Here is a 72,089-nt window from a genome sequence, read left to right on the forward strand (position 1 = left end):
AACATTTAAAGTTTGTTATCATCAAAATTAATATAATGAACATCTACATGTTAACATATTTCTTCATATTGTCATATATATATATTTTTTATTTTTTTTCCAAAGACATAGGGCATAAAACTTTTCCTGGCCTGAATTGACCCTATTGACCCAAACCTAATTCGAACCATATCTAATCTGAACCCTATGGACTCACCCTGATCAGATTAGATTAGGTTATAGGTTCAGATTAAATTCGGATGAACTTTTCTCAACTCAATCAACCTAAAACCCAATCAAGCTTATCTAAACTCTATTTTGCCCAATCTTACTACGGTCACATCATAAAACAACAATTGTCAATGCTTAAAATTACAAAATCTGGCACCCTTGCTAACAAGTGTGAGTTCTAAAGGTTTGTCATAAGTTTCCCACAACTTAGAAATGGTTTTAAGAAGGATTGTAGATAATCTATTGGTCTTAATGGATGTCATTTGAAAGGACTACTTGCGGGTATACTCTTATCATCAATTACACTTGATACACTAAGGGATCTTTCTATCAGTAGTGTGTATATGTGAATCTAAGAACACTGAGAGCTAGACATGGTTATTGGGGCATTTGAAGGAGCATTTGGTTGATTGAAAGCATTTAACCTTTATGATGGATAGACTGAAGGGTATTTTTGAATGCCTCGAACTTGGAGTTTTACGAATCATAAAATAGGTGTGTAAAAACTAATAACGTTTATTGATTTAAAGTATTTTAGAGAAGAATATATTAATTATTTTTTAATATTCAACTTTATATGATCTAATTAAGTATTTAAAGTATTTTATATAATCTAATTAAGGCTTTCAAGGGTAACTTGATGTTTCCAAAAGTAAAAGGGTAATTAAAAGATTTATCTTTCACCTAGGGGTAGGTCAAGATTAACCCTTTTATATGTACTATCGCAATAAAATAAAATCAATTCTTTCCCTTAACAAGTATTATGCAAGGCAATTATTTTCCAACTTAACATAAATATTTCCTAATGTTCAACTGAGATGTGAGTACTAGAAGGTTGTCAAGGCTGTAAATAAGGATTATTTTGTAAAAGCAATGAATAATATAATGAAAGTTGATGTACACTCAATTAGTTGAGGAAAATCGATCTAAAATAGTGGTCAGTTCATGCTTTTGTTAAATTGGTAAAATGTGATTATATAACAAACAACATAACTGAGAGTTGAAATGCATGTCCCGGAGATATGAGTAAGACACCAATAATCACCTTGGAGAAGTATATAAAAAAGAGAATGATGCAAGCAATCATCGAAAAATAGAATGTCTAAGATGGAGAACTAAAGTTCCTTCTTTTATTAATAAAATGATGAGCAAATTACTTAAGGCTGGTAGGTTATTTCATGTTATACCAATAAGTGAAGTGCTGTTTAAAGTTAAGGATAACAAAAAGCCTTATATAGTTAATAATAAGAAGTCTTATGTGGTTAATTTGAAGGATATACATATGACTGTGGGTTGTGGCAGATTAATAATCTACCATGCAGTTATGCAATGCCTTGATTGCTAATTTAAGGACTAATTATAAACCATATATTGATCTTTACTTCACAAAAGAGGCTTTCTTAAAATGTTATTCAGACATCATTTATCTTTTGCTTGACAAGTCTTTAATTACCACACACATAGGCCAATGAAATCTTGCCCTTAAATGTTTATAGACAACCTGATAGGCCCAAGACTTGTAGATGAAGGGAACCTGGTGAATAACCATCCCATAAGAGAAAATTCACAGTTTCATATGAATACTATAGAGGCGTTAAGCCTAATACAATAAGTTGTCATCATAATCTAGCTAGTAGAAGCAAGAACGCTATAACAATGATGGTAAAGCTTATTCTCTTGTATGTCCATCAATTTATGTCTTTTTTTCCATTTACCAACATCTGCTTCAATACCATCTGACGAACGTTAATGTTATTCATAATCTTTAGACGCATTGAAAGAATTTGGTAGTAGCTTAAAGCTTAGGTGCATCATTTCCAAGAATGAATGATGCTTCTACCTCAATGATTAGAACAAACACACCTACAAGCATAGAGTTTTGATGCCTAAACAACTATAGCACCAACACCAGCACCAACACGACCATCTGGTGCTACAGAGAGTGTTAAAACTACATCAGGTTTGTTTAAATTTTATCTTCAAATGGTATTGAATGTTGTTTAATATTTAGAAGATGATGTTAATGATTGTGTTTGATTATTAATATAAGTTTGTTTTAAATATTAACATAGATAAAATATTAATGTGATATAAGTAACGTGATATAAGTTTGTTCGAGACATGTTTATAATTGTATTTCATTTGTTGCTCAATATATAAGTACCAGCAAAGGTTTAACAAATAGATAAGCTAGACAAGTATTAGAAGTTGCATTGCCATATGCAATAGGAATTGAGATTATAGAACAAACAACTACTTCATGAATCACTTCACAATCTGCCCCTCGTGTAAGAAAGACAAAAAGAGATTTAAAGGGCAAATCAGTCCTTCATATTTGCAATAAGTTGTTTAATATGTTGTTTGGTTCAAATGCACATTCAATAATGTTGTTAAATTTCCTATGTTTCGTTAAAATTTAGTAATATTGTCAGTTTTTATTGCAGAGTATGTTTGAAGTGAAGGCGTAGGGCAGCATCATTCATTTTATGCAACATATTCACCAAGAAATGATGCTGGTCATTTGGTGTAACTTTTGTAGTTAATATAATGTTAGGGCAATAAATATGATAGTTGGAAAACAACAAAGTTAGTATATTTTTTGGGCATGTAGCACTTTATTTTTTGGAGAAAGATAAGAGTAGCAGCAGAAGGGTGAAAACAATGAACTAGAATTCTATGAGATATTCATTGCAAAATACACATATACAAGAAGAATAGCTCTTGCGCTAATGATTTACTCTAGAAAGTGCACATTTAATAAAGGTTAAAATTATCATTTTTCACTTACAGTGTTGATAACATTAACAATTTCACTACATTAATAAATCCCTAACCTATTTTATGAATTATTAATTTTTACATCTTTTTAATTATGATTTTTTTTGTGTTTGCAAGTAATTCCTTGAAATCATGATGCTTGGATCGGAAAAATGGACGTGAAATTTGGATTCCAAAAACTCAGAAGCCATAAGAGATTTTCTAGCCCTTTAATTTGGAATTATTGCTAAACATATGAGATTGTGCCATGTGTTTGAGCTCTTGTTATCACATTGAATTTGGGCAGGTAAACTATCTTGACAAATGAGATCAACAACCTTGACAAATGGGCAAAAGAAGGTCGCCACTTTGACTTGAAAATAGTAGTCAATCATGTTGAATCCAACGATCCATAATGGGTGTAAATTTTAGACCCTTGGATTGTACTACTAAATTTCATCTAAATGTTGTGATTATAAGCTCACTAAAATATCATGTAAATACCCACACTTGATCATTCAAAACTTTGCCTATAGAATGGAAAGAGCTCTCATAATTGAGGTGTGTTGGATTTTAGGAGAAAGAAGAAAAAAAAAAGAGAATTTATGGTGGATTTTAGTGGTGAGTATTTTGGGTGTAAATCTAGAGTGAAGTTTACAAAAAAAAAAAATCTCTTTTCTTTCCCCTTGTTTTTAATTTTCTTGTATTGTACTTCACAAAGTTTATTAAATAAAATGAGTGTTTTTCTTTTAAACATGAGCAACTAAATTTTCTAGGCAGAAGTGAAAGGTGAAGCTGAAGGATTTAAATCATAGAATTAATTACTCTCTCAAAATGAGTTTTAAGTTTATTTTATTTGTTATATGTTTATAATTTATATTTTTTTATTGGCTACTTTTATGTCATATTAGTTTGTAAATCTAGATCTCATTTGGATCTATATGGAATTCTAACATAATATCGACACTCCAATATAACTATAGTACATTGAGTACTTGATTCCATATTTATCTATACATATAGTCAATTAAGAATTAAATGACATAATAATTAACTGACTAAAGAAATGCAAATTATAAGAATGAGAGTGTATTATGACTATATTTAAAAACCAGTAGCTGATCTCATAACCTCAGTATTTTTCTAACATTTGCCCATACCATGGGTTTGAAATATGGAGGTTAGTGTCATATTTGTACAAGGGACTAACATCCCAAAGTAGGCAGGTTATTGAAATGATGCGTAATAGAGAATTTAGAGACAAAAATCCTGAAGTTGCATTAGATTATCTTGTCTATATAGCAGAGAATGCACAACATTATGACATAGTGTATTGGTTCTTATAAGTCATTAAGTAAACCCCAATCATCTCCATTTGATGAAGGCATGTACAACATTGGAGAAGACTATGACTTTCAAGCCAAATTTGCATCTTTAGCTAAAAAAGTAGAAGCATTTGAGTCAAAAAAGATGATGATGTAAAATTTATTCAATATATTTCATGTTATGTTTGTAATTCTATTGACCATTCTACGTAGGATTGTCCGAGATTGCTAGCTCTAAAAGAGTGTTTGCACAAATAAGTGAATGTTATAGACAATTTCAAAAGACATAATCTTAATCTATACTCACAACCCTACAACTCTGGTTGGAGAAACTATCCAAATTTTATTTAGAAGAATGACAGTCATGCACAACCGTTATAACAACCTCCTCTATGTCAGAACTTCTAAAACTCCCAAAGTTACCCATCTTATGTCCCACCACCAAAAAAAGCTCTTCAAGATACATTGCAATCATTCATAGAAAAACAAGAGTCCATTAATAATCAAACCATGCAAATCCTTACCAACCAATTTGATAGATAGTATGTCCAAACTGATATCAGCCTTCATTATTTAAGAAAAAGTAAGTTTCCTTCCCAATTAGAATCAAATCCCAAGAGTCAACAAAATCCTCAAATGAGTAGCATAGGAAACCAAAACATAAGCCAAGTCAAACTGATTATGACCATTCGTGATAGTAAAGTTGTTGAAAAACACATTCTTAATACTCATGAAATTAATAAGGAATCAATTTCAGAGAGTAATGAATAGTTTGACGAGCCTTTAGCCCATCAAGAGATAACAACTCTCCTCTATTAACCCCATTTCCTCAAGTACTAATCAAGCCAAAGAAATCAAACCATAGTCTAGAGACTTATAAAGTTTTCAAACAAGTGAAGGTCAACTTTCCTTTGCTAGATACTGTTAAATAGGTACCATCTTATGCTAAATTTCTTAGAGATATGTGCATTGTAAAAAGGAAGCATAAGGTGCAATAGAAATCTTTTCTAGCAAAACAAGTTCCATTCTTTCAACTAATTGCTCTAAAATATAAAGATCTTAGTTTCCCAAATATTTTACCCATTATTAGAGAGCATAAATTTGAACATGATTTGCTTAGTCTAGATGCTAATGTCAATTTACTTCCTTATTATGTATACTAGCAACTTAATCTTGGTGAATTAAAACTAACCTCCAATAATCTTTTGCTTATAGATAGGTCGATTAAGGTACCAAAAGAAACAATTGAAGATGTGTTGATTCGAGTTAATAAATTTATATGTCTTGTGGATTTCGTTGTTTTGAAAACTAAACCAATTATTAATGAATGCAAACAAATTCGCATCATATTAAGTTGACCATTTTTAGCCACTGCTAATGCTTTGATTAATTGCTGGAATTGAGTGATGAAATTATCTTTCTAAAACATGACATTGGAACTCAATGTATTTAATGTGTAAACAACCTCATGACGTAAAAGATGAAGATAATGAGAGTGAGGAAATTAAACTCATTGAGGAACACATTCAGGATGAGATTTTTACAAATTCTGTTTTTCTAGTTCATTTGAAACGAGTAAGAAATCGAAATATAATGCCGGTAGCATAGCTCTATACTTGATTCTACATAGGTTTCTAAAGATAACAGTAGCCAATTAAACCATGAACAAATGAGACAACTTGAAGAGACAAAGGAAGAGGAGGTACCCAAGCTTGAATTAAAGCCCTTACCAAAAGGATTAAAATATGTGTACTTAGGAGATTAATAAATCTATCTAGAGGTAATTTCTTCTCAACTCACAAGCAATCAAGAAGGTATGCTATTGATTGTTCTAAAAAAACACAAAGCTGTATTTGGTTGGACCTTTAAGGTCATAAAGTGCGTTAATCCTTTAATTTACACACACAAAATACACTTACCAAAAATGCCAAAACAACCTGTCAACTATAAAGAAGACTAAACACTGATATGCAAGAAGTGGTAAAGAACGAGATCTAGATGTAGAATTTATCCATTCTATCTTTAATAGTAAATAGATAAGTCTAATATAAGTAGTACCAAAGAAATCTAGAATAACTATTGTAAAAAACAACAAAGATGAGCTAATATCAACATGAGTCCCATTTAGTTGGAGTATGTGCATTGATTATAGAAAATTGAATGATGTCTGATACGACTTAAAAGTGTTTAATTTACTCCCAAATATAAGAGTGCCTAGTTATACTATAGCTTTGTGAGTCCGAGGTCGATTCACAGAGAAAATATTTAATTTATTTATTTTAATTTATCTAAAAAATGAAAATAAAATTTGAATATATGCAATTTAATTTGAGCAAAACTATAAAATTAAATTAATTAGGGTTATGGATCCACTCTCAGTAATAAATACAATTTAATAAATTCTTTTTATTTTTAGTTTATTGCCCAAATGATTAATTGTATAAATTAGAATTATTTTCCCCATAATTTTATTATGGATTAAGTACTTAGTGTACCAAAATTTAACTTGTTTATAATAAGTCAAAATACTATTTTACCATAATTTATACTAAGATATTAAGAATTCATTGTGCCAAAACCCATGTTTGTCTACAACAAATCAAATTTTCAAAATATAAAATATGGATAAAATTAGATGGAAAATAATTTAATTCATATAATTAAAAATAAAATTAGATTAAATCATATTTTCTTACTAAGAATCTCACATTTCCCTAACTATTAGTATTTAGCTAAAAATATTTGAAATAAAGCTAGTTATTAAAATAATAAAAAAAATATAATTAAAAAATAGTATTTGAAAATTAAAAATAAAACTAATTTTATTTATTGAAAATATATTACAAATAGCGATGAGAAGAAGAATTTGAGGGGAAAGAAGAGAAGAAAATGTGTAGAGAGATGTCCCCCCCTCTATTTATACTAATACATGATTAATCCACACCACAAAAATAAATAAAACTAATTACATCTTAACCACACAAATAAATAAAACTAATTACATTTGTCCCACTAACAAAATATAAATCTAACTTAATCCACTCAAGCACACCCAACACATTCCACTAATAATTACCACATCTAACATGGCAAAAACTTATAATTTCACAATTACCAAATTTACCATTGTAAAAACTTATAATTTTACAACAAAAGTCGTGGATACTCGTCAACAATGATCTAACTTTCCAGACCTCTAGAATCTAAATTTGACATCCGTACATTTGTTTGGAGTCTCAAATTGCGTGAAATTATTATTTTTACCTAATAAATACATAAAAATACAAAAAATCAAATATTTAGAAAAATATTTAGAAATTCACAATATGCTACATAATTACAAATGTAAATTATAATATAAGCACAAAGTAATATTTTTACCCCTTAATAAACATGGAATTTTTAATATTAATCAATGCCACTAAAAAAGACTATTTTTCTCTTTTATTTTTAGACCAAATGCTTGAGAGAGTAACAAGACATCCTTATTACTATTTTCTTGATGGATACTCAGGCTATTATTAAATTCCTATAGCCTTAGAGGATTAGGTTAAGGCTACATTCAAACGCCCATATGGAATATTTCATTTAAGAGAATGTCTTTTAAACTCTGTAATGCTCTTGTAACATTTTAGAGATGTATGCTAAGCATTTGGAGTGACATGATTGAAAATTATTTGGAAGCTTTTATGGATGATTTAACTATATTTGAAAATTCTTTTGACACTACAAGTCTACAAAAAAACTGTTAATAGATGACAGACAACTTATGACAGATTCTAGGTATATCATAAAATTATCATAGACTTGTGATATAATTTTCAATCTATCATAAATTAATAATAGTCTTGTGATAGAAATATTTTCTATCATAAATTTATGATGGCTTTATGATAGGATTATCATTTATCACGAACTTATGATAGAATCGTGATAGAAATTAATCTATCAAGAAATTATGATAGAAAAATTACTTTAACCATATTTGACCCAAATTTTATATATTATTTTATTTAAAAAAAATAAAAGGTTCGTTTTAATAATTAAAAAAAAAAGAAATGCTAGCAAAACTGTATTGTTTTGGGTACTTTAAACTTTCTTTCTTCCTTTTTTTCTCCGTAATTTTTAAACGAATACAAACTTAGAAAATAAAACGCTGCTTCTCTCGTCTCTCTCGTTTTCTTTGTTTTTTTCTCTTCTTTCATTTTCTCGAGAAATCATAACGAAATTTTCTCGGGAACCAAACAGTTTACAAATCCTTTGATTCTAAAGGAAAATGCAGTACCAGAGGTTGAAGCAGCATCAACAGTAGCAAAAAGCACTGGTGCAAGAAGCACTTCTTCAACAGCGGCCTCTTAGCCACTCCTCATGTCCAATTTCTCATTTGCATGTTGTTTCTCGTCGCTTATGTGAATCCATTATGCCGTGATTTTGATTGTGTTTTCATAATTTCAAGCTTTTGATTTGTTCGCACTATTTAGGGTTAGCTTGTGTGATTTCAATGTTCTTATTTGTTTTGGTTTTTAATTTTCAAGTTTTGCTAGAGTTAGGTTTTGATGATTCTTGTTTTGTAAAAATTGTTCAAATTTCTGGGTGTTTGTTCAAATTTTCAAGATTTGTTCAATTTATTTTACTTTCCAGATGCGTATTTTCGATCTCCTCAGTCAGCTCGCTGCCGTTTCTTAATTTCGTTTCAGGTTGGCGGCGACCAGGGTTGATTTGGAGGGAAGCGTTTCGTCCGTCTCAGTATCATCTGAGACTTCGTCTAAAGAGGAAGCTTTACGGCATTCAGAAGCCATAAAAGATTTCAGTTTGGGGTTTGCAGAAAGGGCTTTCTCTACTGCCGGCACTACTATCGTTTCTGCCGTTATTGTTAATCCTCTCGATGTCGCTAAGGTTTTATAATGACTCTACTCCACCTAAATTTTCATTTCATTTTTTCTTTATTTAACTTATTCATTGCTAATTTTGCTCTGTTATATCGAAATTTTTCTTCCCTTCAATTGTCATTTTCTTATTTTTTATTATTGTTAGTATTATTATTATTTTTTCTACTTGTGAGAATCGTATTGTGGATAGATGTTAATTATTGTTTCTCTTTATCTCAAGAATAGAATCCAAATGTTGTGTCATTATTCTCAATCCTTGAGAAGCTATGATTTTTTTAGAGAATGAAAGAAAAGGACGCAAAAAGATTGAAAAATTAAATTTTCTTTATTTACTTTTCATGATTCTTTTACTAATTATTATAAATATTTTAAACGTGGGCTAAAGTCGCCCAACTATTTTCTAAATTTGAGTGATGCTTGTTGCATGGATCCTCTATCTCTTCTCCAGTTTTTTTCAGAAATCTTGGTCTTCACATTGCTTCATCTTTTGAGATTTCATGATGAAGCTACAAACTACAAAGCTAATAGATTTCCTGCCTTCATCTTCAGACAAGGTTGCAAGCCCAGGCTACTGGCGTCCCTTATGAGGGTCTATGTCATACAGCATCTTTTGAAAGTAACATGGCATGTGAACTGCCCTTTTTGGGATTCTTTACTTTGCATTGTACACTATCCGAAATGGTATCTTATGAGGAAAGAAAATGCTTGAAACGTTGATATTAGAGAAAGTGGGGTATCTTCTCTGTACATGAACAGCCATATCAAGAAAAAAATCTTTGTGTACTGATATCAAAATGACTTATATTGAGCACACATAATAGTCTTACCAAAACTAAGTGATATTTTACGTAATGAAATTTCATCAATTGCTATTGTGGTCTAAGCTCTTGCCATCGTCTAACTTCTGTAGGTACTAAATGTATTAAGTGTTAGATAACTTGTTAAGAGAATGAACCCAAATGTTTTAAAAATGCATGTCATATGTTTTGCTTTCCTCTGGTTTTCCCCCTTGGTTTGCTTTTGTTAAATTTGTCTCCTCCTTTCCTTCAGTTAGTATTTTGAGAGGGTTGGAATGATAAATGTGATAGATGAATTCTCTTTTATGTTATGATCATTATGCATATGCATTACTATTCTTACTGCCCTATGTTATATGATCTTGTGACGAGTGCTGTATTTCAAATTGTTTCTGTAGATGCTTCCAGATATGAGAAATTCTCTGATCATGCACGTGTGCAGTTCCAGGCTCTGAACCAGCTCCAGAATGTAATAGATATAAAGGAACACTGGATGTTTTCTACAAAGTCGTACGCCAGGTTGGTGGATACAAGGACTTTATGAATAAATTACACATATATCTGATAAAAAGAATTGAAGTTTTCCAAAAGTGCATAGTTTATGCTGTGGAGAAAAGCTTTCCTTGGACTATTTTTATCCTAAAGAGTTTTATATTGGATCTTTGTAAAGCTATTGTATCTCCAAAGAAGAAAGAGATCCTAGAAAGCAGTTGTTATAGTTCACAGGAAAATTATGAAGAAGAAAAACTAAATTCAATCGGAATTACATGTTAATACTCCTGATTTCCTATTTAGATGACGTCATTTTTCTAGTCCTAAAGTGCTTTGATCCATGAGCAAAATAACTCCGTAAGAACTGGGATTTGTAAAGAATGTCTTATAGACATTTTTTAGAACAAGTCAACTGATGGCATTTTAGTGTACTGCATTATACTTGCAGTGTGATTACATATATTATGGAAAGAGATTTTGTATTGTGTAGTTAATGTGCCTTCAATAAATAGATTGCTTGGTGCTACTGTTGGTGAATCTTAAATTTTGATCTTTAATATCAAAGCTTTCATAAGAGCTAAACATGCGCAGGAGGGATTTACCCGACTATGGAGAGGCACTTATGCAAGTTTAGCATTGTCTGTGCCAACAGTAAGTCTCTCCTGTACATAAATTGCTTGTGTTTCTTCAAATATTTCATCCCATACATTAGTGTGGCATTGAAATTGTTTTGCATTCTGATGATTATCTTTTTTTTCTGTTAATTACTCGTTTCAGGTGGGAATTTACCTTTCTTGTTATGACAGTTTTCGCAATTTGATGGAAAATTTCACTACTGGCAATGCTCCACTGTTGACACCATATGTCCCCTTAGTTGCTGGGTCTGTTGCACGTTCATTAGCATGTATTAGTTGCTACCCCATCAAATTGGCAAGGACACAGATGCAGGTATATTTAAACTCACTATTGGCAATGCTTTTAATGAGTTTAATATTAAATTGTCAAATTGGTTGCCTCAAAATTGATTGATACTTTCAGTTTCTCCTATAAATTATAAGCTTTTTATGAGTTTAATATAGTTATTTGGCTTTTATGTTTTAGTGTTGTAGTTCTAAACAATGTAATAAATTTTTAGATTATTCAATGTATTGCCGCTAGAAGCGGGTATTGCTTCTAGAAGTCTTGCTGTTGGAATATTTCCATTAATCTTTGGAAGTTTTGTTGGGGAACTCGGCTCGGTGGCCGGAATTTGAATTACTTTTCTTGGGGTTTAATTGGAATTTAACTATTGTTTTATATTTTGGCATTCTTTTTTTTTTAATTTGGGATGTTTATTATGTATTGGTGGTAATGACATTGAATACTAGATATATTTATTTTGAAATTAATTTGTTGGATTGAATGGATGTTAATTAGTATTATTTTTTTATTTTTTTGACAATAATTAATTAATTAAATTTGTAAACAGGAATTCACAAAATAAATTATAATCACAATATAATTTTTTTAAAAAATTAAATTTATGATAGGAAATACACTTCATAAAGTCTGTCATAAAATATTTTCCACCAAAATTGAATAATAAATTTACAAATGACAATTTAATTTTCCACTAAATTTTTAAAAAATAGTGAAAATTTAAATAAATTCAAATTTAATTTTATTATTTTTTCTCATTAAAATATTGTGACGGATATATGACTATAAACTACCATTAAGAATTCATGACGGAAAATATTCTGTCATAAATTAATGACAATGACATAGATGACGGATGAACTGTCTGTCATGCACCACCTTCTATGACGATTATTTTTCCTCATCTATTGTCTATTTTCTTGTAGTGTGATAAATATCTTGATAATTTAGAAAGAGTCTTCGAAAGGTGTAAAGAAAAAAGGTCTTGTTTTAAATTTGAAAAAATGTCATTTCATGACTATTTCTAGAATTGTCTTAGGTTATGTCGTGTCTACAAATGGAATTGAAGTTGATAAGATCAAAGTTGAAATCATCTCAAAATTACCTTCACTAAAGACAGTTAAAGAAGTTTGTTCTTTTTTATAACACGCAGAGTTCTATAGGAGGTTTATAAAAGACTTTAGTGGTATATCTAGGCTACTTTGTAACTTTTTGATAAAAGATACACCATTTGAGTAGATTGAAAAATGTCATAAAGCCTTTGAAAAGACAATTAGTCTTCTAACTTCAGCCCCTACAATGCAATCTACATATTGGTATTTACTATTTAAATTAATGTGTGATGCTAGCTTATGTTGTTGGAGCTGTTTTAGGACAAAGAAAATAAGGTAAGCCCTTTGTTATCTATTATGCATGTAGAACATTGAATAATGCCAAAATAAATTACATCACTAATTAAAAAGAATTACTTACGACAATATTTGCATTAGATAAATTTTGATCATACTTGATTAATTAATCTATTATTATTTATTCTAGCCATGCTACTTTTAGATATTTAATATCTAAACAGGATACCAAGCCAGATTAATACAATGGATTTTGCTACTCCAAGAATTTAATCTCAAAATCAAGAACAAAAAGAGGGCAAAAAATGTAGTTGCAAATCACTTATCAAGAGTTACAAATGAGTTTTTAATTGATACAATACCCAACAATAATTTTTGTCCCTGATGAGTTTTTATTTTCCATACACAATATGCCTTAATACACCAACATTGTTAATTTTCTTGCAAAATGTGAAAATGCCATATGATTAGAACTCTCGGGATGGGAAGAAATTCTTAACAGAGGTAAAAAGTTGGGATGACCATACATATTCAAGTATTGTTCTGATCAAATTTTTTAAAGATGCATACCAGACGACGAGATAAGTAATATCATTCAATTTTGCCATTCTAAAGCATTTGGTGGCCGCTTTTCTTCAAAGAAGACAACTGCAAGAATATTTCAATGTAGATTTTGTTGGCCTACATTATTTAAAGATTTGCATGCATTTTGTAAAATGTGTAAGAATTATTAAAAGTTAGGGTCCATCTCCAAATAAAATATGATGCCTTTAAACCTCATCTTTGTCATTGAAATATTTGATTATTGGAGATTAGATTTTATAGGTCTTTTCCCATCATCATTTAGATTTGTATATATATTGGTTACTGTTGACTATGTTTCGAGATGGATTGAAGCGATCCCTTCTCGGTACAATGATCACAAAACTATGATTCACTTTTTCAAAAAGAAAATATTTTTAAATAGATTTGGAATCCCTTGAGCCATTATCAATAATGGAGGTGAGCATTTTTGTAACAAGTTATTTGAATCTTTAATAAAGAAACATGAAATTACATAAAAAATTACCACTACTTATCACCCTCAAATAAGTGGTCAAATTAAATTAGCAAACAAGGAGATTAAACAAATTTTAGAAAATCCGGTTAACCCAAATCGAAAGGATTAGTCTCTTTGACTTACTGATGGACTTTGAGCTTACCGCCCTACATTTAGGACATGTTTAGGAATGTAACCATATTAACTAATTCATAGTAAACCTTGTCACTTACTGGTTGAACTTGAGTATAAGTCAATTTGGGCTATTAAAGCTTTCAATTTAAATCTCAATGATGCTGGCAATGTGTGAAAATTATAATTGAATGAACTTGAGGAATTAAGAAATAATGCTTATGAGAATTCTAGAATTATTAAGGTAAGAACTAAAGCTTTTCATGATAAAAGAATTTTTCAAAAAACATTTGGGATTGATCAAAAAGTGATGCTTTACAATTTTCATCTTCATTTGTTTCTAGGGAAGTTAAAGTCATAGTAGAGTGGTCCATTTATTGTGAAAAATGCATATCGACATAAGGCCGTAGAAATTGAAAATTCAAATAATAGTAATAAATTCAAAGTAAATGGACAAAGATTGAAACCATTCTTGGAAAACTCAATGTCTCAAGAAACCTTTCTTCTCTTTGATCTTGATTACTGTGGAAATTAAATTTCATCTTGTTACATGTTTTTGTTTTTGCTTCCGTTTTGTGTTTTTGTGTTTTTCAAGTTAATTCTTCCACCCGGTTAAATGGCGGATAATGGTACTTTGTGACTCTACAGTGGGTTCATTTACTTCTCCCATAATAACTAAAATCCTAAAAATAAGCATGAAAGAAATACAATATAACTTGCATAACCGTTTTCCTTCTCTCCCTCAAAATGCTCTCAAAAATATTTACAAAGCTCGTGTTGAACGATTGTGTCTGTTAATGATCCATAGGATTCCAGCTGATATTCATTCGTTAATTGAAGCATAGGTTCAATTAGCTAGTGAATTTTCTAATTCATTTATTTCTTATATGCCTAGTTTTGGAAAGAAAAAAAACACATTTGCTAGAAAAAGAAAAGTTAAACAACTTGGCTCTAATTGTCATAAATGTGCAAGACTTTCTTGTGAAGCATATTGCAAAACTTTAAAAATAGTTTGATAGTCGTGAAGATAAAATTAAATTCATTAAGGATTACCTAAATAAAAAATCGTTAGATGATATCTTACAATCTCTTGAGATGCATCTAAGTGGATATGTGCAACGCGAGATACACAATTTATGGACACATTTCTTAAAAGAAACTGCAAAATTTGGTCTTGGGAATTTGACTTTAAAAAACCAAGTTTGCCAATTTATAAGAAAATTGGATGGAAAGTCATCCCCATCCCATAAAGGCCATTCAAGCAGTTATTGGACGTAAAACTAAAGGAAGACGTGAGCTACAATCACAATTACCAGTATATATCATTTTTTATTATTATTTTGTTGTAACTTTTTTAACTTCTTGATCTGAATTTTCCTATAGCATTTGACTAATTATCTTTCCTAATTTTCCTGACACTCTGTTTGACAAATTGCCAACCTCCGCATTTATTATCTTTGACGCATTGCCTTTCTAGGATTTATAAATAATTTGTTATATATATCTCTTTCTTGTGTGGTCCAAATCCTTAAAGAAAGAGAATCATAATAGTAGTAGAACTAGTTCGAAAGTTTAAAAATATTTGTGTATTTTGTGGATCAAGTTATGGATATACTCCAAACTTTATTAATGCTACCAAAGACCTTGGGAGGGCGTGAACGAAAAATACAGTCGATATACGAAGGTAGTGATCTTGGACTTATAGGGATTATCTCATAAACTGCAAATACTAGAGGGAGTTAAGTTTTGGGTATAATCCAAAATCTTTGGCTAAAGCGAACATCATTAAAAAAAAAAACAGAAAAGAGTTCATTGTCACATGTATCCATGAACATCTCATTGCAATGATTGAGCATGCTGATGCTTTTATTGCTCTTCTAGGTAGACTTGGCGCTTTAGAATAAATCTTTACCGTTGTATCTTGGGCACAATTGACAATCCACAAAAAACGCATCAGGCTGTTAGATGTAAATCATTACTATAGTCTCTTGATGATATTTCTTGATGATACTATAAGGCATGATTTCCTTCCCCATTTATCATAAGAATCCTTGTCCATGCCAAAGCCGCTATTGAATTAATTGATCGACTACAAAAATTTCAGCCTACAACCAACCTCTTCTCTTATAAATTAGATTGGTCAAATACTGATAATGGCAAGAAGAAAAAAATGGTGGACTTGAATCATCATTTATAACTTTTTCCCCTTTTCTTATATACTAGTTGATGAGCATATAATATATGCATATTTTACCCTTAATTAAATAATTACTAGTTATATTTATTTGTTATTTTTAATTAATTAACTTATTTTATTGAATAGGGAATTAATTAGAGATTATGGATAAAAAGAGCATAAAGGAGTTCAATTTGTGAGCATTAAAGATTAATTAACTTGGAAGCAATTTATGCAATTTTTTATCACTACCTTCGTATAATTTATGCAATTTTTAAGCATTAAAGATTAATTTTCTTTGAGCTATTTAATTTATGCAATTTTTGAGGCTATCTTCATGTTTTGTTTAAAGCTTGTTGTTCTTTTCATTTTATTTTTATTTTAATTCTTTAAAAAATGATGTTTGTAGGTATCATCACTGAAGCCCTCACGAGACTACAACTCGTCCACTAGGGCCGCCTAGGGATTTAAAGGCTTGTTGCATACGCTAAATGCAATCGTGATTACCTACGAAAGTGGTTTAGTTAGGATTTATTTTTTGTTTTGTTATTTTTATTTTTGTTTTAAGTTTTAGTTTTGCTCGAGGACTAGCAAAATCCAAGTTTGGGGGTATTTGATGAGCATATAACATATGCATATTTTACCCTTAATTAAATAATTGCTAGTTATATTTATTTGTTATTTTTAATTAATTAAATTATTTTATTGAATATGGAAGTAATTAGAGATTATGAATAAAAAGAGCATAAAGGAGTTCAATTTGTGAGTATTAAAGATTAATTAACTTGGAAGCAATTATGCTTATATGCATGTTCATTTAAGATAAGGAAACCGAACTCAACAAATGCATTCACCATCCACATGCGGACAAAGAGGAGAAAGTGATATTAGCTTTAAAAGTGGCCAGCACATGAGGATTAAATGAAGCTTGATTAGGCTTTGCATAAGTGGGCCCGTGTTGAGCAATTAAAAGAGGAAACAATTTATGGCTTATGGCGGGCACGTGTGAGAGTTAAAGCAAATAAAAAGGCAAGCCTTTCGGCTTTAGCCTTTAGGATTTAAGAGGTGGAGCCCATTTTAAAGATTATAAAAGGGAGTTTTGGCTTTTGGAGAGGGAGTAGCCGCCAGAGGAGAGCAGATGCGAGACATAGAGAATAGAGGGTAGCGGCAACAGCACTTTGGCTTCCCATGGATGATTTTATTTTTATTTTTTTGCTCTCAATTCAAGTATGTATAGCTAATTTTCTTATACTGAGGTTAAGGATGAAACTTTATTTAATAAAATAATTATCTTTTTATTTATTTAATTTCCTATATATATTCTTTAATGATTATAGTTTTTATTTCACATCATTAATTGGATGTTATTAAAATCTTTTCATCAATTCTGTCATGCATTATTGATTGTTAGAATTAATATTCAATTAAATCTATGCTTGGATTTATAAAGTTTATACATGATTATCTTTGATTCTATGTCTTGCATTAAATTGTTTACATAGAGTGCTTAGGAAAACTTTGACTCTTTGTTATTCAATATGTTTACATGGGATGCTTAGATGTCATATTATTAAGCAGAAAAAAAAAACCTACATTAGATTTAATTACTTGGGCTTAATTGTTATATCCATGAGATGACATAGATTGATTTCGAGTTGTCACTCTAAAATTAGGGATTAATTAATAATTAGATAATCACTAGTTGAATAGTGGTGGATTTTGAAACCTTAGTAATTCTTATCTTATTGAATTCTTCTTTATTTTAATTGCTTCCTTAGTTTAATTGGTTTAATTTTCTTAGAAACTTAATTTGGTCAACTAGGTTAGAATTAATATTAATTTTAGATTTAAATTAGACTTTTCAATTTATAACAATCCATGTGGGATCGACCTCGTTAGCACTATTCTATTTCTAGATTCGTGCACTTGCGAGTATATTAAAATTTTCACAACAAGTTTTTGGCACCGTTCCCGGGGATTGTGCTAGAAAGTCAGTTTAATCTAGGTTAATTTGATTCTTCAACTAGTTATAATTTAGGTTGTCTTTTATTTTATTTATTCAATTTTTATTTTTAAAAAAACACAAATTTTTTTTAATTTTATTTTGAATTTATTGTTTAGTTGTTTGATTTCTTTTATTTAATTTTGTTTATTTTTATTATTGTTGTTTTATTTTTCTTCTTTGTCTAGGTAGTTTATGAGTGTTTGGGAACGCGATTCAACAAATCGTTTGGTAAAATAAAGAGTCGAAAATTGATAGTAGTCGAGATAGTTCTTCAGAAGTGATGGATGACCCCAATAGATTATTGTTAATACTTCCACCAGTGCAAGCAGAGAAAACCCTAAGAGAATATTTTTCACCACTTGCAGCCAACCAACCATCTTGTATTGTGTTGCCACAAACTACAGCAACACACTTTGAACTTAAGCTCTCTGTCATTCAACTTTTACCATCTTTCCATGGGTTAGAGAAAAAGGATCCATATTTGCATATTACGGAATTTCTTGACATATGCTCTACATTTAGCTTTCAAAATTTTAATGATGAGTCAATTAGGTTTCGTATGTTCCCTTTCTCATTAAAAGACAAAGCGAAAGCTTGGTTGAATTCACTTCTTGCTGGGTCTATTACTACGTGGGATGAATTCAATAATAAGTTCCTCACCAAGTTTTTTCCTATGTCTAAAACAAATGCCCTTAGGAGAGAGATAAGTGATTTTTATCAAAGAGAGGGTGAGCAATTTTATGAGTGTTGGGAAAGATTTAATGATTTACTCCTCAAGTGCCCCCACCATGGTTTTGAGAAATGGAGACTTACACAATGCTTTTATAACAGTTTAACCATGTCGAATCGTCATATGGTAGAGTATATGAATGGTGAGAGATTTTTGAACCTACATGAAGGGGCTGCATGGGATTTCTTTAATTCACTTTCTGAAAATTCTCAACAGTGGGATTTTTCAAATCAAAGGGAAAAATCATCTCAAGTTTCTAGAAAGGGGTTATATGAAGTTAAAGATGATTTTGATGTGAAATCCACTCTAGCTACACTTTCGAGGAAAGTATATACCTTAGCTCTGAACCAATCAATGAATCATCATCCTAGTGTAGCTAATGAGGTTTGTGCTCTTTGTTCTAACTTGTCTCATGCAGTACAGAATTGTCCATCATTACAAGCATATCAAGAGGCTTATTCTGAGCAGGTACATGCCTTGCAATCATATGAGAAAACCCCCAATAATCCATATTCACCCACATATAATCCTAATTGGAGGAATCACCCTAATTTTTCTTGGAAATAAAATCAACCTTTGTCAAACCAAGGAGGGCAACAATTTAACATGTCCAATCAACAATTTGTCCCTCCTAACCAAGTATATCCTCCTGCCCAACAACCTATTTCTCAATTTATTGCATCCCAACAAAGAAAACCTTCTTTAAAGGATACACTTCAAAGTTTCATTCAGTCAACCCAACAAGCTTTTCAGTCAAACAGTCAAGCTATTCTAAAGCTTGAACATCAATTGGGTCAATTAGCAACTACTGTAGCTGAGAGAGAAAAAAGAAAGTTTTCAAGTCAACCAATTCCCAATCCTAAAGGAGTGCATGAAGTTGGATCGAGTTCAAGCCATCAGCATGAAGAAGTAAAGTCTATTATGACCTTGAGAAGAGGAAAATTGTTTGACAACAAAGTGGAGGTTCAAACAAGAAAGACATCTGAGCCTATTTCTTCAGATCCAATTCCATCACAAGACTCATCACCAAATGATCCAGAAGAGAGTGACCCACCAGCTTACATTCCTAAGGCTCCTTTTCCTCAAAGGTTAACAAAGGTAAAGAAAGAGACTTCAACAGGTGAGATTATGGAAATCTTCAAGCAAGTAAGTATAAACATTTCTTTACTCGATGCTATTAAGCAAGTTCCTTCCTATGCCAAGTTTTTGAAAGATTTATGCACTAAAAAGAGAAATTTGCATGTCACCAAAAAGGTATTTTTAACTAAACAAACTAGCAATTTACTTCAATGTAAAATGCCTCCAAAATTTAAGGATTCTGGTTCTCCTACTATCTCATATGTTATAGGGAACCAATTGTTTGATAAAGCATTATTGGATTTAGGCGCTAGTGGTAATCTCTTGCCTTATTCTGTTTACATGCAGCTTGGACTAGGTGAGTTAAAATTAACTTCCATTATTTTATAACTTGCTGAAATGTCAATGAAAATACCTCGTGGTATTATAGAGGATGTGTTGATACAGATTGACAAATTTTATTATCTTGTTGATTTTATTGTTATTGATACTCAACATGTACAGGATCCTAAGAAACACACCCCAGTTATTCTTGGTCGTCATTTCTTAGCTACAGTTGATGCTCATATTAGTTGCAGGACTGGAAACATGCAATTGTCTTTTGGTAACATGACCATGGAATTAAACATTTTTAATGTTCCCAAGCAGGCACAAGAAGATGATGAAGTTGTTGAAGTAGATATGATAGAAGCATCAATGGATGATTCACTTATTTCTAACCACTGTGACAATCCATTAACACCATGCACAACTAACTCTGATTTCTCTGTTGATGTTGACAGTGGTATTGGAGAAGTTAATGCTTTACTGGATTTGACTCTTATCATAGATCTAATTAAGTGGAAAGAAAAGATTAAGCCACTTCCTCCTGAAGAGAAAATTGAATCATTCAAGTTGGAGTTACTTCCTAAAAAAATGCAACATAGGTCACATTCTGACATGAAAAAGGTGGTAAGATCTAAAGTGCTGAAATTATTAGATTTTTATACTACTTCAGATAATTCTCCGGAAAGCATGGAACAGAAGAGATCAAGGCAGTGCGATATTGAGGAGTTTTATTACCATCATCCTTTTATAGATAAAATGCTCCAGTGCTTAGTCAATTATGTTTTCTGGCATTTTCTATATAATTGCTTTGGTTTTCACCAAATTCTTATTGGTCCTGGTTGATTTGTTGTTTACATTAATTAGTTAGTTAGTAGGATTTTTTTTATTATTTTGTTTTTTATTTTATTACTTATATTTCTTCTAACGTTTTCTTTAGTTGTCATTTTGTTTTAAGCTTTCCCAGCCCGTCCAGGTGTGTTCTCTCCAACTTTCTTTTTACTATTTATGTTTTGTTATTATTTTTTCTTCTCTCATTTGCATATCTTTTGTTTGTGAAACATTGAGAACAATGTTCCAAATAAGTTTGGGGGTGGGAATAGTGTGTGCTTTGTTTGTTAAAAAAAATTGTTTGTTAAAAAAAAAATTTGTTGATTTTTTTGTTTTTATGTGAAACGCCAATGATAAGAACTTAATTGACAATGAATATGGTTTTTAGAAAGGGTTGAATATTGTCTTAGTTTATACTTGATTGTTGTGTTAGTTCCTCTTGATTGAGATTCTTTAAAATATGAGCACTAATATCAATTCTTTCATAATTTTGACTTGAAATTTGAGATTGACGCAGCCTAAGTTGACAATTTTAGATAGAGTAAATGATTGTTTTTCTTGATTCTTATCTCCACAATACAAACTAGTATACACGGGCGCCAAAGTAAAAAATAGCTACCTATAACCCTTAAGAATGAAGCTATCCTTGAGTAATTTGGGCCTATGTACCACCAGTATGTAGAAGATAATCTATTTTGAGAAGATGGCTACCTTAAGGGGTAGAGTGAAAGCTCTTGACTATAGTTAAAAAAAAAAGAAGAAAAAAAAGAGAAAAAGAAAAATCAAATCAAGTGCATGTGCTGAAAAAAAATCAAAAGAAAATGCACATAAAAGCCTGTGAGAGGAAAAAATTAGAGATCAAGATGATAAGATTAGTTTGACCTACTCTTTTCTTTGTTTGAGGCGAAGGCTGTTGATGTTGAAGATTTTGGGAATGGATTTGATTGAATTGATTTCAGACACACACTACAAGAATCAAAAGAGAGATGTGATTGACTATTGAATTAAAGTTAGAACTTTGCCAATATTTGAAATTTTCTTTGAGCTATATAATTTATGCAATTTTTGAGGCTATCTTCATGTTTTGTTTAAAGCTTGTTGTTCTTTTCATTTTATTTTTATTTTAATTCTTTGAAAAATGATGTTTGTGGGTATCATCACTGAAGCCCTCACGAGACTACAACTCGTCCACTAGGGCCGCCTAGGGATTTAAAGGCTTGTTGTATACGCTAAATGCAATCGCGATTACCTACGAAAGTGGTTTAGTTAGGATTTACTTTTTGTTTTGTTATTTTTATTTTTGTTTTAAGTTTTAGTTTTGCTCGAGGACTAGCAAAATCCAAGTTTGGGGGTATTTGATGAGCATATAATATATGCATATTTTACCCTTAATTAAATAATTACTAGTTATATTTATTTGTTATTTTTAATTAATTAAATTATTTTATTGAATATGAAATTAATTAGAGATTATGGATAAAAAGAGCATAAAGGAGTTCAATTTGTGAGCATTAAAGATTAATGAACTTGGAAGCAGTTATGCTTATATGCATGTTCATTCAAGATAAGGAAACCGAACTCAACAAATGCATTCACCATCCACATGCGGACAAAGAGGAGAAAGTGATATTAGCTTTAAAAGTGGCCAGCACATGAGGATTAAATGAAGCTTGATTAGGCTTTGCATAAGTGGGCTCGTGTTGAGCAATTAAAAGAGGAAACAATTTATGGCTTATGGTGGGCACGTGTGAGAGCTAAAGCAAATAAAAAGGCAAGTCTTTTGGCTTTAGCCTTTAGGATTTAAGAGGTGGGGCCCATTTTAAAGATTATAAAAGGGAGTTTTGGCTTTTGGAGAGGGAGTAGCCGCCAGAGGAGAGCAGACGCGAGACATAGAGAATAGAGGGTAGCGGCAGCAGCACTTCGGCTTCCCATGGCTGATTTTATTTCTTTTGTTGCTCTCAATTCAAGTATGTATAGCTAATTTTTTGATACTGAGGTTAAGGATGAAACCCTATTTAATGAAATAATTATCTTTTTATTTATTTAATTCCCTATATATATTCTTTAATGATTATGGTTTTTATTTCACATGATTAATTGGATGTTATTAAAATATTTTCATCAATTTTGTCATGCATTATTGATTGTTATGATTAATATTCAATTAAATCTATGCTTGAATTTATAAAGTTTATACATGATTATCTTTGATTCTATGTCTTGCATTAAATTGTTTACATAGAGTGCTTAGGAAAACTTTGACTCTTTGTTATTCAATATGTTTACATGGGATGCTTAGATGTCATATTATTAGGCAGAAAAAAAAACCTACATTAGATTTAATTACTTGGGCTTAATTGTTATATCCATGAGATGACATAGATTGATTTCGAGTTGTCACTCTAAAATTAGGGATTAATTAATAATTAGATAATCACTAGTTGAATAGTGGTGGATTTTGAAACCTTAGTAATTCTTATCTTATTGAATTCTTCTTTATTTTAATTGCTTCCTTAGTTTAATTGGTTTAATTTTCTTAGAAACTTAATTTGGTCAACTAGGTTAGAATTAATATTAATTTTAGATTTAAATTAGACTTTTCAATTTATAACAATTCATGTGGGATCGACCTCGTTACCACTATTCTATTTCTAGATTCGTGCGCTTGCGAGTATATTAAAATTTTCACAACACTAGTCGTATTTGTTTGTAGGTGTTCATTTTCCTTTCACGTTTATCAGGTGCCATATTCTAAACTTTATCTCTTTTTCTTTGGACATTAAAGATAATTTCTCAATCTAGTTAAGGGGAGGGATGGTTGATCTGACATGCTTTTGAGTTTTTTTTTTTAAAAAAATTGTGTTTGTTTCACTTTTCAAAAAAAAAAATCTAACTATTTTTTGTTTAAATATAGTAGATAAGGAGTTCTTGTATTTTGCCGTTGAGATTTATCATTTTATATTTTAATAAAAGTTATTTTTGTTCTTTTCTCTTTAAAGTAATTTAATTTGTAAGCTATTTTTTTCTAATAGTTTTTACTTATCCATATTGTTTCATTTGATTATCTAGCAAATGTTAATAAACCATTCTAGCATACACACACCATGACACATGCTTGTGAGTTCTAAGTTGAAATAACTAATATTTAGTTCTCTTATTTTGTTGGAGGCGACATCTAAGATAGTGGAAAGTGTGTTTTTTATCCTTAAAAAAAGAAAAAAAAAATCAATGTGTTCAATTTTGCTAAATCTAAAAACCTATTAAATAAGCCCGTAGGGGTGTTCTAAAACCTAATGCCCTAAGACCAACTGCTCTGAGAGTCATAGGCCCAAAGCCTACTACATGAGTTAAAGATTTATTACTTGTAATGTCTCAACGTCAATAAATCTAAAATCCGAGTAAATAAACCCATAGGGGTGCTTCGACACCTACTGGCCTAAAGCTAATTGGTTTTGGAGTCATTGCCTAAAGCTTGTTATACGGGTTGAAGATATTTTGCTTGTTTTTCTGTAAATTAATTAGACGCCCAAGTAGCTAAGTCTGTAGGGTTGTTTCAACGCCTAGTGCCTTAAGGCTTGCTACATGAGTTGATGATATATTATTTGATTATTTGTAAATAATATGCTAGTTAATGATTGAACCTTAATAAACTTTTAGAACAAAAATATTATACTTTTTCAATGAAAACCCATATGTTTTGCATTTATTTACAATTAAGCATAAAGGAAGGTTTATTGATATCAAGTCAAGAAGTTATTTCTTTATTTCATCTCTCAACAAAAACAAGGAGCTCACTTATTTAATTGTTTGAAGAGTAGAAGAACTAGCTTGCACATTAATTTTAATTATTATAGATAGTACTTTAATTACTAAGGACTAATAATAAGCTAGTTGAGGAGCGTGATTAACACTAGAAGTGTACATTTAATAAAGATTAAAATTATTATTTTTCACTTACAATTAATGTTGATAACACTACTAATTTCATTACATTAATAAATCTCAAACCTATTTTACGAATTAGTAATTTTTATTTGTTTTTAATTATGATTGCTTTTGTGTTTTGTAGGTAATTCCCTAAAATCATGATGCTTGGATCAGAAAAATAGAAGAGAAATTTGGATTCTAGAAACTCAGAAGCGGTTGAAGATTTTCTAGCCCTTTTATCTGGCATTATTACTGAATGGTTGAGATCGTGCCTCGTGTCCAAGCTCGTATTAGCACACCAAATTGCATAGGTAAACTATCTTGACAAATGAGCTCAATCACCTTGACAAGTAAGTGAAAAAAAGGTCCCTCTTTGATTTCAATCATAGCTGTTGATTGTGTTGAATCTAACAATCCATAATGGTTGCAAATTTTAGACACTAGGATTGTACTATTAAATCTCATCTAAAGGTTGTGATTGTAAGCTCACAATACTAGATTTTGGGAGAAAGAATAAAAGAAGAGAGAATTTGTGGCGGATTTTAGGGGTGAGTATTTTGGGTGTAAATCTAGAGTGAATTTTAGGGAAAAATCTATTTTCTTTCCCTTTGTTTTCGATTTCGTTTTATTGTACTTCACAAAGTTTATTAAATAAAAAGAGTGTTTTCCTTTTAAACATGAGTGGCTAAAGTTTCTAAGTTGAGGTGAAATGTGAAGCTCAAGAATTGAAATCATTGAATAAATTAATCTCTCAAGTGAGTTCTAGGTTTATTTTATTTGTTATATATTTATAATTTGTATTTTTTTCTTTATTGGTTAATTTTATGTCATGTTAATTTTTAGATCTATATCTTCTTAGATCTATAGAGGATTCTGACATAATGTCAATACTCTAATATAGCTTTGGCAAATTAGGTATTTGATCTCATATTTATCTAGACAAATGATCAATTGAGAATTAAATGGCATAATATTAACTGGCTAAAGAAATACAAATAATAAGTATGAGAGTATTATAACTATACTGCTCCTACTGCATAATCAGATGCATCACACATGAGCTCAAATGGTAATTTCCAGTTCGGGGGCTGAATGATGGGTGATGATGTCAACAAATGCTTTAATTTTTCAAACGCCACAAGACATGAATCATTAAAGACAAAAGGTACATCCTTAGCAAGTAAATTGCATAAGGGTCTAGAAGCTTTGCTAAAATCTTTAATGAAACGTCTATAGAACCCAGCATGCCCAAGGAAAGATCTTACTTCTCTGACTGTTTTGGGTGGAGGAAGATTAGAAATGAGATCCACCTTGGCTTTGTCAACCTCAATACCTTTGCTCGAAATGATGTGACCGAGAACAATACCTTGTTTTACCATAAAATGGCATTTCTCCCAATTTAAGATCAAGTTCTTCTCGATACATCTCTGCAAAACTAGTGTTAGATGATGTAAACATTGATCAAACGAGTCACCAAAGACAGAAAAATCATCCATAAAGACTTCAAGAAATCGTTCAACCATATCAGAAAAAATGCTTAGCATGCATCGTTGAAATGTAGCAGGTGCATTACATAATCCAAATGGCATTCTTCTATATGCAAATGTGCCAAAAGGGCAAGTGAAAGTAGTTTTCTCTTGATCTTTTGGTGCTATGGGAATCTGATTATATCCTGAGTAGCCATCTAGAAAGCAATAAAATTCATGTCCTGCTAATCTATCAAGCATTTGATCAATAAATGGTAAAGGAAAATGGTCTTTACGTGTGACAGAATTCAACTTTCTATAATCAATGCATACACGCCATCCTGTAGTCACTCTAGTGGGTATCAATTCATTATCAGCATTGGTAACTACTGTGACTCCTGACTTTTTAGGGACAACTTGTACAGGACTGACCCATGAACTATCAGAAATTGGATAAATGATACATGCATCTAATAGCTTAAGGACTTCAGTTCTAACAACTTCTTTCATGTTAGGATTTAACCGACGTTGCATCTCCCTAGTAGTTTTAGCATTTTCATCAAGGTGAATGTAATGCATGTAGTCTACTGGGTTTATACCTTTAATGTCTGCTATGGTCCATCCTAATGCCCCTTTGTGCTCTTTCAAAACATCCAACAACTTACCTTTTTGTTCGTCATTTAGGGATGATGAGATGATTACCGGCAGAGTACTTTCTTCTCCCAAAAATGCATATTCCAATGTGTTGGGCAATGGTTTGAGCTCGAGTTTCGGTGGTGATTCTGATGATGGGATGAGTTTCTTCTCTGATGGTGCTAGTTGTTCAACTCTTGACTTCCATTTATTAGTGTCCATGGATGGTGCTGAGTCAAGCAGGGCGTTGACCTCATTGACCGATCTGTCAATATCAAAATCCAAACCAAAGTGAGTTAAACATGTTTGTAAAGGATCATCACTAAGGTTTGAAACAAAAGTATCATCAACTAATGCTTCAATTAAATCCACATCAACAATTCCATCATCTGCACTGTGAGGTTGTTTGGCAATGTTGAAGATGTTCAGCCCCATAGTCATGTTGCCGAAAGACAACTGCATATTTCCAGTCCTGCATTGAATGTGAGCATCCGCAGTTGCCAAGAAAGGTCGGCCTAGAATAATGGGGATGTGCTTCCTTGAATCCTGTATTGGTTGAGTGTCAATTACAATGAAATCAACAGGAAAATAAAACTTGTCTACCTGGATAAGCACGTCCTCCACAATACCACGAGGTATTTTTGTGGACCGATCTGCAAGTTGTAACACCACTGGAGTTGGGTGTAATTCTCCCAGTCCAAGTTTCACAAATACTGAATAAGGCAACAAATTTACACTAGCTCCTAAATCCAACAAAGCATTCTCAATTGTGTGGTTCCCTATACTACATGAGATAGTGGGGGAGCCTGGGTCTTTGCATTTTAAAGGAATTTTATGTTGGAGTATAGAACTAACGTTTTCTGTTAAAAATGCCTTCTTTTGAACATGCATATTTCTCTTTTTAGTACAAAGGTCTTTAAGAAACTTGGCATAAGATGGAACTTGTTTAATAGCATCAAGTAAAGGGATGTTAACACTTACCTGTTTGAAGATTTCAAGAATCTCACCTGTGGATTTTCCCTTCTTTCCTTTAGCTAACCTTTGAGGAAATGGAGCTTTGGGAACGTATTCTCGTGGGTTAGTTTCTTCTTTCTCCTCCGGTGATGATTCCTCAACATTCACAGGTACAATTTGATTTTCTTTTGTCACCGGCATCTCCACTTTGTTGTCGACTTCCTTTCCTTTTCGCAAGGTCATTACTGCTTTGATCTCTCCATGCTGCTGTGGTGAACTGGTACTTGCTTCATGTACTCCTTTAGGATTAGGCACTGGTTGACTTGGAAATTTGCCTTTCTCAACAGTCATTGCCAATGTCTGAACTGAAGAAGCAAGTTGTCCCACCATCTTTTCGAGGCTTGAAACAGATTGAGCTTGTGAGTTGAAGCCTGCTCTCAACTCATTTCGTAGTCCATCAATGGTGCGGTTCTGTTGCTCAATCGTGGAGTGAGTAACATTCCTGAAATTCTGGAATGCATCCTCCCATGGTCTGGGTTGAGAATAATTCTGGTTTTGATTGAATGGTCTAAATGGGGGCTGAGAGGCTTGAGGATTTTGAGGAATTTGTTGCATTGGTGGAGCTGGAGCTGCTGATCCATTCTGTTGGAATCCTTGAGACCATGAAAAATTGGGGTGGTCTCTCCATCCAGAGTTATATGTGTTGGAGTATGGGTTGTAATTAGATGGCTTTCTCATTACACCTATGGCATTGGCTTGATCTGGATATGAGTCAGGGTCATGTGATTCTGTTGATTTAGCAGTCGATAATGATGCTATTTGTCGAGCAAGACCTTCAACCATCTCCTTGACTTCTTTGATTCCCGAAGTTGACTCGCCAATGTGAACCTCATTCACTCCTTTAATCCTTCTAGTATTCCTGAGTGATCGACTCCGTTGTTGGGAATTGTCCGCTTGTCGCTGGAAAAACTCCCAAATTTCTGATGCACTTTTTGACATTAGCTCTCCTCCACTTGTTGCCATTAGCCATTCTTGCACATTCGGCAATAATCCCTCCAAAAAGTATTGACATTGGTGCCATTTTTCGTACCCATGATGTGGACACTTCAAGAGTAGCCCATTGAATCGCTCCCAAGTTTCGAAAAACTGCTCGTCCTCTCTTTGTGTGAACTCTGAAATTTCCCTGCGAATAGCATTGGTTTTATGCACTGGGAAATATTTATTCAAAAATTTAGTTACCATTTGTTCCCATGATGAAATGCTATTAGCAGGTAAAGTATTTAACCATGAACGAGCTCTATCTTTTAAAGAAAATGGGAATAATCTGAGTTTAACATCATCGTCTGAAAAATTCTCATATTTAAATGTTTGACAAATGGCATGAAAATCATTCAGATGATTATATGGGTCCTCATTTTCTAAGCCATAGAATGTGGGGAGACAATTTAGCACACTAGGTTTTAGTTCAAAGCTCCTAGCAGCTACATTTGGGTATCTTATGCATGACGTGCTCAAATTAGCTAAGGGACTAAAATAGTCCTTAAATGGCCTCTCCTGTGGTGCTTGTAAATCCATTTTATTTTTAACGTGTTTGTGTGTGCGAAGTGTTTTTTCTAATTCAAGGTCTATAGGTTCAAGATTAGGTAATAATGACCTACGACCATGCATACAAAACAAATAAAATAAAAATAAAGATGCAAACAAAACAAAAAATAAAGATGGGAACAAAACAAATAAAAAATAAAGATAAGGGAGAAATTATGATACTAACCTTATTGCGCTATTACAACCTTACTATAAAAATACACAAAAACAAATACGTGAAATTAACTAAAAATTAAATTAATAAAATAAACAAAAATTACAAAGAAAAAATAAATTGAAAATTAAATTACAGAATTTTAAAGAAGAGAAAAAGAAAAGAAATACTAACCTTTAAATGTAGATTTACTCTCTTTTTTTTTTTATAAGAAAAAAAAATACAAGAAAACAAATAAAAGAAGTTATTCACAAAAATTAATTCTATGAATTAAAATTACTTACCTCCCCGGCAACGGCGCCAAAAACTTGTTGTGCAAATTTTAATGTACTCGCAAGCGCACGAATCTATTGTAGTATAGATCTATGGTGACGAGTGTCGATCCCACGAGGAGGTGGATTTTAATTGTGTAGAATTAATTTTGTAAATGGGTTGTTGGATTTGTGGTGGAAATGATTTGGTATATGCTAAAACTTAAATTAAAATAGCGAGAATAAATTCTAAAATTGGAATTGCAATGGCGAGAATAAATTGAAGATAATTCTATTGAAATGACGTACTTGGGTATCTGGATCCGTATCAACATGCATCATGGGCTAAATAATCCGTATTAATGCCAATTAAATCATGAGGGGGGAATCCACACCTCATGAACCACGCTCTAATCAATATGGTGCTAAGGGCTTATCGTGCCAAATAATAATAACCTTATACTAGAGAGCCGGTGTAACCAAGGCGGTATCTAGACAAGACTATTATTATTTGTCGACGAGAAGTCAAAACATCCACAAAAATTAGAGGGGAAGAGAAAATAAATTTACCAAATTAAGCCCATGACACATGTTGAGACTTCACCTTCAACCCAAGCTTGAAAGAAAATTAGCCACTCATAATTGAACTAGGGGCAAAATGAGAATTTATTAAAATACGAAGAAAATACAAGATGGAGAAGGAATTACAGAAAATGGATTCCAAAAATGGATTCAGAGATATCAAATTAGGGGGGGGAGGCCCCCTTTTTATAGATACATGGAGTAAATCATGGCCATCGGATTAAAAACAGTTTGGACGCTCAGGATTTCGCCACGTCATCAGTCAACAGTCCACGGTTTGACCACGCGGATGAACAGTAACACGGTTTGACCCGACTTTGAACAGTAACGCGGTTTGACCCGGATGAACAGTAACGCGGTTTGGTTGAAAATAATCCTGTGTGATGCATGCACCGTACGCGAGATTTTTCGTCCACTGATATGCTGCCACGTCACCATCAACAGTACATAAGAATTTTAGTCCAACAGGATCGTGACACCTCATCAGTCAATGCCACATCATCGGTCAATGCCACGTCATCATCCGTCTATGTGAACAGTGTCGTGAACAGTAACGTATACAGTACCGTACACGTGAATAGTACCGTACATGTGAATAGTGCCATTTTTCCTTTTATGCTCCTCCTAAGGTTTTCGACCGTCCTGAGTTCAAAAGTGATGTCCGTTTTGCCGTCTGATCTCTCCTTTATTGTGAAATGACTATAATGCCCCTAAAATACATAAAATACTTAATTAAAATAAAACACATGTAATTAAATCACAAGAAGGTTAAATATATAAAAGTAAGGGTTGTTAGTAAGACTTAAAATGTAAAATGACGGTTTTCTCCTTTATAAATATGCATTTTCTAACACTCAACACACCCCCCAACCAGCTTATTGCTAGTCCCTAGCAAATAAAGCGAAAACAAAATTCAAATTCAAAATAATTTTTTTTTTCGTTTTAATAGAAACACTCGTATTTATTCCATCAGATTAATGATAGCAATCAAATAAAAGTATAAGCATTATCTCCAGTCTAAAGCAACATCACACCCACATCAACCATCCACATGAATTAGCCCAGTAGACTTTGTTTTAGCTACTCTCAAGAATGACATGTCAAACCCCAAAATATCACTGGAAGTAGTGACACTCTCACAAATAAATTAATCCCAATAAAAATAGTCACTCCAATGAATGGTAATTGAGAGAGAAAATAATAAAGAAGTGATATCACATGCTCTCACCAAGATGAAATAAATATGCCCTCAGCTTAGAAATAATACGATCTCAAGTCAAATAAAATGTTAGTCAACCCACTTTATTTATCTTTTTTTTTTTTTTTAATTATGCATCACTACATCTTTTTAGCCCATATAACTAGCTTCTACTTCAAACTATAGTTCCCTAAAATCAAGAAGGACTTTTATTAGGACGAAACGTAGGCTAGGGACATGGCTAACAAAGAAGGAAAATAAGGAAAACAAAGTGTATGTTTGAGAAAAATGCAGAGAATTTTTTTTTTTTTTTTGGAAGTTGCAAGGTGGATTTCACCTATTTTTATTCTTTTGAAACAACAACTTTTGTTTTTGTTTTTGTTTTTGTTTTTTGTTTTTTTTTTTTTTGCTTTTATTTGGCATAACTTCACTGAACAAAATAATTATTTACATTTTCTCAAACATAAATAGGTGATGGAACTTATAAGATATCGGGTAATACTCCAAATCGGAGTGGGTCAAGATGATAAGTTGACAAAGAAAAGGTTTTTTTTTTTTTTTAAAGGCTCAAAAGGGTTAATTATGGATATTAAATAAAAGGGATGGCTTGAAAGGCTCAAACGGATCAAAGATGGCCTCTCCATCGTCTTTTAGGGCTCTAAATAATCTTCCATATCTACTAGTTAGATGGGCCTCCAAATGTAGCAACACACTCTTTTTTCTTTTTTTTTTTATTTTACAATTTTTTTTTAAGGGTTAACTCAAAAGTAATTTAGAGATCGTGTATAAAATAATAAACTGCTAAGCTGTATAAAGAGTGGGCAAAAGGGTTATTCTCCAAGAAAAATAATAGGCTCAAAAACTCACTTGGTACTTATTATGACATGTTCATTCCTTCAAGCAACTCACATTTGTCTCCGACATCAACATGTAAAGTAGCAAACATAGCGTAACATCACTTAAGACCAAAGATAATACAAATACTAAAATTTGAAATTAATCATGTCATCCAATGTTAAAACAAATCACACATTTTTTTTTTAAACATCATTCTACCCCCCAACCTATTCTAAACATGAAAGGAAAATATGCATGCAGAAATGTGAAAATGATGCATAAAAACTAATTAGAAAAGTTACACGTAAAATGATAGAAAACGAAAATGATTTTTTTTTATTTTTTAAAGAAGATGCGTTTCTAGAGGAACTACACTCCATATTCAGCCATCTTCGACTCAAAAGTTGGAAAATGTATATTTATAGAGGAGAAATTAAAGAAGAAAAATAAACATAAACACATAATAAAGAAAAAGAAAATGTCTGAATTTTTTTTTTTTTTATAAACGATGAAGATGCGTTTCTAGAGTCACTACACTCCATATTCAGCCATCTTCAACACAAAAAGTTAGCAACAGTTAGTTTCTACAACAAAAATTAGTAAAAACTTAACCAAAATTTCACAATTGTCGACTATTCCCTCCCCCCAACCAGAACGAAACATTGTCCTCAATGTTTGAAAGGAAAGAAGTAGAGTTTAGAAGACATCACCTGGGTGGTGCAACACAGAAGAAAATATTTATAGGCGGAGAGTTAAATCTAATTTGTACTTCTTATTGCTGCTACTGTTACCATCATTATTTGGACGCTCCAACACGAAGGTCCAGGGGTCTGGCTCCGGTCTATAAGCTTGTAACAGATCAAGTAGCTCATTAGCAGTGTGAGCACAAATAAAAATTTTTTTCACATTAGCGGGAATGAAATAGTTTTTTATTGCATGGTTAAGAAATGCGATAAAGCCATCATAAAAGTTATTGACATTTAACAAACCGATGGGTTTCTGGTGAATGTGTAGATGGGCCCAAGATGCTAGTGTCATAAGTGCCTCTAGTGTTGCAAGATCTCCTGGAAGGAAAATAAAAGCATCAGCATAATTAAGCATTTCAGTTATTCTTTCTTGCATACCTGAGACGACTAACTCTTCTCCAGTTGATGAGTCAGACGAACTGCCCAATGGTTTTAGGACTCTTGGGATGATGCCTAACACTTGACTTCCTCTGATAAAAGCTGCTTCTGAGACCATTTTTGATAACCCTCGGTTACCTCCTCCATACACCAAATGTAATTTTCTCGCTGCTATGCTTCGACCAAGATCTATAGCTGCCTCAACGAACTCTTTATGTTTGCCATAGGTAAATCCAGAAAGCACACAAATGTTCTTGAATTGTCTATTGGGAGTAGCTGCCATTGTGATACTTCTCGAAAACAATTTGTGAGTGCTTGACAAAAAGGAAATCACATTTAAGAATCTTGGTGACAGTGGATCACAGTTATGTATGAGGTAAAATGTCAGTGTCAAATAACGCGTAAAGCACGTGGCTCGCTAGTCAAAAAGGAAACAGTAAAAGGGAAAAAGAAAACAGTAATAAGGAAAAAGCAAACAGTAATAAAATTTTTAAAGACAATAATGCACACAATAAAACAATAGTGAAATAAAATAACAGTAAAGTGAAAGGATATTTACAGGTAGTTGCGACTGTGGCTCACATCTTCCTCTGGTTCTACGTCCAGAAACGGCTTGAACGCCCTCTATGGGTCGAGGATAGGCTTCCTATCCAATTTTCTTATAAACTGGCAAACAGGGTCGTTTATAGTCAGATTCCCGAGACTATATCGTGCATGCTCTTTCTGGAATAATGGCCATAACTGGAGAATCGCTCCTTGCACATATCCACTGGGATGCGTTTCAAGAGACAAAAGGATATCATCCAATGACTCCTTATTCAAGACATCCCTAATGAATTGAATCTTATCTTCCCTGTTATCAGACACCATTCCTAAAGAACATGGGTTTTTATTGCAACTCATTCTGGCACACTTATGACAAGCAACATAAATTCTTCGAGCTCGTCGTTTTCTTGCATAATTTCCTTTACCACAACCAGGCATGTATGCAATAAATTTTGGAGGTAACTCACCTGCCGATCGTACTTTAGCCTCGATTAACCAACGGATGTCAGCAGATATGTTATTCCTCATGAGTAATCGCATGCGTTCGGACCGAGCTTTATAGATCGTAAGGAGGGCATTCTGAGGAAGTGAAGGGAATCGCTTGTGAAGTTTCGCTAGAATCTCGTTTTTGTCCATACCTTCGCCTCAGAATATCAGTTATTATGGGAAACTGAAGTAACCGACTTGATTGTCACGGAGTACTGTTATCCGCCACTTCACCGGGGTAATAAACTAAAGCACACAAATAGAAAAACAAATTAAAACACACAAAGAAAATTAAAATCGTCCTCTTATTGAATTTACCTCAAGCTCCAACTGGATGTCGTAAACACTTCTCTCAATGTCTCTGAGTTGGCGTTCTAAACCCTCAACATAGGCTACTAACTCTGGTGGTTGTAGAGCCCAAATGCGTTGTGTTTTACAAAATTGAATCTGCCTTTTGAGATGAGTTTTGACACGTTGAAGTGGTTTAAGAATGCTCAGGAGGAACGGTCTAAGTATGAGACTCATGATTAAAAATGATAAGAGAAAACTTAATGGTAAAATAAACACACTTATGCAAAAACAATTTCAATTAGCAAAAGAATAATAATAAAAAGAAAGAAAGAAAAATCAAATCAACGAAAAGAAAAAAAATCAATTCAAATTTGGTGGGTCACTCAAATTTATTTCGGTGTCTTCTTCATGTGGTTGGTACTCTAGATATGGCTTTAATCTTTGACCATTAACTTTAAACGTGACACCATTCTTTGGGTCTTTAATTTCAATTGCCCCATGTGGAAAAACAGTATGAACAATAAAGGGACCAGACCAACGAGAGCGTAACTTACCTGGGAATAGGTGCAAGCGAGAATTGAATAAAAGCACTTTCTGACCTGGAGTGAACGATTTTCTCATAATTTGCTTATCATGGAAGACTTTCATTCGTTGCTTGTAAATCTTGGCATTTTCGTACGCGTCATTGCGAATTTCTTCAAGTTCTGCCAGCTGTAATCTTCTTTCTGAGCTAGCTTGCTGCATGTCAAAATTGAATTTCTTGATGGCCCAATACGCACGATGCTCGAGTTCCACAGGTAGGTGGCAAGCTTTTCCATACACTAGCCTGTAGGGTGACATCCCAATCGGGGTCTTGAAAGCCGTTCTATATGCCCATAAGGCATCATCAAGTCTTAATGACCAATCTTTTCTGTCCGGCCTCACCGTTTTTTCTAATATGTGCTTTATTTCTCGATTGGATATCTCAACTTGGCCACTGGTTTGCGGATGATACGGAGTTGCCACTTTGTGTGTGATTGAATACTTTGTCAAAAGAGCTTTGAATGCTTTGTTACAAAAGTGGGCACCACCATCACTGATTATTGCTCGAGGGAATCCAAAGCGTGAAACAATATTGCTTTTCAAAAATGCTATCACCACCTTGTGATCATTGGTCCTACATGGAATTGCTTCTACCCATTTTGATACATAGTCAACAGCAACCAATATGTATTGATGACCAAAAGACGGGGGAAAGGGTCCCATGAAGTCGATACCCCATACGTCAAAAATCTCAACCACTAAAATTGGATTTAGTGGCATCATGTTCCTTCGCGTAATGCTCCCCATTCGTTGACACCTATCACATGAAGAACAGAAAGTGTAAGCGTCTCGAAATATAGATGGCCAATAGAAACCACATTGTAAAACTTTAGTCGCTGTCTTCTTAGCACTGAAATGGCCTCCACAAGCTTGTTCATGGCAGAATGAAAGGATATTCTGAATTTCACTTTCTGGGACACATCGTCTAACAATTTGATCCGCACAATACTTGAACAAATACGGGTCATCCCAAAAGAAATTCTTTATCTCTGCAAAGAATTTAGCCTTGTCTTGCTTGGTCCAATGCTCTGGAAGTTTACCTGTAACAAGATAATTAACTATATCAGCATACCAAGGTAATACTTCCACACTCATTAATTTTTCATCTGGAAATGACTCATTTAATGGTAATTGTTCTATAATTGTGTCAAAATGGAGACGAGAGAGGTGGTCCGCCACAACATTTTCTGTCCCTTTTTTATCTTTGAATTCCAAGTCAAATTCCTGCAAAAGTAACACCCAACGAATTAGTCTGGCTTTTGCATCTTTCTTTGTGAGAAGATATTTAAGAGCAGCATGATCTGTGAATATAATTATTTTACAACCAATGAGATATGATCGAAATTTTTCCAATGCAAACACTACTGCTAGCATTTCTTTTTCAGTAGTTGAATAGTTCAACTGTGCATCATTCAATGTCATACTAGCATAGTAAATAACATGGGGAATTCGATCAACTCTTTGTCCTAATACTGCTCCTACAGCATAATCAGATGCATCACACATGAGCTCAAATGGTAATTTCCAGTTCGGGGGCTGAATGATGGGTGATGATGTCAACAAATGCTTTAATTTTTCAAACGCCACAAGACATGAATCATTAAAGACAAAAGGTACATCCTTAGCAAGTAAATTGCATAAGGGTCTAGAAGCTTTGCTAAAATCTTTAATGAAACGTCTATAGAACCCAGCATGCCCAAGGAAAGATCTTACTTCTCTGACTGTTTTGGGTGGAGGAAGATTAGAAATGAGATCCACCTTGGCTTTGTCAACCTCAATACCTTTGCTCGAAATGATGTGACCGAGAACAATACCTTGTTTTACCATAAAATGGCATTTCTCCCAATTTAAGATCAAGTTCTTCTCGATACATCTCTGCAAAACTAGTGTTAGATGATGTAAACATTGATCAAACGAGTCACCAAAGACAGAAAAATCATCCATAAAGACTTCAAGAAATCGTTCAACCATATCAGAAAAAATGCTTAGCATGCATCGTTGAAATGTAGCAGGTGCATTACATAATCCAAATGGCATTCTTCTATATGCAAATGTGCCAAAAGGGCAAGTGAAAGTAGTTTTCTCTTGATCTTTTGGTGCTATGGGAATCTGATTATATCCTGAGTAGCCATCTAGAAAGCAATAAAATTCATGTCCTGCTAATCTATCAAGCATTTGATCAATAAATGGTAAAGGAAAATGGTCTTTACGTGTGACAGAATTCAACTTTCTATAATCAATGCATACACGCCATCCTGTAGTCACTCTAGTGGGTATCAATTCATTATCAGCATTGGTAACTACTGTGACTCCTGACTTTTTAGGGACAACTTGTACAGGACTGACCCATGAACTATCAGAAATTGGATAAATGATACATGCATCTAATAGCTTAAGGACTTCAGTTCTAACAACTTCTTTCATGTTAGGATTTAACCGACGTTGCATCTCCCTAGTAGTTTTAGCATTTTCATCAAGGTGAATGTAATGCATGTAGTCTACTGGGTTTATACCTTTAATGTCTGCTATGGTCCATCCTAATGCCCCTTTGTGCTCTTTCAAAACATCCAACAACTTACCTTTTTGTTCGTCATTTAGGGATGATGAGATGATTACCGGCAGAGTACTTTCTTCTCCCAAAAATGCATATTCCAATGTGTTGGGCAATGGTTTGAGCTCGAGTTTCGGTGGTGATTCTGATGATGGGATGAGTTTCTTCTCTGATGGTGCTAGTTGTTCAACTCTTGACTTCCATTTATTAGTGTCCATGGATGGTGCTGAGTCAAGCAGGGCGTTGACCTCATTGACCGATCTGTCAATATCAAAATCCAAACCAAAGTGAGTTAAACATGTTTGTAAAGGATCATCACTAAGGTTTGAAACAAAAGTATCATCAACTAATGCTTCAATTAAATCCACATCAACAATTCCATCATCTGCACTGTGAGGTTGTTTGGCAATGTTGAAGATGTTCAGCCCCATAGTCATGTTGCCGAAAGACAACTGCATATTTCCAGTCCTGCATTGAATGTGAGCATCCGCAGTTGCCAAGAAAGGTCGGCCTAGAATAATGGGGATGTGCTTCCTTGAATCCTGTATTGGTTGAGTGTCAATTACAATGAAATCAACAGGAAAATAAAACTTGTCTACCTGGATAAGCACGTCCTCCACAATACCACGAGGTATTTTTGTGGACCGATCTGCAAGTTGTAACACCACTGGAGTTGGGTGTAATTCTCCCAGTCCAAGTTTCACAAATACTGAATAAGGCAACAAATTTACACTAGCTCCTAAATCCAACAAAGCATTCTCAATTGTGTGGTTCCCTATACTACATGAGATAGTGGGGGAGCCTGGGTCTTTGCATTTTAAAGGAATTTTATGTTGGAGTATAGAACTAACGTTTTCTGTTAAAAATGCCTTCTTTTGAACATGCATATTTCTCTTTTTAGTACAAAGGTCTTTAAGAAACTTGGCATAAGATGGAACTTGTTTAATAGCATCAAGTAAAGGGATGTTAACACTTACCTGTTTGAAGATTTCAAGAATCTCACCTGTGGATTTTCCCTTCTTTCCTTTAGCTAACCTTTGAGGAAATGGAGCTTTGGGAACGTATTCTCGTGGGTTAGTTTCTTCTTTCTCCTCCGGTGATGATTCCTCAACATTCACAGGTACAATTTGATTTTCTTTTGTCACCGGCATCTCCACTTTGTTGTCGACTTCCTTTCCTTTTCGCAAGGTCATTACTGCTTTGATCTCTCCATGCTGCTGTGGTGAACTGGTACTTGCTTCATGTACTCCTTTAGGATTAGGCACTGGTTGACTTGGAAATTTGCCTTTCTCAACAGTCATTGCCAATGTCTGAACTGAAGAAGCAAGTTGTCCCACCATCTTTTCGAGGCTTGAAACAGATTGAGCTTGTGAGTTGAAGCCTGCTCTCAACTCATTTCGTAGTCCATCAATGGTGCGGTTCTGTTGCTCAATCGTGGAGTGAGTAACATTCCTGAAATTCTGGAATGCATCCTCCCATGGTCTGGGTTGAGAATAATTCTGGTTTTGATTGAATGGTCTAAATGGGGGCTGAGAGGCTTGAGGATTTTGAGGAATTTGTTGCATTGGTGGAGCTGGAGCTGCTGATCCATTCTGTTGGAATCCTTGAGACCATGAAAAATTGGGGTGGTCTCTCCATCCAGAGTTATATGTGTTGGAGTATGGGTTGTAATTAGATGGCTTTCTCATTACACCTATGGCATTGGCTTGATCTGGATATGAGTCAGGGTCATGTGATTCTGTTGATTTAGCAGTCGATAATGATGCTATTTGTCGAGCAAGACCTTCAACCATCTCCTTGACTTCTTTGATTCCCGAAGTTGACTCGCCAATGTGAACCTCATTCACTCCTTTAATCCTTCTAGTATTCCTGAGTGATCGACTCCGTTGTTGGGAATTGTCCGCTTGTCGCTGGAAAAACTCCCAAATTTCTGATGCACTTTTTGACATTAGCTCTCCTCCACTTGTTGCCATTAGCCATTCTTGCACATTCGGCAATAATCCCTCCAAAAAGTATTGACATTGGTGCCATTTTTCGTACCCATGATGTGGACACTTCAAGAGTAGCCCATTGAATCGCTCCCAAGTTTCGAAAAACTGCTCGTCCTCTCTTTGTGTGAACTCTGAAATTTCCCTGCGAATAGCATTGGTTTTATGCACTGGGAAATATTTATTCAAAAATTTAGTTACCATTTGTTCCCATGATGAAATGCTATTAGCAGGTAAAGTATTTAACCATGAACGAGCTCTATCTTTTAAAGAAAATGGGAATAATCTGAGTTTAACATCATCGTCTGAAAAATTCTCATATTTAAATGTTTGACAAATGGCATGAAAATCATTCAGATGATTATATGGGTCCTCATTTTCTAAGCCATAGAATGTGGGGAGACAATTTAGCACACTAGGTTTTAGTTCAAAGCTCCTAGCAGCTACATTTGGGTATCTTATGCATGACGTGCTCAAATTAGCTAAGGGACTAAAATAGTCCTTAAATGGCCTCTCCTGTGGTGCTTGTAAATCCATTTTATTTTTAACGTGTTTGTGTGTGCGAAGTGTTTTTTCTAATTCAAGGTCTATAGGTTCAAGATTAGGTAATAATGACCTACGACCATGCATACAAAACAAATAAAATAAAAATAAAGATGCAAACAAAACAAAAAATAAAGATGGGAACAAAACAAATAAAAAATAAAGATAAGGGAGAAATTATGATACTAACCTTATTGCGCTATTACAACCTTACTATAAAAATACACAAAAACAAATACGTGAAATTAACTAAAAATTAAATTAATAAAATAAACAAAAATTACAAAGAAAAAATAAATTGAAAATTAAATTACAGAATTTTAAAGAAGAGAAAAAGAAAAGAAATACTAACCTTTAAATATAGATTTACTCTCTTTTTTTTTTTATAAGAAAAAAAAATACAAGAAAACAAATAAAAGAAGTTATTCACAAAAATTAATTCTATGAATTAAAATTACTTACCTCCCCGGCAACGGCGCCAAAAACTTGTTGTGCAAATTTTAATGTACTCGCAAGCGCACGAATCTATTGTAGTATAGATCTATGGTGACGAGTGTCGATCCCACGAGGAGGTGGATTTTAATTGTGTAGAATTAATTTTGTAAATGGGTTGTTGGATTTGTGGTGGAAATGATTTGGTATATGCTAAAACTTAAATTAAAATAGCGAGAATAAATTCTAAAATTGGAATTGCAATGGCGAGAATAAATTGAAGATAATTCTATTGAAATGACGTACTTGGGTATCTGGATCCGTATCAACATGCATCATGGGCTAAATAATCCGTATTAATGCCAATTAAATCATGAGGGGGGAATCCACACCTCATGAACCACGCTCTAATCAATATGGTGCTAAGGGCTTATCGTGCCAAATAATAATAACCTTATACTAGAGAGCCGGTGTAACCAAGGCGGTATCTAGACAAGACTATTATTATTTGTCGACGAGAAGTCAAAACATCCACAAAAATTAGAGGGGAAGAGAAAATAAATTTACCAAATTAAGCCCATGACACATGTTGAGACTTCACCTTCAACCCAAGCTTGAAAGAAAATTAGCCACTCATAATTGAACTAGGGGCAAAATGAGAATTTATTAAAATACGAAGAAAATACAAGATGGAGAAGGAATTACAGAAAATGGATTCCAAAAATGGATTCAGAGATATCAAATTAGGGGGGGGAGGCCCCCTTTTTATAGATACATGGAGTAAATCATGGCCATCGGATTAAAAACAGTTTGGACGCTCAGGATTTCGCCACGTCATCAGTCAACAGTCCACGGTTTGACCACGCGGATGAACAGTAACACGGTTTGACCCGACTTTGAACAGTAACGCGGTTTGACCCGGATGAACAGTAACGCGGTTTGGTTGAAAATAATCCTGTGTGATGCATGCACCGTACGCGAGATTTTTCGTCCACTGATATGCTGCCACGTCACCATCAACAGTACATAAGAATTTTAGTCCAACAGGATCGTGACACCTCATCAGTCAATGCCACATCATCGGTCAATGCCACGTCATCATCCGTCTATGTGAACAGTGTCGTGAACAGTAACGTATACAGTACCGTACACGTGAATAGTACCGTACATGTGAATAGTGCCATTTTTCCTTTTATGCTCCTCCTAAGGTTTTCGACCGTCCTGAGTTCAAAAGTGATGTCCGTTTTGCCGTCTGATCTCTCCTTTATTGTGAAATGACTATAATGCCCCTAAAATACATAAAATACTTAATTAAAATAAAACACATGTAATTAAATCACAAGAAGGTTAAATATATAAAAGTAAGGGTTGTTAGTAAGACTTAAAATGTAAAATGACGGTTTTCTCCTTTATAAATATGCATTTTCTAACACTCAACATTCTCTCCAACTTTCTTTTTACTATTTATGTTTTGTTATTATTTTTTCTTCTCTCATTTGCATATCTGTTGTTTGTGAAACATTGAGAACAATGTTCCAAATAAGTTTGGGGGTGGGAATAGTGTGTGCTTTGTTTGTTAAAAAAAATTGTTTGTTAAAAAAAAAAATTGTTGATTTTTTTATTTTTATGTGAAACGCCAATGATAAGAACTTAATTGACAATGAATATGGTTTTTAGAAAAGGTTGAATATTGTCTTAGTTTATACTTGATTGTTGTGTTAGTTCCTCTTGATTGAGATTCTTTAAAATATGAGCACTAATATCAATTCTTTCATAATTTTGACTTGAAATTTGAGATTGACGCAGCCTAAGTTGACAATTTTAGATAGAGTAAATGATTGTTTTTCTTGATTCTTATCTCCACAATACAAACTAGTATACACGGGCGCCAAAGTAAAAAATAGCTACCTATAACCCTTAAGAATGAAGCTATCCTTGAGTAATTTGGGCCTATGTACCACCAGTATGTAGAAGATAATCTATTTTGAGAAGACGGCTACCTTAAGGGGTAGAGTGAAAGCTCTTGACTATAGTTAAAAAAAAAAGAAGAAAAAAAAGAGAAAAAGAAAAATCAAATCAAGTGCATGTGCTGAAAAAAAAATCAAAAGAAAATGCACATAAAAGCCTGTGAGAGGAAAAAATTAGAGATCAAGATGATAAGATTAGTTTGACCTACTCTTTTCTTTGTTTGAGGCGAAGGCTGTTGATGTTGAAGATTTTGGGAATGGATTTGATTGAATTGATTTCAGACACACACTACAAGAATCAAAAGAGAGATGTGATTGACTATTGAATTAAAGTTAGAACTTTGCCAATATTTGAAATTTTCTTTGAGCTATATAATTTATGCAATTTTTGAGGCTATCTTCATGTTTTGTTTAAAGCTTGTTGTTCTTTTCATTTTATTTTTATTTTAATTCTTTGAAAAATGATGTTTGTGGGTATCATCACTGAAGCCCTCACGAGACTACAACTCGTCCACTAGGGCCGCCTAGGGATTTAAAGGCTTGTTGTATACGCTAAATGCAATCGCGATTACCTACGAAAGTGGTTTAGTTAGGATTTACTTTTTGTTTTGTTATTTTTATTTTTGTTTTAAGTTTTAGTTTTGCTCGAGGACTAGCAAAATCCAAGTTTGGGGGTATTTGATGAGCATATAATATATGCATATTTTACCCTTAATTAAATAATTACTAGTTATATTTATTTGTTATTTTTAATTAATTAAATTATTTTATTGAATATGAAATTAATTAGAGATTATGGATAAAAAGAGCATAAAGGAGTTCAATTTGTGAGCATTAAAGATTAATGAACTTGGAAGCAGTTATGCTTATATGCATGTTCATTCAAGATAAGGAAACCGAACTCAACAAATGCATTCACCATCCACATGCGGACAAAGAGGAGAAAGTGATATTAGCTTTAAAAGTGGCCAGCACATGAGGATTAAATGAAGCTTGATTAGGCTTTGCATAAGTGGGCTCGTGTTGAGCAATTAAAAGAGGAAACAATTTATGGCTTATGGTGGGCACGTGTGAGAGCTAAAGCAAATAAAAAGGCAAGTCTTTTGGCTTTAGCCTTTAGGATTTAAGAGGTGGGGCCCATTTTAAAGATTATAAAAGGGAGTTTTGGCTTTTGGAGAGGGAGTAGCCGCCAGAGGAGAGCAGACGCGAGACATAGAGAATAGAGGGTAGCGGCAGCAGCACTTCGGCTTCCCATGGCTGATTTTATTTCTTTTGTTGCTCTCAATTCAAGTATGTATAGCTAATTTTTTGATACTGAGGTTAAGGATGAAACCCTATTTAATGAAATAATTATCTTTTTATTTATTTAATTCCCTATATATATTCTTTAATGATTATGGTTTTTATTTCACATGATTAATTGGATGTTATTAAAATATTTTCATCAATTTTGTCATGCATTATTGATTGTTATGATTAATATTCAATTAAATCTATGCTTGAATTTATAAAGTTTATACATGATTATCTTTGATTCTATGTCTTGCATTAAATTGTTTACATAGAGTGCTTAGGAAAACTTTGACTCTTTGTTATTCAATATGTTTACATGGGATGCTTAGATGTCATATTATTAGGCAGAAAAAAAAACCTACATTAGATTTAATTACTTGGGCTTAATTGTTATATCCATGAGATGACATAGATTGATTTCGAGTTGTCACTCTAAAATTAGGGATTAATTAATAATTAGATAATCACTAGTTGAATAGTGGTGGATTTTGAAACCTTAGTAATTCTTATCTTATTGAATTCTTCTTTATTTTAATTGCTTCCTTAGTTTAATTGGTTTAATTTTCTTAGAAACTTAATTTGGTCAACTAGGTTAGAATTAATATTAATTTTAGATTTAAATTAGACTTTTCAATTTATAACAATTCATGTGGGATCGACCTCGTTACCACTATTCTATTTCTAGATTCGTGCGCTTGCGAGTATATTAAAATTTTCACAACACTAGTTGTATTTGTTTGTAGGTGTTCATTTTCCTTTCACGTTTATCAGGTGCCATATTCTAAACTTTATCTCTTTTTCTTTGGACATTAAAGATAATTTCTCAATCTAGTTAAGGGGAGGGATGGTTGATCTGACATGCTTTTGAGTTTTTTTTTTAAAAAAAATTGTGTTTGTTTCACTTTTCAAAAAAAAAATCTAACTATTTTTTGTTTAAATATAGTAGATAAGGAGTTCTTGTATTTTACCGTTGAGATTTATCATTTTATATTTTAATAAAAGTTATTTTTGTTCTTTTCTCTTTAAAGTAATTTAATTTGTAAGCTATTTTTTTCTAATAGTTTTTACTTATCCATATTGTTTCATTTGATTATCTAGCAAATGTTAATAAACCATTCTAGCATACACACACCATGACACATGCTTGTGAGTTCTAAGTTGAAATAACTAATATTTAGTTCTCTTATTTTGTTGGAGGCGACATCTAAGATAGTGGAAAGTGTGTTTTTTATCCTTAAAAAAAGAAAAAAAAAATCAATGTGTTCAATTTTGCTAAATCTAAAAACCTATTAAATAAGCCCGTAGGGGTGTTCTAAAACCTAATGCCCTAAGACCAACTGCTCTGAGAGTCATAGGCCCAAAGCCTACTACATGAGTTAAAGATTTATTACTTGTAATGTCTCAACGTCAATAAATCTAAAATCCGAGTAAATAAACCCATAGGGGTGCTTCGACACCTACTGGCCTAAAGCTAATTGGTTTTGGAGTCATTGCCTAAAGCTTGTTATACGGGTTGAAGATATTTTGCTTGTTTTTCTGTAAATTAATTAGACGCCCAAGTAGCTAAGTCTGTAGGGTTGTTTCAACGCCTAGTGCCTTAAGGCTTGCTACATGAGTTGATGATATATTATTTGATTATTTGTAAATAATATGCTAGTTAATGATTGAACCTTAATAAACTTTTAGAACAAAAATATTATACTTTTTCAATGAAAACCCATATGTTTTGCATTTATTTACAATTAAGCATAAAGGAAGGTTTATTGATATCAAGTCAAGAAGTTATTTCTTTATTTCATCTCTCAACAAAAACAAGGAGCTCACTTATTTAATTGTTTGAAGAGTAGAAGAACTAGCTTGCACATTAATTTTAATTATTATAGATAGTACTTTAATTACTAAGGACTAATAATAAGCTAGTTGAGGAGCGTGATTAACACTAGAAGTGTACATTTAATAAAGATTAAAATTATTATTTTTCACTTACAATTAATGTTGATAACACTACTAATTTCATTACATTAATAAATCTCAAACCTATTTTACGAATTAGTAATTTTTATTTGTTTTTAATTATGATTGCTTTTGTGTTTTGTAGGTAATTCCCTAAAATCATGATGCTTGGATCAGAAAAATAGAAGAGAAATTTGGATTCTAGAAACTCAGAAGCGGTTGAAGATTTTCTAGCCCTTTTATCTGGCATTATTACTGAATGGTTGAGATCGTGCCTCGTGTCCAAGCTCGTATTAGCACACCAAATTGCATAGGTAAACTATCTTGACAAATGAGCTCAATCACCTTGACAAGTAAGTGAAAAAAAGGTCCCTCTTTGATTTCAATCATAGCTGTTGATTGTGTTGAATCTAACAATCCATAATGGTTGCAAATTTTAGACACTAGGATTGTACTATTAAATCTCATCTAAAGGTTGTGATTGTAAGCTCACAATACTAGATTTTGGGAGAAAGAATAAAAGAAGAGAGAATTTGTGGCGGATTTTAGGGGTGAGTATTTTGGGTGTAAATCTAGAGTGAATTTTAGGGAAAAATCTATTTTCTTTCCCTTTGTTTTCGATTTCGTTTTATTGTACTTCACAAAGTTTATTAAATAAAAAGAGTGTTTTCCTTTTAAACATGAGTGGCTAAAGTTTCTAAGTTGAGGTGAAATGTGAAGCTCAAGAATTGAAATCATTGAATAAATTAATCTCTCAAGTGAGTTCTAGGTTTATTTTATTTGTTATATATTTATAATTTGTATTTTTTTCTTTATTGGTTAATTTTATGTCATGTTAATTTTTAGATCTATATCTTCTTAGATCTATAGAGGATTCTGACATAATGTCAATACTCCAATATAGCTTTGGCAAATTAGGTATTTGATCTCATATTTATCTAGACAAATGATCAATTGAGAATTAAATGGCATAATATTAACTGGCTAAAGAAATACAAATAATAAGTATGAGAGTATTATAACTATAATTCGAAAATTGAGAGTGGATTCCAAAACCTCAGCATTTTTCTAGATTAGTCTCTATTAATTTCTTTTTATGTAGTTAATTTCTATTTAATAATAGACTACTAAATTTATAGATTACTTATGGTTTAACCCCGGACTCACTGGGTTATAATGTAAATAGACACTCTTATACTTGGAAGTAATCAACGGTTTTGAGTCGTGTCAACTAACAAAATGTAATGAACCACAACTTTTGATAATGAAATCAATATTTTGATAACTTATATAGATTCTTTACCATTTATCTCTATTATTTAAGCCTTGTAGTCAACTAAATTTATTTTCTGCCCAAGATGATATATGTACATAAAGACATAGTGACTACATTATGATGATGGTATACAATAAACTCTTTATCTTGTTTGATTTTGCAACAAGCTTGGTGCCCATCATTCTCTACTTTTTATTTTCATAATGGAAAGAATTGTTCTTTTCTTTATTTTACGACTTACCCAACGTCTTGCAATCAGTTTGTACTTAAAGTTAAATAGTTCCCACCACTTAAAGTAATTGCATCCCAGCCTCTCAAAGTTGTAGTAAAGCCTATTGAAATTTGCAATAGATTCAGGGACTTTAATTGTTGCTCGTTCACCACAATCAGTACATGATTTGTTTTTGAACTTGATGGCCTTGCCATTCACTTGCAACTTCTCGCCTTCATCTTCATCAAAAGAGCAACTAGAGCTTCCCTAGAGGATAGCATTCTCACTGGTTTGTTGGAGCTTTTCAAGTAATGGCTAGATTTCAATATTTTTGGGTTGGTAGTGTATGTACAAGGGTCTTATAATCATGAGATATGATGTGATAAAAATTTGAATTTTAAACTAGTGGCATAGTTGTAATTTGCATAACATGCACAACCACATATGAGTCCAAAATTTCTGAAATTTGATTTTGTTGGCCTACACGGTTATATGTCTTTTATTTTGATAATAATAAACAAAGTGTCAAGAGTATATTGGTGTATATATATATGTTTCAAATCTCACTAGCTCTTGAAGGACAAAAATCATACATGTGAGTTCAAGTTCAAGGCACTCAAAGACAAAGACAAAAAGCAAATCAAGTCAAAGACAAGTGTTAAAGATACTAGGTTAAGTGATTTGTCTTGTTACATTTCTTGTAAACCTAATATAATTAAATATATGCATGATTAAGCATTTAAAAGATCAAATTATTTTTCATGACATTTTAAATAAATCATTATTTTCATAATATAAAGGTTCTATACTTAAAAGAAAATTGATTTTATGAAATTGGTTGTTTTCAAGTTGATGGACTAACTTGAAAAAGTTTTGAGGACTTCAAAATCAACAAGCATTGTTCAAAATTCTAAAGGTGGACCTATTTGAAAGTTCCATATCATTTTTGAGTTATAATATAATTCTACAAAACTTTAGGGTCAAATTATAATTTTAAAAAATTAGTAGCTAACTTTTTCACTTTAGCGGCTAATCGATAATTTTCTAGGAGTTTTCTAAAATCAAATGGCAAACCATTTACTCGCAAGCAACAAGCTGGCTTCGAACAGAAGAGTCTCTGAAATTAAATGGCTAACCGATAATTTCAGGCAATGATCCAATTACACAAAATTTTCAAATTCTTTCATAAAAGTAATTGCCACTAAGTCAAACGGCGATCCTTTTTAAAATTAGCTATGATGTGATAACAGTCATAAAGTGAATAAAAGCTAGTTTTCTTGTTAAAAATATAAAAAGCTAAATCAAACTCATTTCAAATGTGTTCTTCAATCTTTATCAAGCTTAAACTTGTTCATACAAATCATCTTCAAATACATTGATTCATTATTAAGCTATCATTTGCTTCTACACTCTTATCATGAGAAGTGTGATATTTGTAATCTATTTTAACATAAAAAAATCAAGCGACTGTAAGTATGGGAAATACTTGGGAAAAAAGGTGTGAAATCATCTCAAATTGTATAGGTTTATTGACACTTTAAAAGACAATTGTAAACTTCTTAAAGTCATGGGTTGCAAGGCCTAGTGAGTGAAATCCTCAAGTTCGATTTATTTGGAGGTAAGGACGTAGACGAATTCTCGAACCACGTAAAATTATCATGTTTGTTTTCTCTATCCTTAACTCTTTGAATTTAGTTCTTATTGAGAATTATTGTTACTATTGGTTGTGGTAATTGTTGGTATTGAATTGTGGTATTGTTTTTGAATTTTTTTTTTAAAACCCAATTCAGACCCCTCTTGAGGTTAACTAGCTAAAATTCCATATTTTTATGGCATTATTGTAATTTAGATATGATGGCATGATTTGTAATTTACTCAACTAACATGTTTAATTCAAGACAACTACCAATATATTTAGGCTCATTAAGTCATTTCCATAGTTTATTTTTGAATCTCTTCCCTATTTACATATTAATATTTTAATAGTTATTTTTTTTCATTAGTTGTACATCAACTCCTTTTTTTGAGCCTCACAATGTTGTTACAAGAATATTCTATTAGATTAGAAGTATTTTCTTATTTTTATGAGTCAACAACAGTTAATAGGGGTGTTCAGAATCCAATCTGATCCGCTCAATCCGTCTGATCCGTATAAATCTGATCCGTTGATTGGTAGATTGGATATGGATTAAAAATTTAAAAATCCGCAGTCGATGGATTGGTTATGAATTTACTTCTATAAATCCGCAGAAATCTGTGAATCCGCAAAAAAAAAAATATATATATATATATATATAATTAAAAATTTATTATAAATTTAATTAAAAAAATTATAAATGTGACATTGCATAGTTACTAAGCACTATAACATATCTTAGTCATTACCCAATAATACTATAAAATGAAAAATAATTAAATAATCAAATATACAAATATACAAATATAACTTGTAAAAATTGTAAAACAAAATAAAAGCAAAGTCACACGCACTAGCAAAAGCAAAGTAACATAATGCTAAGTCACCAACAATTTGCAAACAAAAAACCCTAAGCTTCCCCGTCGTCACACACTCTCGATATGGATTTAAAGGACATCGGCCGCGCGATTCCAGCGAGAGCAAGCAATCTTCTTTCCTAAGTCCATCGAGCCACTTCACATTCACTAGTTCTAGTTGAACAATTTTAGTATCACAACCTTCAAGACCGCCACCCGTACGGCTTCTCCTGGTTCTCATCGTGGATGGCTCCGTAATCACCACTTTTCGACAGGCGCAACAGCCCTGGTGAAGGATCAGACTGTGTTTGGTTTCCGAAATTTCGTCATTTCAATTAATTATGGCTTTGTTTGAACAATTAATTTTGGTGTTATATTAACGTATTATTGTAACTTTATTTGAACAATTAAGCTTGGTGTGTTGTATTTTGAAACTTTGAACGTATTATTATAGCTTTATTTGAATAATTAGTCTCGATATATTATATTTTGAAACTTTAAATGTATTATTTTAGTTTTATTTAAACAATTAATTTATTTAAATTTTATTCAATTTTAAATTTAATTGGTAATAAAATTATTTTTATATTAGATTTTTTTTATTTTATTAGTTGGAGAGAACTAAAAATTTTTAATTCGAAAACTAATCTGCAAAATGGTGGATTACATATGGATTGAGTCAAATCCGCATCCGATCCGCAAATGTATGGATTAGATTAAAAAATTATAATTCGTAAAATTATGGATCGGATATGGATTGATGTCCAATCTGTAAAATTTGATCCGCAAACAACCCTAATAATTAATGATTAAAGATAACAAATTTTAAAAGATAATTTGATATTTTTAATAATAAATAAAATAATTTAAAGATTATCATTTTACGAGGGTGAGCCAAAATTATCCTGCAAAATATAATACATCACCTTGCAGCGCTAGCAGCCGATGATATTGCTTGCCTTCGATTTGGGTGCTTTTATGTCTATTATCAGAACAAATGGGTTTCCAATGATATTTATCCATTTTTTGGAGCTGCTAGAAATTTGTAGACCAATTCAAAATCATCCCACCATATAAGATACACAAAAACGGAAGTCATAAACCCCTTCTTTCAAGTTTCTAAACCCTTCCGCGCTTTTACCACATACCATGTACGGAAACCATCGCCCTCGCTTCCGTCCAGTCGGCGGCATTGGCGGCGAAGGCACCGGCGGAGGCCAGCCGCCGTCTCAGCCACCGCCTCCACATTTTAATCCCAACTTTGCTTTTCAAAACCCGAACATTTTTTTCCCAAGCCCTGCTTTACAACTCCTCCAAAACCTAACAAACATTCCTTTCCAAAACCCTAATTTTGATATTCAAAACCCAAATTTATTTATGCAAAATGCTAATTTATTAACCCAAAACCCTAATTTACCTCCACAGCAACCCCCTTCGAGTGCATGTAATCAACAACGATCCCAAACTCAGCACCCTCCGGGTGCAAGTAATCAACAACGACCCCTAACTCAGCAGCCTCAGAGCTTGCCGCCACAACCTCAAAAGCTGAACAAAGAGTTTCTGGAGAGAATCGACCGGGCGGTAGTAAAAGCACGAAGTGAACTTATTATGGCCGGGGAGAGTGTGAGCTCGTGGAAAGTTTCTCGGTCCGTGCTTTTGAAGCTGCAGGTTGATTCTTGGAGCTCTCTGGGATTTCAAATGCAGGAGGTTCCATCTCTTCACAAACTCATGGTCACTGAAGCCAGGGTACTGTGTCTATATTTAGCAAATTGTTTGTTTTTGTTATACACACACACACACACAAATATATATGTATGTACTTAAACACACACACACACACACATATTTATAATTATGAAAAGAAAATCTGAAATTTCATTCTCTGTGAAGAGCTAGAAAACACATGATGGGTAGTTGTCATTGGAGAAGGTCCTTACTTTTGAATTATTGTTGAGATAATTGAGGAACGAGTTTAAAACAAAAGTTTGGAAATTGTGAAATTGTCATTTGTATGTGGACATTTTTGATAAATTGTGAATTGTGTGAAGCAGAGTTCCGTGCCTTTCAACTCTAGCACTTGCAGGCAGAGATGGCCTAAAGCTCAAGACATGACAAAATTGTTTCTGGAAAATTCTTTGGGAATCGAAAATGAGAATTTGAATTGTTGCCTTCAACATCCTGGAAAGTGTTTAATAACATATTGTGAAAAGACAGGAAACAGCTTAATTTATTTTGAGTTTGAAGCTAATTTTTGGAGAATGAATTTTTGGTTTGCAGAAATCCTGTTTCTGAAATACAGTAACAAAAATTTATTTATTTTTTTTTGTATTTTATTTTTTCTTTATTTGTGATTGTAAAACGGAAAATGAGTTCTGAAACAGTGGCAAACACTCCCATAAAAGTTTCATTATCTTCGTTCGATTTTATTATTCTTCATTTTTTCAGCATTTATGTGTCTATCTCTGTCTTCTTTTTTATCAGCACTATGTTGAACATTAAGCTTTTTTAGGTTTTATCTTTTTTGTTTCCTCGGATTACATATTAATGTCAATCGCATGGATATTTGTTTCTTCAGATAAATGCATTTATTCATTGCTTTGTTGGGGTTAGGCAAATTACATCGTTGTATGATTTGGAAGAGGCCATCTGCAAGAGTGAGGGCATTGAGAAGTTTGAAGAGCTGGAATTGGGCCCTTTTCTACGACAGCCACTCATTTTGCATTATTTCCTTGTGAAATCTGATGTCGACAAAGTGTTCAAAATAGCTACCGATGACGTAATTGTTTGCCTTTCTGAGTATACAGACACTCATAAAGCGAAAGATATTAAAGTTGATGAATTTCTAGATTTTATTGCTAAGAAACGATCATTGGCAAGCAAAGAACAGCTTGGTGTGCGCATCCAAAACTTGGGGTATGTATTCATGTCTTGCTGTGTAGTTTTGATTGAAAATGTTTTCTTCTCTAGTAGAGATGATCTTTCAGAAAAGTTAAAAAATTATACAAATCTGTGACTCAGCTCTATGTGCAAAAATTAGTAAATCAATTATGTAAATGAGTTTTCTTTTTATTGGTTGAATATATTTTAAGATGTGTGGTTAAGAGTTTTATTTGCTTATCATGCAATTGCTTTACATGATGAATAATTTAATTTAAATCTCGAGCAGATTTGGCATTAAGTTAAAAGGTTCCATTGTTCTCTGCATTGATCTTTTACGTAGTCAATATGACAGTGTATCTTTCAAATCATTGTAAGTTAAGCAGATATTGATGGCAATTACCCAAAAAAAAAAAAAAGCCAGATATCTGCGGTACCTTTGGTTATGAACCTTCTTGTTATCAGGGAAGTTGATTATGTTCTTTCTGTTACTGTTCTTTAATGTATGTTGTTACTCATTAGGCAGTCATACTTTGGTAGACTACTTACATTCCAATTTCCAGCAGCTTTAGATTGTGTATAATTAGCACTGGGGTGGATTTGGTATCTAGATAAGAGTGAATTATTTTCTGTTAACATGTCTGATAAGTTGTGCTAATAGTGTTTGCAAATCAGTGAGCTTTATTACATTATGGACTTTTGAATAATAACCTGGCACTGCTCAGGATCTATCTTTAAAATTCTCCCTCTCACAAAACCAAGATCACATGGCAGTTAGTGAATTTGTCATGTTCTAGTTCTCTCATTTGTTCTTACTGAAGCAAATACAAATTTTTATTTTTGATTGTAATATCTCACTTTTTTTCCCCTCTCTCTGTCTTTCTCTCTCTCTCTCTCTGGTGATAGGATGCACATTAATTTTATTCGTGAAGCAAGGAAATCACAAGATGTCACACTAAAGAAATTTTTGAAGGAATTGCAACCGCATCATAAACGTCGGAAGCGACCTATCTTTTCATCGGAAAAGAAAAGGCAATTGGATGAACGGTTTTCTGCCATATGTGAGCGTGTGAAATCTTTTTCTTCAATAAATGAGGATTTTGGTGCCAAGCACATTAGATTTGTTTCATCAAGCTCAGAGGATGAGGATAGTGATGATTGCACATATGAATGTAGCAATGATATTAGCAGCAACGTGCAGTTGCCATCGCAAATCAAGGGATCGGATCGCGTGAGTAGCTGTCCTTATCCATCTGTAACTGAAGAGCTGAAACGACTTGGTTTGAAAGGTGAAATAAATCACCAGCTCACTTCTGCGGGGAACAGCTCCGGGCAAGATGATTATATTGGGTCATCAAAAAAGAAAAGAAAGATTGAAAATTCAGGCTGTACCAGCTCTGCACCTGCTAAATTTCTTAGAAGAAACAAGGCTAAACGACGTGCTCTTCCAATTGAAAGCGGTGATCAGACCCAAGATGATGAATTAAATGAAGCTGATATTTCATTTTCAAACGAATCTATGAGGATGTTCATCACAACCTGGAAGGAGGCATGTAAGAACAACACTATGTCAGAGGTCAGTGGCACTATTATTACAAATAATTTTTGCACGAATTACTGACAATCTTTAATCTATGTCAAATATTTATCCTCGACTTGCTGTCTTTTCGCCGATATGTAATTCTCCTAATATTGTTTTTCATGAAGTTGTTTTGGATGTAGAATAGGGTTTAAAAAAGGCACTGCTCAAGTCTATTGAAGTTTAAATTGTCTTATTCAAGATTCAAATAATTATTTTACGTTTTTTGATTACTAGTTTGAAATCCTGAGACAATTTTGGCACTCAGGACTAGTCTATAGATGCATTTATACCTCCAGGATAGATGCATTGATGTATGATAAATTTTGTCATTATTTGTCTGCTTTCCTAAAAGTTTTAGTGTCATGCAGTCAATACCTTTTGTGGCATCATGTGGTGTGTCAATTGCAGACTCACTTTAGTGTTAATAACAGTCCAAAGAGTATTATCCTGTAATTTTACTTTTGTTACTTGATATGCAGTATTATACCTAGCTATCCTCTCTTCCGTCCTCCCTCTTTTATTTTTCAGTCTGAACTTCATAGTTTAAGTTTGTTTATCAAATTTCCCTGGTTGAAAAGATTGCAAAATTGACAAGTGACATGAATGATTTACATCTCAAGAAGATAAAGGAACTGACTGGTGCAAAGAGAATAAAAGTATAAAATTTAGGTCATATCTATCATATGTGGTGCAAAGAGAGAATAAAAGTATAAAATGAGAGATTGTTAGGTTGCTGTTTATTCAATGATGTATCTTATTTGATTTATGCTATACTCCCCTTTCTCTAAGAGAGATACTGATGAAACCAAAATTTAGGTCATATCTATCATATGTGGTGCATGCATGTTTTTATCAATTAATGGTGGTTGCAAGGTTGCGTATGCTTTTTGTAATTTGCATTAGAGACTTGAACAATACCTTAGATTTCATTTTCGTGAATGCTCATTGTTTTTCTGTATCTTTTGAATTTTTCTTGTCATTGTAGCGGGAGGTGCATTGCTTATTACGTTTTCTTTTGCATTTGCAGGTTCTTGAAAAAATGTTTCAGTTTTATAAACCAACAGATCCTAAAAAGGCGGCTCGATATTTCAAGAGAATGAAACTAATGTTCTCATCATATCCGTGCATTGGATTACTAAATATTGCTGTGAGTTGATTATTGTCAATTTAGAAATATCAAAGAATCATGTGTAAATGCTGTGGCTGAGTTTTTTAAATTTAAATAGCTTTTCAATGCATATATCTGATTTTCCTAAATGTTTGTTTAGGACTTTTCTAATGTCAAATGGTTTAAAATGCAGTATCCTAAATTTGAAAAAATCAATTCTCTTTTACTTTTCTTATTTTTTAAACCTGTCTGTAATATTTGAATATGAAATTCTCATTTCCTGTGTTCAAAATCTTGATGACCATGTTATGAGCGATAAGTATAATTTTATTTTGACAACTTTGTGGTGAATATTATTTGGATTATTCTTAATTCTTGTTGGGTGGAACTATTGGTTACTAGAACTAGATATTATCTTCCTGTATATGCTCTGAACCAGCAAATTGATGCCCAAATCATGCTTTTTGAAGGTTACTAGAACTAGAATATTTTTTTTTTTGGAGAACAAAGGGGCTGGACTCTTGTGTGAGCATTCCCCATCTTTATTGACCATGCTGGAAAATTTCCAATTATTTTTTAACATTGATGAGATGAGGAAGATTGAAAATATGGAAACAGGAGGCTTTGGGTATTTACTCTTGTTAATCCCGCTACGGAGTGTTGTGCAAAGAGAATTCTTATTCTCACTTCCTCCATTGCCCTGCTGCCTCTTTTTTGAGGATAAGATTTGGGTAAAAATGCAAAAATTACAGCTTGGTCCTGGCTTTTCCAGTTCTCTTTATATGGAAATAGTTTTTTATTTTTGGGAATGAAAGAAACTGGAGCACTATGTAAGTCTGAGCGTACCTGCACCGTTTCTCTTCGAGAAATAAAGGAATTTTTTTTTTTTATTCAGGTGTTGTCTGAGAATACCTGAACCAAAAACAAAATAGCATCGCTGGCATTCCTGTATGCATGCTGTTATATAAGAATCTCTTTGGTGGTGGTGTTGGGGGGGGGGGGGGGGGAATGTGCACACGAAATTGATCTAGATGAATGCCATGCATGTGATAAAAATATGAGATTTTTTTAATCTTTTGCCGTGGTTAAAAGTATTTCCTTCAGAAAGTCAGTTCATGATTGTCGTTTTCTCATCATTTCATGCACTTATCACTACACTTTTGGTGTTCATTATGATCCATCACTCTTGAATCTTCAAAATGATTAAAGCTGCACCTGTCATATTGCAGGTGACATCCATCAAACGTGGAATGTGGGATAGTGTTTATGATACCTTGCAAGCTATTACTCAGCAGGAATTAAATAATACAGTTTCTGGCAACTCTTTAGAATATGAAAGTATTGAGATTGAACCAAGTGAGCAAGTTGCAGTTGTTAACACCAAGCATACTGTGCAGGATATACAAGGTAACTGGTTTCTGCTTTATGGAAAATAGGTTTCTAAATAATAGCTTTTGGATGCATATTTTTGATACAATTGGTTGCCCTGCTTTATTTTCTGTTTTCTTTGTGGATGTGTAGTCCACTGATGTATCTCCTTTCTTTTTGGCTATATTTTTTCATTTTTCTTGTTTATTATTGAAAAAGAAAAAGAAAAGATTATGGTTATATCATTTTCTGATACAAGCATTGCTTTCTATGTCCTCCTTTTTCCTTTTGAGATTTTCATGCACCTGTAGATTCTTACCAATTTCTCACACAGTTCGAATGATCTTGGCTTATTTCTTTATCTTTTTTGTTTCACTCCACAAATGGACCTTTCTTGAGTGAAAATCCCTAATTTCCTCTTTATTTATCAGTTTGCCAGATCATGCATAGACTTTTTATTTTTTATTCTTTCACATTTGTAACTGATTAATAGATCTCGCATGTGTGACAGTTGAAGAAGTGATGAAGAAAGTGTCTAAATACTTGGAGTTTGATAACAGTATCCTTAACAATGCTGAATCGCCTGTAACAAAGATAGTTATACTTCTAAGGAAGCTATGTAGTTGTGAAACTTGGCTGACAGAGCAGTTTCGTATTAAGGAATTTAAGTCCCTTGGTTATGGGGAGTTTTTCACATTCCTTGAAAAACATGCCTCTATGTTATCTACTGAGCTGCAGAAGTTGTTCACTGATGACACAATTGACAGATCATCTTTAGAGGTTTCCCTGGTCCAGCATCTGTTGGTTGTCTTAGTATCACAGGCTTCAAATAATTTGTGGGAGAGTGAAATTATTACTAAGCAGATGATCTCTGAACTGCTTAGAAGGCAATTCCCATTAATCAGTTTCAAAATTGAGGATAAGGGTTCCATGGAAAGTTTTCTAGAAACTGTGGGGAAATATAGAAATGAGGTAATGTCTAAGTGTGTCCTATTTTCTGAAACTATATTAGGAACTCGTCTCAGTGGAGATTTGTCAGTCCATGAAGAGAACTCTTTACTGGAAACCACTTCAGCTATAACCCACACTGGTCTGAGACCAAAGATGTCTGAATCTGTTACATCCAAGGATGCAATTGAAATTTTACTTAGGGCACCTTTCTTATCTGATTTAAACTCATGGTCACATTGGGACTTTTTATTTGCTCCATCTCTTGGACCTCTTCCAGGATGGTTGTTGAATGAGGTCAATGTGAAAGAGTTGTTGTGTTTGGTTACTAGGGATGGCAAAGTGATTCGGATTGACCATTCAGCTTCTGTGGATTCATTTCTTGAAGCTGCACTGGAGGGATCCTCCTTCCAAACGGCAGTGAAACTTTTATCTTCATTTGCAGTAGCTGGAGGAGAAAAAAATGTTCCTCTGCCTCTTCTTAAATGTCACGCACGGCATGCTTTCGAAGTCATGTTCAAGAATAACATGGAAGATATCGAAGTAATCAATTCTCAAAATTCTCGTATGCATGGAAATGTATTGCGTGGACGGCAAAATTTTGATGTAGCTAATATTGATAATTTAAGTGGTGAATTACAGAAAAAGTTGTTGAAATTCGGTAAGGCAGTTCCTGTTGCTTCAAGATTTTTCCTTGATTGTCTTGGTTATCTGCCTTCAGAGTTTCGCTGTTTTGCTGCTGATGTGTTGCTTTCTGGACTTCAATCTTCAATTAAAGATGCCCCTTCAGCCATATTACTTGAATGCCACCAAACAGAGCTGCGTCTCATGCTTCATGAAGTGGGATTGTCTCTTGGCATATTGGAGTGGATTCATGATTACCATGCATTTTGTTCCACTGGGACTTCAGACTTGTTAATGCCCTGTGTGGTTACTTGCACGAATGCTGCTACGTCTGGGTTGAACAGTGGTTCTGGGTGTGCTGAAGGCTCTCTGTTTGAATCTGTAGGAGCAGATGTTCATATAGAAGAATGTGGTGCAATTTGTGACACAATTTGTGGTGAAGCTTCTGATGATGGATTCGGTGATTGTACCACTCAAACATTACCTGAAGATAAGGAATGTGAGGATGCAGCCTTAATTGTTGAATCTATCAGGCGAGACGAATTTGGTCTTGGTCCAAATATTTCAAACATGGAAAGCAACATGTTGAAGAAGCAGCATGCTCGTTTAGGCAGAGCACTTCATTGTCTTTCGCAGGAATTGTATTCTCAGGATTCACATTTTCTTCTTGAGCTTGTAAGTTGCTTCTTCTTCTTATTTTTAATTTGATTTTATTTTTAATATTTTATGTAATTTTTGGCTCATAAAATTCTGCTTGTTACTGAGGTGTTTCTAGTTAATCTCTTCTCCCCTGCAATTGCATCCGAGAGGCGAGAGCATCATGCATTGGCTTGTTTTGTAGTCATTGATTTAGGTTGGAACCATATTTTTATATAACTCAATATTTTAGTGCCAAAACTGTAGTAATGTGCTCATCTTTGTGCAAATGGTTCTGCCTTCTCATAGCTGCCCTTGCACAGAAAACTATATTTAAAACTTGAATGAAATTGAATGCTTCCCCATTAATGAGATGCCGTTTAAGTAGCTTTGTTTTGTGTGATTTGCTACATTTACCTTTCTTGTCCTCTTTCGTGCATTTTAACTTACCTTATGAATTATTCCATCAACTTCTTAAATCCATGTCCCTATTTTAGCTCAACATACCCGCGGAGCCTGCTTGAATAAGAATTTTTTCCATGAAAGGCGCAATAAGTTTGAACCTTTTAATACTAAATATCATTCAGTCCATTTGTGAGTGCCAGACATATTGTCTGATAGCTCTGTAGTTGACTTAATAAATGTAATTCATTCATTTAGATAGATTGATTTACATTGGAAAGGGATTTCAGGCTGATTTTGTTTAGTTTGAGGAAAGCTCTAGCTTTGATTTTATCTGGAGATGTTCTGTTAGTTGTACATTCTTGGGTATTCTGCGTTTAGCGGACAACTTGATTTCCTTTTATAAATCTTGAATTTGTTTAATTCTCTCAAGCTAGACAGTTTTTTTTTTTGGAGATGTCTTTTAGTTGTACATTCTTAGGTACTTCTGGGGTTAGTGTACAACTTATTCTTCTTTTATAAATCTGCTTTTTTCCTACCAATACAATCTATGTAGCCTTTTATAAAAGGCAAGTAATTCATTGTCTATCATTTGTGTGTTTGTCTTGCAATAAAATTTCTCTGTTAATAGAATGCAAGTACTTCATAGTATATCCTTGATCCTGTGTCCAATTCAATTTTGAGTTTGATTTTGAAAGCAACTTTTGGTAAATCTTACTGCATTTAATTATTCTTCATGTTACTTCAGGTTCAAAATGCTGATGATAATATCTACCCAGAAAATGTGGAACCAACTCTGACATTTATACTTCAAGAGTCTGGTATTGTTGTCTTAAATAATGAGCAAGGGTTTTCTGCTGAGAACATCAGAGCACTTTGTGATGTTGGAAATTCAACAAAGAAAGGTTCTTCTGCTGGGTATATTGGGCGGAAGGGTATAGGTTTTAAATCAGTATTTCGGGTATGTTGACAAGATCTGTGATCTATTTGTTCACTTTTCTTTGACATTAATATACTGTAATCTGGAGTAACAGTCTTGTTTGAAAAGTGAATTGAATGGACTGAAATGCATCATAGAGCAACAGTCAAGGAAGAGGAGACAAAATAATGGACTGACCAATTTGCCTTTCTTCTTTATTTTGATTAGTTTGGAAGCAGCTATATCATTAGTTAGAATTAATGATCTCATAGGATTTTTAGTTCTTGTGCTTGGGGACTTTTGTCTTTTGTCTTTTTGGACTTCTTGATCCTCTATGTACATTTCCTGCATCTAATATACTAATTTTGTTTCTGAGGAAAAAATGAATGGTTGGATTGATACGCAGCATCTAGCCTCATAAAGGAACGGAAGAAAATTTATCCTTTTGAGAATCTAGTTTAATTTAACTAGTTTTAACATGTTTATCTGTCTGCTCACTTGGCCATAGCAAGACTGGTGATAAGGATTTGTTACCAGCCACTTATGGTTAGTTTGTTCCGAGATAGTGTGGGTGCAAATCAAATTTAATTAGCTGACATAAATAGATGAAATTTGGGCTTCCTTTGACATGTTAATGCGAAGTCAAAGAGCAAGTTTAATAATATATATCTGGTCAATTTTATTGTGGGAAAATGAATTCTGTTGTTTTATTTTTGTGTTATAACTTAGTGAATTTAACTTGGTCTTACATTTTGGTGTATATATGTCTGTGTTATAAATTTTTATTCTTTTTGAATATCCAATTCTATATGCTTTCAACTTTCAAATGTATATCCCTGTACTGTTTGTATTAAGCCTGTAAAGTTGAGGGTGTTCATTGGTGTGTTTATGTTATCAAATTCTATGAATAATCAGTTTTTGTTAAGTGCTGACTTGTCTTTCTGCAGGTTACAGATGCCCCAGAGATCCATTCCAATGGGTTCCATGTCAAGTTTGATACAAGTGAGGGTCAGATTGGTTTTGTTCTGCCAACATTGGTTCCTCCTTTCAACATTGACATGTTCTGTAGGCTATTATCTAAAGATCCTGTTCAATTGGAGAGCAAGTGTTGGAATACCTGTATCCGACTTCCTTTCAGAACAAAATTCTCGGAAGGAATTGCTATGAACAACATTGTTGATATGTTTTCAGATCTTCATCCTTCTTTATTACTGTTCCTTCACCGTCTTCAGTGTATCATGTTTAGGAACATGCTCAATGATTCACTTGTTGTCATTAGAAAAAAAATTGTCGGAGACGGTATTATAAAGGTTTCCTGTGGGGAAGACAAAATGACCTGGTTTGTGGCTTCTCAGAAGTTGCGGGCAGGTGTCATTCGTCCTGATGTGAAAACCACAGAAATTGCCTTAGCATTGACATTACAGGAATCGAATGAGGGGAATTACGGTCCACTTTTGTACCAACAACCTGTTTTTGCTTTTCTTCCTCTAAGAACTTATGGTTTAAAATTTATTCTCCAAGGTGATTTTGTCCTTCCTTCATCTAGGGAAGAAGTTGATGGAAATAGTCCCTGGAACCAGTGGTTATTATCAGAATTTCCTGCCTTATTTGTCAGTGCAGAAAGATCTTTCTGTGATCTTCCTTGTTTTAGAGAGAATCCAGCAAAAGCTGCGTCAGTGTATATGAGCTTTGTTCCACTTGTAGGGGAAGTGCATGGTTTTTTTTCTGGTCTTCCTCGAATGATACTTTCTAAATTGCGAATGTCTAACTGCTTGATTCTGGAAGGAAACAACAATCAGTGGGCTCCTCCTTGCAAGGTTCTAAGAGGGTGGAATGACCGAGCACACAGTCTCCTTCCTGACATCTTGCTTCAGAAGCACCTTGGCCTTGGATTCTTGAGTAAGGACATAGTTTTATCAGATTCACTGGCAAGGGCACTGGGTATTGAGGAGTATGGACCAAAAATTCTACTTCAAATTATATCCTCCTTGTGTCGGACAGAAAATGGCCTGAGATCAATGGGTCTCAGTTGGTTAGCTTCTTGGCTAAATGAACTTTATACAATTTCATTCCATTCTTCTGGGCAATCTTCATTACAGTCTGGAGTTGAAACAGATCTCATCGATAACCTCCGAAGAATTCCATTTATCCCCCTTTCAGATAGTACATTCAGTTCAGTAGATGAAGGAACAATTTGGTTACATTCTGATTGCTCTGTGTTTGATGGTGGGTTTGGACTTGAAGCTTTTCCAAACTTATGTGCAAAACTTCGAACTGTGAGTCCTGCCCTCCTTTCTGCTTCAGCTGTAGACAAGTCAAGCTTGGGTGTGATCTCTGTAGACAACCTTAATAGGATGCTTCTGAAAATTGGTGTTCAACAGCTATCTGCACATGATATTGTCAAGGTGCATATTCTGCCGGCAATATCTAATGAAACAACTGCAAATGGGGACAAAAATTTGATGGCAGATTACCTTTGCTTTGTAATGATGCACTTGGAGTATTACTGTCCCAATTGTCATGTTGAGAGAGAGTTCATTGTTTCAGAGTTGCGAAAGAAAGCCTTCGTATTAACAAATCATGGGTTCAAACGACCATCTGAGATACCAATTCATTTCGGTAAAGAATTTGGTAATCCTGTCAGCGTTAATATGTTGATTCATGACATTGATATCAAGTGGTATGAAGTTGACATCACATATTTGAAGCATCCAGCAAAAGAGTCACTCTCATGTGGACTGGTAAAATGGAGAAAATTTTTCAAGGAAATTGGGATCACAGATTTTGTGCAAGTAGTTCAAGTTGACAAGGATGTGGCCGATATATCTCATACTGGTTTCAAAAACATGTGGACTAAGGAGCTCCTTTCCCCTGGATCAGCTGCCATAGATTGGGAATCCAATGAGTTGGTGCATTTATTATCACTTCTTACCACAAATGTCAATCGGCAATGTAGTAAACATTTATTGGAAATACTTGATACTTTATGGGATGACTGTTATACCGACAAAATTATGGGCTTCTTCAAATCTAAACCCACTGGTGATGACAGATCATTCCAGTCTTCATTTATAAATTGCATATGTGACATTCAGTGGACAATATCGAGCATGGATGATGAGCTTCACTATCCTAAAGATTTATTTCATGACTGTGATGCCGTGCGCTCGATCCTAGGTCCATCAGCTCCATATATTGTTCCAAAGGTTAGTTTGGTACCTGTATAATATGTGAGCATGTTGCTTTATTCTTTTCTGATGTGTCATGTATACAGCAAGCTTAAACTGTAAGGGGCCACAAGATATGAAACGCTAAAGCATGATGGATTCGAATATTGATTAGCTAAATTTTAACAATAATTTCATTTTGATCTTATAGGAGGCAATGATAATTATAGTTGTAAGCCAAAGCTGTAAGAGACTGATATGTCTCTCTATCAAATGGAAGGTCTTTGTTTGAATGAATTTTCATGCACTTCTTTCTGAAGCAGGTTAAAAGTGAAAAGTTAGTACGTGATATTGGCTTGAAGACTGAAGTTACCATTGATGACATTTTGGAAATCCTAAAAGTATGGACAAGATTAGAGGCCCCATTCATGGCCAGGTATTACTTGCTTCTTAATCATGATGTTTGGATTCTCATCATTTTAAATCAGATCCGCGGTAATTTGTTTTTATGCCTGTTTTCTTCTGCCATCTATTTCATATAAGGGCTTTTTTTAAATTTTTTTAACATATTTCCAAAAGAGATTAGAGGTTTTGTGACTGCTATTCTTTACTGATCCGCGTCTCATGAGGATATTAGATATTGGGGGGATTAAAATATTTTTTCTGCATTATAGACCTACCAAATGCCAAATCCTAGAAGGCAAACTTAGCTAGAGATGCTAACAACAAATATTTTATTTCATAAATGGGTTAGTTTATTATATTAATTTTTTATACTCCTATTATTTGACAAAAATTTGCTAGAAATTGTATATCTGATTCTTTTGGGCTGTAGAGAGTATTTTGATTGTATAGGAGCTCAGTATACAGATACATTTTGTTCACCTTAAATTAAGTTGGTCAGCATCACACTGGTTGGGCTAGTCTTTTTTAATTTGTTGCCTTATTAAAGATTAAAAAAAAAAAGGTGTTGTGCTGTGTGTATACACACAACACTGTTAATGGATGATAGGGCAATATGTAATTGAATAGGAAATCAGTTGAACCAGGGGTTGTATATAAAATATAAAAACAATAAATTAAAACAAAAATGACAAAATAGACTTATCGATGAATTGAAACTACATTTCTTGGATTTGTTTTATATAAATGTGATACTCCACATTAATCAGTTAATGGATAATTAATTTTACAACCCCATGATTGAAAATGATAAAAGAAAAGAAAAAAGAAAGTTTAAAAAGTCATTGTTTTAAGGTATGCATCCAATTTTCTTTACACAATCTGCAACCTTATAGTCTGCAGACATGTGTGAAGGGTATTTCTTGTTTTTCTGTTCTTTTTCCTTTTCTGGATGTTGAAGGCGGAACTTTTGTATAACTTTTGTCCTTCTGAAAATTCCTTTGATTTATTTATCATCATCAATAAAAAAATTCTGCCCTTTTCAAACTCTCTAGTTGTTATACTTGTTCTAATTTGCAACCTTAAATCTGCCATGCGTTTTCTTAAATATATTGTTGGATCATCAGTGATCATCATGGCAAGTTAGTTGAGCTTCGATGGTGGTTCTTCTCATGGTCATATCTTGTATCTTAGAACTCATTTTTCTCGCAGGTCCGTATTAATAATTTTCCATAATTTATGTTTTTTGTCAATAAACAATTACAGCACCTGTGTTTTTGTATCAGAGTTAAATGTTTTCGTGTGTTTTTGTATCATAGTTGAATGTAAATATAGTATTTTATATTAAATACCGACTCATTTCTCATCTTTAACACTCATTCCTCTCTCTCATTTCCACTTCAAAAATTTCTTCAAGTTTTAAAAGCCCCAACTCTCTCTTACATCTCTCTTTGAGTCCTCGATCTCATCTCACAGGAAAATTATTTGTGAGATTTTTCTACCATTTGGCTTTGCTGGATAATCTGACTTAACAATTCTGCTATTGAGATGTATAACTGGCAATGTTGCAGTTTATATCTATTATATAATTTTAAAAAAGAAAAAGAAAAATGGAACAGAAATCTGGACGATGCAGCACCCTGCCTACAGCTCACACTACAATCAACCAGTAAGTTAATCCCAGTAATCGTGTTTAGTAATGTCTTGAAGAGAAGCTGTGTTTTAATGGGAAGTGGAAGACATTCTTGTCAAAGCCATTTACTAACATGTGATTGTGGTTTTGAGATTATATTTCCAATAAATACTTGAATTTTCCTGGAAAACATATCAGCTGAACATGTATCCTTATTTTATATGTTCGGATATTATATGAACGACGTTCTCACAAAATTTAAGCTTAAAAATAATTTTTGAATACTACACCAAATAGAATTTTAAATATAAAAACAGAAGCTAAGGGTACAATTCAAATATTTGGCTTGTAATCACAAACCAAATTGGCCTGGATTTACTTGGGTTTTGATGTAGTATTTATTATATATGTGAAAGGTTTATCATGTTGTCATTCTCTTTTATTTGTTTGTTCATCCATGGCCTTCGTCATTAAAATGGAATTTGACCTTTTGTCTGCCAGCATAGCACAAATGTCCAGGTTATACACCCGTATATGGAACGAGATGACTGCTTTAAAGCAAAAAGTTACTGAGGAGTTACATTCAGGACCTTTTATATTTGTTCCATATACATCTGGCTCCAGGCACGAGGACATGGTCACTGGTGTTTTTATGTCTTCTGAAGAAGTGTATTGGCATGATGCCACTGGCACTGCAGACCTAATAAAGAAGATGCAACCTCAGTGCAACTCTATTGGTACAACAATGCTGTGTGATGTATATCCTGGCCTTCATGAATTTTTTGTTAAGATATGTGGAGTGAGTGAGATTCCTTCTCTTCGTAGCTACCTTCAGATTTTGCTACAGGTTTCGAGTGTGTCTCTGCCTTCGCAAGCTGCCCATGCTGTAAGTATAATAATATTTTAAAGGAAATTTTTCCTTGGCTCCGTTAAATTCAGCCAGACTTCATCATTTTTAAATTCATCAAACCTAAGTGGATTTAAATTAAATTACCCTAATATAAAACTGACTTACTATTGACGAGCTTTAATTCATATCTTAGGTCTTCCAAATTTTCGTGATCTGGGCTGATGGACTGAAATCTGGATTACTTTGTTCTAAAGATATTGGTTACTTGAAAGAATGTCTTATGAAATCGGAGTATAAAGTGCTTCCAACTGCTCAAGATAAGTGGGTTTCCCTGCATCCTTCTTATGGTCTGGTATGTTGGTGTGATGATAAGAAGTTGTGGAAGAGATTTAAGCATGTGGGTGGTATTGAGTTTCTACACTTTGGCAATCTTGGCAATGATGAGCAGGAGATGCTTCGAACTAAAGTTTCTGCTCTTATGCAAACTTTAGGGATTCCTGCACTTTCAGAGGTATGATCTGTCTCTCTCCCCCTGGGGTCTGGATGACTTTAGGTTATTTTGATGAGTGCTGAATGCTTGGAGTTCTCAAGTTTTTCAACTTTTCTCCAGTATCTAGAAACCTGTCCATTTTCGATTATGGTGAATTCTAAAATTTTACTGGTGTTTCATTTTGGATGTCAATGAAAATATTCTGATGAACCTTTTCTTCTCCTTTTGGTAATTGATTCTGCCTCTCTTCAGGTTGTAACTCGTGAAGCAAAATATCATGGTCTAACCGATGGTAGTTTCAAAGCTTCACTGGTTAACTGGGCTCTTCCTTATGCTCAGCGCTACCTCTTTAGTGTGCACCCTGATAAATATTGCAAACTCAAGCATTCTGGATTTGATACACTGAATCATCTACAAGTTATGGTCGTTGAAAAGCTGTTCTACAGAAATGTTATTAAAAGCAGTGGTGGAGCATCTAAAAAGCGATTTGAATGCAGCTGTCTTCTGGAGGTATAGAATCTGTCCCTCATTTGACGTAGTTGTTTTGTTTTGCAATGCATATGGATGATGCAAATGAGTTATGATAAGATAGTACTTGTCATTATTGTATCCATAATCTTATTTAATTGTTACAGGGTAACATTTTGTACACAACCCCGGATTCTGATTCTCATGCCTTATATATGGAGCTTTCTCGTTTGTTCTTTGATGGAAATCCTGAATTGCACTTGGCGAATTTCCTACACATGATCACAACTATGGCGGAATCTGGTTCCACTGAGGAGCAGACAGAGTTTTTCATCTTAAATAGCCAAAAGGTGCCAAAGCTTCCTGTTGGAGAATCTGTTTGGTCACTCTCATCAGTACCTAATTTAACTGTGAATAAGGAATCACTTCTAAAGGGTTCTGGTTCACCAAAAGTTAATGAACATAATTCTTCAAAATTCAAGGGAAAAGCAGGAATCAGCTCAAGTTGGCCGCCTGTGGATTGGAAAACTGCCCCAGATTTTAGTTATGCTCGTGCCAATGGTTTCAAAACACAGGCAGCTATTGCAGAGTCACACAACAGCTCAGAAACAAAAAATATTTATGACTTGGAAGATGTCAATGCACAAAGATATGGTGGGTTTCCAACAATGACCAATGCCGATTTGACCATTGGAGATGATTTAGCACCAACTTCAACAGCATTAACGCTGCCAGATGCTGAAAATTTAGGAGTTCAGATTGGTCATGCTTTCACTCAGAACGATTCTTGTGTGGATGTTTCCAATCATGTTGATGTAAATATTCCATCCAAAGAACCAGAATCAGGTTCATCTAAATTTAGCAGTAGAGATCGGCTAAATACTGGCCCACCTGATCTAGCGCAAGCATTGCAGACTGGAAAACTGGGTGAGCTTGCTGCTTTCAAACACTTCAGTGAAGTTTTAGGCAAGACTGGTGTGCGATGGGTTAACGAAAATGCTGAAACTGGGTTACCCTATGACATTTTGATAGGGGAGAATGAAGATAGTATTGAGTATGTTGAAGTTAAAGCAACTAGATCTGCAAGGAAAGACTGGTTCTTTATGACAATGAGAGAGTGGAAATTTGCTCTTGAAAAAGGTGAATCTTTCAGCATTGCTCATGTTGTTTTACAGAATGATAACAGTGCTAAAGTGACAGTGTACAAGAATCTGGTAAAACTTTGCCAGCTAGGCAAATTGCAGTTGGTTATTATGATGCCGAGGTAGCCGAAGGAATTTCCATTGTTTCCTAACCGGTGCTGTTTCTTGTTTTTGCTTCTGTGGAACCAACTGTGAAACCAAGTACAATCTGTTCTTGGATTTTGAAATGCCAAAGAGATGAATATATACTGGCCTTTCATCTTTATTCCCAGGAATAATCAAAAGTTCACAACTTGACGTGCTCAGCAAGCAGATTTGAAGGTAATAAGCTATCAAATTCTCAAATCAAATATATTTTCAGTTAGATGGTTAAGATAAGGTAGCAATTCTCAAAATGTGAAATCTCTAGTCATCGATTGAAGCATATATATCAGGGGGTTGGAGTATAGGCTTCATTTTAGATACTCGTGGAATTTTGTACTCCTTACATGTCAAAGCAAATCAATGAAGGTTGGGTTCAATGCTGGAGACATTCTTTTGGAAGAAGACTTCCAAGGAGGGTTAGAGCAGCATTGAAATGCATCATTAGTCAGAGATGAAATGAATATGAAATGAGGACGTCAGTGTAAATATTGTCAGGAAATATTAATTAAATGCTTCAGAATACTAGTTTAGTTATCTGGATGGGGTTTGGCATTTGCCTGGAAGTTTTGTACGAGCGTTTTAAAGAATTTATATCTGTAAAGAGTTTCCCGCAAAAGAAATTTAAGTATTCAAGGGTTAGAGTGGCATATCTTCATATTTAATCATTTTTTCTTAGACAGTGCTTTCTATTATTGGTTTTCCACTTTCAGTAGTCTTAATGACTAGGGGTGTTCAAAATTTAATCCGATTTGTTCAATTAGTTTGATCCACAAAAAATCAATTTGTAAAAATTCGATCTGTGAATTGGTGGATTGGATTGAATTGAAAATTTAAAAATCCGCAGTTGATGGATTAGATTTAGATTTACTTTTCTAAATTTTAAAAAATCGGTGAATCTGTAAAAAAAATAAATATTTATTTAATAAAAAATAAAATGTTTAAATGTGGCATTATTATTTACTAATAGATAAATAAGTTAAAATGTAGTTATATTAATACTATACATATCTTATCTGATAATAATGTATAATAAAATTTGAATAATTAAATAAACAAATATAGTTTTTTAAACAATTAATTTTAGTTAATTTTTATAATTTTAGTTAATTTTCATGTATTGATTTAAACAAATGAATTTTTTTCATTGTGTTATATTTTAAATCTTTGAATATATTATTCAAACTTTATTTAAATCTTATTCAATTTTGAATTTGATTGGTAGTAAAATTATTTTTATATTAGATTTTTTTATTTAATTAGTTCGTAGAATGAAAAGAATAAAAAAAATTTAATCCATAAAATGATGAATTAGATATGTATTTGGTTAAATTCACATTCGATCCGCAAACATATGAATTGAATTTAAATTGAATTCGTTAATCCGTGAATTTGATTGGATTGAAAATTTACAATCCGCAAAATCATGAATTGAATATGGATTGATGTTCAATCTGCGAACACTCCTAATAATGACTCTGCTACAAGTAGAAATAATTTTAATTTGTTTGTATGTAATAAGGGTGTTCAGAATCTAATCTGATCCGCTCAATTTATCTGATCCACATAAATGCGATCCGTGGATTGGTGGATTGGATTGGATTGAAAATTTGATAATCCGCAATCGATGGATTAGATATGGATCAACTTCTGTAAATCCACAAAAATCCACAAATCCGCAAAAAAAAAGTATTTATTTAATTAAAAAATAAAACTTGTAAATATGACATTAATACTTACTAGTAAATAAAAAAAATTAAAATATAGTTACATTAACATTATATTATATCTTATCCGATTATAGTATAAAATAAAAAATAATTAAATAAACAAATATAGCTTTCAAAATAGTTAATTTTCATGTACTAATCTAAACAAATGAGATTTTTTTTTTTGTTTTAGTGTGTTATATTTTGAAACTTTAAATATATTTTCTAACTTTATTTAAACAATTAATTTATTTAAATCTTATTTAATTTTAAATTTGATCGGTAGTAAAATTATTTTTATATTAAATCCTTTTATTTAGTTAATTCGTGGATTGGACAAAATTAAAAAATTTCAGTCTGCAAATCAATCCGCAAAATGGTAGATTTGATATGAATTAGGTAAAATCCGCATCTAATCCGCAGATGTATGGATTGAATTTGAATTGAATTTCACCAATCCGTGAATTGAATTGGATTAAAAATTTATAATCCGCAAAATCGTGGATTGGATATGGATTGATGTACAATCCGTAAAATCTGATCCGCGAACACCCCTAGAATACGTAATTTTTAAACCAAAACAAATTCCCCCAAAATAAATTTGTTAAGGTAACTTTCTTAATTACCTAGTTTATATGTATCGTATCCAATAGTCATGCCGGTATGGGAGACAAGCGAAGGTTGAACATGGACAATTTACACATTAATTATGGTGCATTTATTATTCCGAAATTGGAATGAATATGAATTCTAATGGGTTTGAGTTCGAGTAGATTGGAATCAAAATGAGATGTGAAAATTAGAATTTTATTTAGCTGTTTACCTCAATTAATTGATTATTATTTATGTGTTTACTTTGTCTTGTAATCGAAAATATGTTGATACAAGTTATTAAAATATTCTTAATTACAATTATGTATTTGTTTACTAACAAAATAAAGAGTAAATATTATTACCATTACTAGCATTACAATTATTATAATAAAATAGTACTAATTATTATTACCATCATTATTATAATGATGTGATGACAATTGTTATTATAATAATTATTGTACTTATGATTATAATAGTAATACTAATATTACAATTATTTTAATTATTATAGTAATTATAATTAATAATAATAGTAATTATAATGATTATTATTATTGTTATTATTATAATTATTGTTGATGTTGTTGTTTTTGTTATAATAACTATAATTATAATAATATTTAATGCTTAAA

At 33.1% G+C, this 72,089-nt stretch overlaps 1 protein-coding gene, 3 long non-coding RNA genes and 1 other non-coding gene across 7 annotated transcripts; 4 read left to right on the forward strand and 1 right to left on the reverse strand.

The window, feature by feature from the left end:
• The first annotated feature begins 8,395 nt into the window (after nucleotides 1-8,395).
• Nucleotides 8,396-11,766, forward strand: LOC102619053 (uncharacterized). 2 transcript variants are annotated; one of them, XR_008052019.1, is made up of 5 exons: nucleotides 8,396-8,682; nucleotides 8,990-9,188; nucleotides 10,377-10,497; nucleotides 11,062-11,121; nucleotides 11,248-11,766. It is a non-coding gene; the product is annotated as an uncharacterized LOC102619053 (long non-coding RNA). The 2 variants fall into 2 exon arrangements; XR_008052020.1 differs by having other exon boundaries at nucleotides 8,397-9,188.
• Nucleotides 11,767-18,777: 7,011 nt separating this feature from the next.
• Nucleotides 18,778-18,884, reverse strand: LOC112495688 (small nucleolar RNA R71). Its single transcript, XR_003062017.2, has one exon. It is a non-coding gene; the product is annotated as a small nucleolar RNA R71 (small nucleolar RNA).
• A 3,644-nt stretch (nucleotides 18,885-22,528) lies between these two features.
• LOC127899665 (uncharacterized) lies at nucleotides 22,529-25,593 on the forward strand. The gene is made up of 2 exons (XR_008051572.1): nucleotides 22,529-23,018; nucleotides 25,121-25,593. It is a non-coding gene; the product is annotated as an uncharacterized LOC127899665 (long non-coding RNA).
• An 18,375-nt stretch (nucleotides 25,594-43,968) lies between these two features.
• LOC127899666 (uncharacterized) lies at nucleotides 43,969-47,032 on the forward strand. The gene is made up of 2 exons (XR_008051573.1): nucleotides 43,969-44,458; nucleotides 46,560-47,032. It is a non-coding gene; the product is annotated as an uncharacterized LOC127899666 (long non-coding RNA).
• Nucleotides 47,033-51,391: 4,359 nt separating this feature from the next.
• Nucleotides 51,392-69,819, forward strand: LOC102619556 (protein NO VEIN). 2 transcript variants are annotated; one of them, XM_006489774.4, is made up of 13 exons: nucleotides 51,392-52,140; nucleotides 52,970-53,307; nucleotides 54,178-54,847; nucleotides 55,881-56,000; nucleotides 57,191-57,368; nucleotides 57,823-59,576; nucleotides 60,688-60,900; nucleotides 61,806-64,064; nucleotides 64,349-64,461; nucleotides 66,562-66,946; nucleotides 67,104-67,421; nucleotides 67,653-67,910; nucleotides 68,036-69,819. In XM_006489774.4, exons 1-13 carry the CDS (start codon nucleotides 51,544-51,546, stop codon nucleotides 69,134-69,136), a joined length of 8,304 nt encoding a protein of 2,767 aa, XP_006489837.2. In that variant the 5' UTR covers nucleotides 51,392-51,543; the 3' UTR covers nucleotides 69,137-69,819. The 2 variants fall into 2 exon arrangements, with proteins under 2 accessions (XP_006489837.2, XP_024958358.2); XM_025102590.2 differs by having other exon boundaries at nucleotides 51,393-52,140; nucleotides 57,841-59,576.
• The last annotated feature ends 2,270 nt before the right edge of the window (nucleotides 69,820-72,089 follow it).

Source organism: Citrus sinensis, chromosome 9, assembly GCF_022201045.2.
Source record: "Citrus sinensis cultivar Valencia sweet orange chromosome 9, DVS_A1.0, whole genome shotgun sequence".
NCBI lineage: Eukaryota > Viridiplantae > Streptophyta > Magnoliopsida > Sapindales > Rutaceae > Citrus > Citrus sinensis.

Excerpts from the sequence above, each read along its gene's own strand:
- LOC102619556 (XM_006489774.4), top strand. The coding sequence starts at position 51,544 with ATGTACGGAAACCATCGCCCTCGCTTCCGTCCAGTCGGCGGCATTGGC. Across the intron at positions 52,141-52,969 it reads TCATGGTCACTGAAGCCAGG|ATAAATGCATTTATTCATTG; the intron begins GTACTGTGTCTA and ends TTGTTTCTTCAG. Across the intron at positions 64,065-64,348 it reads CTCCATATATTGTTCCAAAG|GTTAAAAGTGAAAAGTTAGT; the intron begins GTTAGTTTGGTA and ends TTTCTGAAGCAG.